This window comes from Leucopleurus acutus (genome assembly GCF_964270905.1).
Source record: "Leucopleurus acutus genome assembly, chromosome: 19".
Taxonomy (NCBI): domain Eukaryota; kingdom Metazoa; phylum Chordata; class Mammalia; order Artiodactyla; family Delphinidae; genus Leucopleurus; species Leucopleurus acutus.
Window position 1 is genome coordinate 22,923,210 of NC_139161.1, and position 69,068 is coordinate 22,992,277.

The 69,068-nt window shown below is 53.9% G+C and overlaps 5 protein-coding genes across 5 annotated transcripts; all 5 read right to left on the reverse strand.

The window, feature by feature from the left end:
- Positions 1-7,307: 7,307 nt before the first annotated feature.
- HOXB5 (homeobox B5) lies at positions 7,308-8,797 on the reverse strand (the record flags this gene model as incomplete). The annotated part of the gene is made up of 2 exons (XM_082860823.1): positions 7,308-7,555; positions 8,236-8,797. 2 exons carry the CDS (start codon positions 8,795-8,797, stop codon positions 7,308-7,310), a joined length of 810 nt encoding a protein of 269 aa, XP_082716949.1.
- A 2,677-nt stretch (positions 8,798-11,474) lies between these two features.
- Positions 11,475-13,335, reverse strand: HOXB6 (homeobox B6; the record flags this gene model as incomplete). The annotated part of the gene is made up of 2 exons (XM_082860901.1): positions 12,760-13,335; positions 11,475-11,734 (listed from the first exon to the last, which is right to left on the reverse strand). Exons 1-2 carry the CDS (start codon positions 13,172-13,174, stop codon positions 11,475-11,477), a joined length of 675 nt encoding a protein of 224 aa, XP_082717027.1. The 5' UTR covers positions 13,175-13,335.
- A 9,101-nt stretch (positions 13,336-22,436) lies between these two features.
- HOXB7 (homeobox B7) lies at positions 22,437-25,707 on the reverse strand. Its single transcript, XM_082861536.1, has 2 exons — positions 25,257-25,707; positions 22,437-23,132 (listed from the first exon to the last, which is right to left on the reverse strand). Exons 1-2 carry the CDS (start codon positions 25,654-25,656, stop codon positions 22,879-22,881), a joined length of 654 nt encoding a protein of 217 aa, XP_082717662.1. The 5' UTR covers positions 25,657-25,707; the 3' UTR covers positions 22,437-22,878.
- Positions 25,708-27,936: 2,229 nt separating this feature from the next.
- Positions 27,937-30,991, reverse strand: HOXB8 (homeobox B8; the record flags this gene model as incomplete). Its single annotated transcript, XM_082859851.1, has 3 exons — positions 30,935-30,991; positions 29,062-29,542; positions 27,937-28,244 (listed from the first exon to the last, which is right to left on the reverse strand). The coding sequence occupies exons 2-3, from the start codon at positions 29,483-29,485 to the stop codon at positions 27,937-27,939; spliced, it is 732 nt and encodes a 243-aa protein (XP_082715977.1). The 5' UTR covers positions 29,486-29,542; positions 30,935-30,991.
- Positions 30,992-37,765: 6,774 nt separating this feature from the next.
- On the reverse strand, positions 37,766-41,183 carry HOXB9 (homeobox B9; the record flags this gene model as incomplete). The annotated part of the gene is made up of 2 exons (XM_082859984.1): positions 37,766-38,001; positions 40,667-41,183. 2 exons carry the CDS (start codon positions 41,181-41,183, stop codon positions 37,766-37,768), a joined length of 753 nt encoding a protein of 250 aa, XP_082716110.1.
- Positions 41,184-69,068: the final 27,885 nt, after the last annotated feature.

The following is a 69,068-nucleotide window of genomic DNA, read 5'->3' on the forward strand; positions in this document are numbered from 1 at the left end:
ACTTTTGACCCTCCAACTTCGCGACCCCTCGGGCAATAACACTGGCCTCACGGCCCAGGGTCTCATTCTGCTGCGCCGGCTGCAGAAACCCAAACGCAAAACGTCTTCCCTGCTCTTCCTCCCCCGCCCCCACTAAGGGCCTTAGGCCTGGAGAAGAGGAGTCAGTCTTTCGATTGTTCAATAACTCCTCCTCGGGAAAAGATGCAGACTCCACTTCCGGCTTTTTGCACCACTTCCCGTATTTTCACCGTTCTCTCATGTTTAGATGCCTGGAAGAGCTTTTGACGACCCACCCCTCTCGATTCTTGTCCCCCAGAATGGGGCCGCAGTTGCCGTTGACAGGAGTGGGGACATATGGGAAGCCATAGAATGGGCTGAACTGGAGAAGGATGTTTCTGGGGTGAAAAGTGGAGAGAGCTTGGAGCAAGTGTTCCTTGGGAGAGGAGGGGGCCATAGGCCCCCAGAAGGCTGGAGACAGAGCTCAGCGTCCAGGCTTTGCGAGGCCCAGCGGGCCCGGGGCCACCTTGCGCGGCCGCTCGCTGGCGCCTTGGAGGCTCCAGCCTGGCTGTGAACTTGGTCTAAGGCGGACTCTACTGGCAGCTCGGGGACGTTACAGCCTCAGCCTCTGCCTCTCGGCCAGCGCAGCGGCCGCGCGGCGACCTGCGCTGTTTCGGTTTCCTTTGCTCCCAAATATCGCTTCCCAAGCCCCCACTTCTCATAGAGAAGGATTTTGTTCCTCCTTTCCTTGGGGCCCTTGGGGGTCGGAAAACAGAAAAGAGAGAGAGAGACACACAGAGAGAAAAAGAGACTGGAACAAGCAGAAGCTCCGATATACAGGGATTATGCTCCATCGTGTCTCCAAGCCCCAAAGAGGAGATGTTCCCACATGCAGGGACTTTCCCCCTTCCGCTCCCCTAAACGCTTCTTTTCAGGCTGAATCCCCTCCTCTCCACCTGGCCCTCCTGGGTCATCTCTTGGCTAGGCAAGCGGTGTTCGGGCCTGCGAAGTACCTTTCCTCTCTAGACACATTCGGCCCTACCCCACTGGGCTCCGAGGTCACGGATCGCCGCAGCCAAAGTCAGCCGCCGCGCTCAGAGGCTGCAGCGAGGCCGCAGCTATGGGGGCTCAGCCCGAATCCACTCGGAGAGAAAGACCAGAGCGTGGCTGTGCAGCGAGGGAGGAAAAGCTAGAAGATGCGAAGACGAGATTTAGGGAGAGAAAAGACAGGACAGAGGACGCCTAAATCATAGAGAAAGGAGAAAGAAGGGGGAGAAAAAGGGATTAAAAGTTATAAAGGTGCTGATATTCGGGGTCCGACAGGTCCAGAACTGCCCGAAGTCCAATCCTCTCCAGTCTCCTAAATCCCCCACTTCCTCTTGGAGCCCGAAATCTGGGTCTCAATCAATTCGCCAAAAGGAGGGGAAATCGGTCTAAACCTGTGGGCCTGCCCCCAGCCCGTCCGGGAGCGATGGAGGTGGCGGCGGTGCGGCCAGCGGCACGTAATGTATGCGGCAGCGGCTCGGAGCCCCAAGTAGGCTGGCGCTCCGGCCCTGTCTGCTGACCTCTGCGTGATCCCGGACTCTATGAATTATTGATGAGATATGAGCGTTGATTTCCCCTTTCAGGATGCAAACTCCATTATATTGTTAAAATGGCGATTTAATCGTTGAGAATAGCTTTTGGTGTGGGTTTTTTCCCCAAACTCATTTGCGCCTCCTTCCTTTTCATTTAACTCTCTTAATTAAATCCTTTAACAGATTTTAATCACTTTTTGGAGGGAGGGGTAGGAGGAAGGGGAAAGACATCACTACCATCACCAACAAACACTAAAAACAAGCCAGAAAACCACAAAAAGCTTCTACCTTGGGGAAGTTGAAAGGAAGGTGGGGAGGGGGTGTTAGCCCCTCTAGAAAGGTCGTGCTGGGAACAACCACCAGAGGATACATCCATCCGCGTGCTGGGGCAAACTAACTCTGACAAGGAAGTGTTGGGCCTGGGAGGTGTCTAATTCCACCCGGGAGGAGACTTGTGTGTGGAGTCTGACTGTGGAGAGTAAGTCAGGCTTACCCTTCTTGCTGAGAAGTCGAGGGACATGGAGCTTGGGGAAGACACGTGTTTCTTGAGGGGAGCGATTCTCCAATCTGAAACCCGGGGCACGGCTTACCGAGAAATGTCCATTCTCTTTAGGGCCCCCATTTCTCCCCTCCCCCACCCCAAGCAGCTCGGTTTCCAGGCGGTGTCTGGGTTAATTAATATGGATGTGTAACAGCGCTGCAGCAATCGATAAATCCCGCTGTGGGCAGATCCCAGCCTCGAAATCCGATTACTCTGAGAAACGCCAAAAAATGGAAACAGTGACCAGTGGGCTCTCCGCTAAAAGAGGGGAAAGGTTCTTGCTAAACCCCCTTCTCCTTGGTTGGCCGGGTTGGTCCCCAAGCTGGGAAACCCATGCAGGCAAGCGCCTTCTCTGCTCTGTCCCGAAAGGGACTGAGTCTGGGGGACTGTGCTGAACGGTTCACTTCTCCCTTGCTCTGAATCCTTGGCTTCCACCTCAGCATCCAAACCCCAAGGATAAAGGAACCAGCCCAAGAGAGGAGCTTCCACGTGGATCCTGCCCCCATACCCTGCCCCCCCAAACCCCAGAGAATACTTCTCACAGCCAGGGAAGAGTTAAGTGTCCCTGTTGCAGCTACCGAGAGGAAGCCGATGAAATATGGGCGCTTGGAACTCCAGGCCCGGCTGGCTTTCCTGTTTACATTTCTTTATACTTCCTCCTACCCCGAAGCCTCGGAGAAACAAAACAAAAAAACAAACCCCAAAAATAACCAAATAAAACAAAACAAAATTAAACTGTCCATTGAGTAGTGGTCAAGCTGGCCTCACAGGGAAAAGGGAAATGTAGCCTTACCCTCCCGCTGCTGACCTCCTCTGCCCTGCCCAGGTGGAGGGCGCCGATGGATGGGCATGAGGATTTGGCTAGTGGCTTCTGGCCTGCAGCTCAGAGAGTTGGGGCCTGGACCCAGCTGGGGAGGGGAATCAGATGGGAGAGGAGAGAGAGGAACAGCTTTCCCTGAGAATGTCTTGAGGAAGACTGGAGAGGAGGACACAGGTCTGGGGCAGAGAGAGTTCCTTTGCACCAGAAACCATTGGAAAACTCTCATCCTCTCCCCCAACAAGTCCTTGCTGGGGTTCAGGGGAGACAGTTGCCCAGAAAACCTGAAGTGGGGAAGAGGAAAGCCCAGCTAGGGTGGGGTCTTCTCCAGGCAGGATCTGCTCAGAGCCGGAGGAGACCCTTCAAGCATTCTGGCTGTTGCAGCAGAAGTGGGCACCCCCGCCAGAGCTGCTCTTCACCACTCCGGAAAATCTCTCTAGATACGCTCAGCAGATGTCCCTGGGCCGCTGGCCCCAGATATTCTATATCAGAGTTTGCAGGACTGATGTGGGAGGGGGCCAAAAAATCTTTAGTGGCAGTCCTGGTGGTCTGGGGTTTCTGAGAGAGGGTGGCTGGCGGCATCAGAGTGAGACCAGGGGCACAATAGGAGTGGGGTTTCCCAGGAGACCCCAGGTCAGATTCTGTGCCCACTGCACTCTTCCTTTGCATCTCATTCAACTCATTTGCCTTGTCCAGAGTGGAAGCCTGTGGAAGTTATGCCTCCAAAATTTATTGGTATTTTAAATGGTGCTCGACATCCTTTGGGAACTGACCAGAGTCTCCTTTCCATGGGATACAAATGCCCCATCGTTTCGGGGGAGATGTGTCTTCACAGTAAGGTGAGGACCCCAAGCCCTCTGTCCTCTTTGCACTCAAAGCCTGTGAAAGGTCTCCTGTAAATCAGGCCTGGGCAGGGAATGCAGAGCTCAGGGAATAGAGAGCAGCTGCAGGAGAGAGAGGAAATTAGGAGAGAGTGCAGATGTTCTTTAATGTGAAATGGGGAGAATCTTGTGACCCTCTCCTTGTCCCAAAGATCAGAAACCCCTTAAGATGCCACAGGACCAATTCCAGGGACAATGGGAACGGATGAGCTAAATCCAGAGAGGGTGGGCTGCCAAAAGCGGGAGTGACAGGGTGGTTGACCCCCCCATGGGTCTTAAAATTGGGAGGTCAGTTTGGTGAGGAAGAGACCTCCAGTTTTTAGAAGGAGGGTGACTTATCCTTAGAAAATAATGGGCCCCAGGGAGTCAAATAATAAAATCCTTCTGGTTTGTGGTGCCACAAAACAAAGGGGCCTCTAGGCTCTGGTAGGGAGAGAAGAAGGAGGAAGGAGAGGAGAGGAGAGGAAAAGAGCACCTTTCCAATTTTCTCTCCCAGCTCCTAAGTCCCTTTTTATTCTCCTGACAGTTGGGGCAAGTTTTATTTTTGGAGGGATTTCCAGGGATCTACTTAAACACCTACATCCTCCAGATAAAAAAAGAAGCTCTCCCCTCCCCCCCACTCCTGGCCAGGAATTTGAGGGAAATTCACCCTCTGCCTGCTCCCTGCTTGGACCTCAGGACCCTACATAGAGCCAAGCCAGAAGGTTGGCCTGGGACCAAAAGGCTGAAGTTGGGTGCAAAGGTGCCATGCTCCCATCCCTGATAGCCCTAATGAGACCATAGAGAACCAGGGGTACCCCCTTTCACGGGGTTCAAAGATCTAAAAGCCAGAGAGTGTCCCAGTGCAAGGCAGCCCACAGCAGCTGCGTTAGCCTTTCCCGGGACTTTTTCTCAGCTCAGATGTATGCAGATAAAAGTGCCCGGCGGCTCGCTCCCACACACCCCTGACAAATGAATGTCATAAAGTTCCTTTCCTGGGGTGGGGAGATGTCTGTCTGAAGATACCCAGTAGTGAAGTGGCCCCCACACACACATACGGGGCCCTCCCTTCAGCAGTAAACACCCCTCCTTCTTGCCCCCTAAATTTCCAAGGACACGGAAGGAACCCACGCAAGCTTTTTCCCCACAAAGACTCAGACACTCTGGCAAATAAAACCAGGCACCCCGGACTGCAAAGGCCTTATTGAACGGACCTGAGTGCCCCTCTTCAGACACCCAGCTGGTCAGAACTTGGTGCAAAATCAGGCTAAATTTCCCCCACTTATCATCCCACAGTCCTGCCGGAGGCAAGGTTTCCTTCCCCCAGTTCCAAGCCCCACAACTGCGAGGGGAAAAGCAAAAACTGGAAGCGACTTACTGTGGGAGAGCTGGGCCTGGGCTGCTGCCACACCACCGCCTTCTGGGCTGGGAGAGCGCTCACCTACCTCTGCCCCCTTCCCCACCACTGCGAGCAGTTAAAGTGTCACTTAACATTCTGGAGAATGTGAAATATACCGCGCGGTGTCAACTCCCCAAAACCATAAAACTAACTTTATGGACCTCACGTGACTTTCTCGAGCCAGTGAGGGGTATCTGTCTGACTTCTCCGCGATTTTTACGATCTAACTTCAAGATAAAACCCCTATCCATTTGACATCTAAATGTCATAGCGACTTTGGGGATAGTTTGCTATGGGCAAAGGGGGACAAAGTCAAGGGGGAAGGGGGAAGGAAGGCCCAGTAGAGCCACCAAGACCCTCAGCTGCCTCCTCACCAGCTCCCCTCCCCCCACAAGTCCTGTAAGAAGTTGGGCCAAGCTGGAAGGGATTGACCGGGTAAGTGTCCAGACTTGACTCTTGTGCTCAGGGTGGAGGCTGACTTGGATGGAGGAGGACTGGCCCCTGGCCCTGAGCCAGTCCAGTTGATGGGGAACCAAGGGTCTTCCAGGAGGGACCCCAGCTCCTAATCAAGAGGGCAGGTCAGTTGGGCCCCTGGAGAGAGGAAGCCCTTGATAAGTGTAGAGAAGATTGAGGGTGAGAGGAAACCTTTGAAATTGAGCTGATTTTTTTTTGTTTTTTTTGGCCTTAGTGGGTGGCAGAGCTGAATTGGGATTTGGACCAGGGGACCGTGGCACTGGGCAGGCCTGTTTCACCGCCAAAAGGCCAGGAGCCTCCTGCTCAGGATTTAGGCCCAGATTACTTTCCGCTAAGAGGTTTCCAGAGACTTTTTGGCCAGCTGGTGGAAGGCCAGGGTGGAGTCCAGCTCAGCAAAGGCTTGCTTTTCGCCCCAGCCTTGCCCCTTGCCCCTTGCCCCAGGCTCATGTGGGGTTCCTGGGTCTCTCAGTCCCCCAGGCATGAAAGCCTGTCCCCTGGCCCAAGTACTGCTGACCAAGCAGAGACATAGGTAGTTGAGAGGGCCTGCTGGTGAGCATCCTGCTTTCCCTTCCCTACACCCCAGATCTATCAAGAGTGGTCTAGGGTGTGCCCGGTGATGGGAGAGGCAGGCCCCAGAGAAAAGACAAGTGGAAGGGCAGTGGAGGAGGGGAAACATTTATTTGACTTCAAGGAAAGCTACAAACAAATACCAAAAGCGAATCACTGAGACAGGCCCGCCCCGCGAAGACAGATTTCACATGTAGCACAGCATCCACTCGCTCACTACAAATGGTCTTGGAGGTGAAATGGGTAGGGAGGAGAGGATAGGTCTGACCCAGACTATCCCCATATTTACAAGCTCTGGGCCCTCTATGCCAGACCCATGAATTCACAGAGAAATACACATGACATTTTACACTGAGGGTTATTTTTGTTTCCGGATGCTCCAGGACCAGGCCTTGTGGGGCCTACCCAGGCGGCAGGAACTTAAATCTCAGTATTTACCGGCCCTCTTCTCAACATCACCCGTTTGGTCCTCCCCGGCCCCCTCCCACCCCAGGACCAAGTCTTGGGAGACTTGGGCCTGGGAGTGGGGAGGGAGGAGGAAGAGGAAGGTGGAATGAGACACAGTCATGGACTCCGGTCTCCGAGGCCAGCTCAGCTGGGCCCGGCGCTGCGGCACTATCCGACCTCAACTGCTGCCCCTTTTAGAGAAGTTTCTAGCTGAAACTCAAAATACAGCGATCATCCTTTTATAAATAAGTTAGAAGAACACAGATGGGGAGGGGAAAGTTCACATTAAACATGCGAGTTTCTTTTTGTCCTGGGGGAAGGAATGCAACCACAGACACGAACGTTCAGAAACACTGGCGGATTTGGGGTGAGCAGAGGGGAGTAGGGAGCATGGTGGGAAAATAATAATTATCATTATTATTACAATAATAACAAGATTAACCAGTCCAAGAGAGAGGGAGCCACAGGAAGACTTAAGACCAAACGAAAAATCGTAGCACAAGGCCCGGGCGAGGCAGGCTCGTGGGAACCGGTCCCCAGCGGGCAGCGGCAGCGCGGGGAGGCTTGGAGGGGCCAGGGCTGGGAGCAGCACGGGCTCTTGGGCCGCCCGGGGCTCCTCCCGGCGGGCTCAGGGCTGGAAGGCGCTGCCGGCTGTAGCCAGGCTCATACTTTTCAGTTTGTTGTCTTTCTTCCACTTCATGCGCCGGTTCTGGAACCAGATCTTGATCTGGCGCTCGGACAGGCAGAGCGCGTGGGCGATCTCGATGCGCCGCCGCCGCGTCAGGTAGCGGTTGAAGTGGAACTCCTTCTCCAGCTCTAGGGTCTGGTAGCGGGTATAAGCGGTCCGGGCCCTTTTCCCGTCCGGCCCGGTCATATCTGGAGCAGACAGAGCAGCGAGGCAACGTTATTCCGGTTAAGGGAGGGGGCCCTGGGTGGGAGGGGGGCGTGGAGCAGGACCCAGGCGTCCCCGGCACCCAGCTCACCGCAGCTCCAATTCTCCCCACTCCAGATGCCCGCATCCGAGCTCGCTTTCTGCACCCCTTTCTCCTGCAGCCCCCACTTCTGCTGGCAGCGAGTGCGCCCGGCTTTGTCTCTTGCTCCCTCCCTGTGCCTCACCCTTCGCTGGGCTCAGGCGGTCGCTCACCCCGGGAGGGAGGAGAACGGTTGCACTTTTGCCCTGGAAGGCTCGTTTTACTGCTCGCCCCTCCTCTGCTAGAAACAGTCTCAAAATTTCGGGGGCAAAGCAGGACCCTTCCCCACGTTACAGAAACCTCATCCTTCATCCTAAAGCTAGTTCAAGCTGGGCAGATAAAACCTAAAGCGAATCTGGGAACAAATTATTAAAAACACTCCTCCCCAAACCCCCAGCTAAAGACCTTCTTTGGCTCTGTCCCCCCGAGCTGAGCTGTGAGGACCCTCTTAGAGACTTCTTCCCCTCTGGAGGAAAGAAATCTATATTTGAGGAAAAGCCAAGTTCTCCTCGCCGCCGCCCCCCCCCCCCAAACGCGGAGAAGGAAAGCCGAGAAGACAAAAAGGGGAGCGAGAGCGAGAATTACCATGGCTGATGTGAAGCTTCCTCATCCAGGGGAATATCTGCGGAGTCTGCCCCTCGGGCGCGGCTGTGGAGGTGGCCATGGGCTCTGGCTGCGCCCGAGCTAGGCTTGGGCTGCTTAGCTGGCTCGCCGCTTCCTCGGGCTCCGAGGACACGCTGGCCTCGTCTATTTCGGTGAAATTGGCGCTGGAGCTGGCCGGGGTCGCCTGGTCGGAGGGGGACGAAGCAGAGGGCTTGGCGCCGTGGCTGTCGCCGTTGGTGCAGGGCAGGGACTCGGGCGAGGACAGGGAACAGCTCGACGCCGCTTGCCTGAAGCGGGGCTCCTGGGAGGGCGCAGGGAAGGCGCGCGAGTTCTCGCCCACCGCCCCAAAGTGGCTGGAGGAGGCCGAGGAGCGGTTGACGCTGAGGTCCATCCCATTGTAATTGTAGCCGTAAGAGCCGGTGTGCATGGCAGCGGGATCCCTGTAAGAGCCGCTCAGAGAGCTGCCACTGCCATAATTTAGCAACTGATAGTCCGGGCCATTTGGATAACGCCCCGAGAAGGAGTTTACAAAGTACGAGCTCATTTGGGTGATTTTGGAGGGCTTGATTTGTGGATCGTGGTCGTTATAACCCTGTGCTTCACGATTTATGATGTATTAATGAATTATAGCGATGCACTGTACTTCGTTTTGCTATGTATGCGGCCAAATATGGGGGGGGTGGAAGGGGGATGGGGGGGCGTTAGGGAATCACGTGCTTTTGTTGACCAGTCGTAAATTCTCGCTGATGACCTCAAGAGGTAATTCATGCTCTATGGTTACAAATAATGACGATCCGAGAATCGTTAGGGCCGATTCAATGCGAGCCTCCGAGAGAGGGGGAAAAAGGAGAAGGGGGAGAAACAGGGAGAAGGTTGGCGGCGGCCTCTGAGCAGAGCGCGCCACCTCCCGGCGAACGGCGGGAGCGCGGGCCGCAGACAGCCATGGCGGCGACAGCTGCCTCCCTGCCGGCTCCGTGCAACCGCGGGGCTCGAAAGAAACCCGGCCTAGGCTCACCCACAGGGTTGAATCTTTTAGAGGAGAAACCCGGTCGAGCCTTTACCCACTTTCTCGGGAGTGGAGTTCGTCTGTCCATCGGTCCTTCTCCCTGTCGTTTTTATTATTATTATTATTATTATTATTATAACAACTCTGGATAAGATGACCCAAGATTGAGTTGCTCTTCCCTTACTCGGGCTTTGCAAGTCTCCGAGTTGGGGACGGAAATGGGGGAGAGGTTGGAAGATGTGTGTGAAAAACAATGATTGCAAAGGGTTTCCCCTGTGAGCTCAGCCTGGCCTGCTTCCTGACCGGGATGCAGTGGCCCGTCCACAGCATCCAAGCCGAGCCGGTGAGGCTAAGCTGAGGGTTCGAAGGAGAAGCCTTCGCTTCTCCTTGTTCCCTTAGAAGTTTGAAATCCTCTTTCTGACCTCTTTCTCATCCTTAGCCCAGGACGGAAGAAGGGCAGAGCAAGACAGAGACCCCAAAGGAAGAGGCCGGCTGGGGCTAAGTGGCCTAGTTGCGAGAAAAACGGTGGAGACGACCGCGTCGGGGCTGGGGTTTGGGTGTAAACATGGTCCTGAGAGTTTGGGACCAAGACAGAATCCTTTCGCCTTCTCACCAGATGCCCGCTACTGCCTTGGGATGCCCCACTTGAGATCCCTTGCTGGCGTCTGGGTAGTTTCAGAATTTGCCCAGCGGCCCACTCCTTCCCCGGAAAAGGGTTCCGAGGACCCGCGGCCCCTTGCTGAGCGCGCTGGGCGGCCAAAGACCGCCACAGCTGGGCCCCTTCTGCCAGGCGGCTATTTTCTTTAAAAATAAAAAAGGGAGAGAGAGGGAGGAGGAAGAAAGGAAAACAGTCTCCGCAGCTTGCCGCCTGGGTGAGGGTGAGGGTGAGGGTGAGGGTGGGGGTGGGGAGAGAATGGGTCGGTTTTTGTTGATGGGATGAGACCGAACTGCCCCATCACCTGGCCTCCTGCCCTCAGGTCTCCAAAGAGCAGGGGGAAAGTCTTGCCCTTCGCTCGGCGCCTGCCGGCGGCTTCATATTCCCCTACTTGTCGCTGAGCTACTACTTGAGGCAGGAAGGGGTGCCGGGAGTCTTCAGCTGAGGGCAAAGAGATAGATATCCGGTGGCCCCAATTTAGGCCAGGAGCCGAGGGCCAAGGCCGGCGGAGACCAGGCCATGTGGGCAGGCCAAAGACCACGGGCCTTGGTGATCCTGTGGACAGAACAGCGCTGCTGAGGCGCTGAGACCCGCCTGGCTCAGTCTCTGCAAGAGCTCCCGGCTGGAGGGCCTTGGTGGCGTCCCTCGTGCCACGGACAAACGAGGAAATGCTAGAGACTAAGAGGGAAACGGCCCTTCTCCGTCCCCCAATTCCGCACCAGGAGAGGCCGTTGTGAGCCTCAGCACCGGCGAGGTGAAGCGCTGGAGCTTGGGCCGAACCGCTGCAGCCTTTATCGCAACTGTAACTTCCGAGCCCTCTGGGGCCGACCAAGGCTCCTGCCTTTGCTGCGGAGTTTCCGGCACGGGGACGCGGGGGTGGCGGTGGGGGTAGGGGAGTGGCAGGGGAGGAGCAGAGGTGACCCAGCAGCGAGGTTTTACGTCTTTATTATTATTATTATCATTATTAATAATATTAATATTATTACCGAAGTATTTCACGTCCAGAGCTAAAACAAGACTACAAACACAACACATAGAAAATTAATAAAATAGAACTTTGTTTTCTTCTGAGGCTCCTCTTCTTACTTCTAGGTAGTATGTGCTCCTTCCAGTGGCTTTGGGGAGGGGCTGGGAGAGAGGTCTGGGGTCAGGGAGTCTTCGAGGCCCCCGCTGAGGGGACTGCGAATCTACCATTGAACCGTGCACGGGGGACATGGACGAAATGAGACGCGACACGGACAAGAGCGTTTTGCTCTGCTTCCAGGAAACATCAAGTGAGTCCGGTCCTCAGTTCTCACGGGGGAGCCTCTTTGGGCTGAGGAGGTTCCACGGGGATGGAGGAGGCGCTGGGGTGCTGGCTGGGCTCAGGCAGCGCGGCCTCCCAGCGCCCAGCGAGAGCTTTGCGGGCGGGGGCATCCAGGAGAGCAGTGGCCCCGCCTGTCGCGCGCTGGAGAGCAGGTCCCCAGGCTCCCCCGCCCGCAGAGCCTTCTCGGGGCTCTCCGATGCCCTCGGCTCCCCGAAGGCCTCTCCCTTCGCGTCCCCCGCCCCCTTCCAGCGCCTTCATTCGGCTGGTTTTTCTTCTTCCTCCTCGGCACTGAGCTGAGACGCGCTGAGCAGTTTGCTCTCCTTTTTCCACTTCATGCGCCGGTTCTGGAACCAGATCTTGATCTGCCTTTCCGTCAGGCACAGGGCGTGCGCTATCTCGATGCGCCGCCGCCGCGTCAGGTAGCGATTGTAGTGAAACTCCTTCTCCAGCTCCAGCGTCTGGTAGCGCGTGTAGGTCTGGCGGCCTCGCCGGCCACTGGGCCCAAAGGAGGAACCTGTTACGCAGAGAGGAGATGCTGAGGCCTGGGGTCACCAGGGCCAGAGCCCCCCTCCCCCACTCGACCCTCGAACGGGAACTCTAGCCTGTCCCGGGATGCCCTCCACTCTCCCTGTTTCCCTGCCCCCCTTCCTTCCTCACTCCTCCAGCGCCCCCTCCAGATTCCCTCCAGGTCTCCTAGGCTTATGCCTTCTGTCTAGATTCTTGGTGGGGGGATGGGAGGAGCAGTTTTAAATCCCACCTGAGCCTAGGGGGAGGGGCTGGGAAAGCACTGGCCAGGTATGTCTCTTCCTAGCCGCATCTTTTCTTTCCATCCATCTGGCTCCCCCACCATCCTGTGATAGATTCCGGCCCTTAATCCGTAATGACGTAGATCGATCCGTAGTTGGCATTAAGGGCTCCTCACTTTCGTGTCCCTTTAATGGACATCAATTTGGGACTTAAGGCCGACAAATAATCCAACCTGAGATCCCAGCGCCTGCTTCTCCTTCTGTTCCCCTCCGCCTGCTCCCTCTCTTTCTTCTCCTTATTCTCCCTCCCTCCTCTGACTACCACCCCTTTCCTGGTGCCTCATCTTTCCCCAGCCCCCGACCCCCAGGGAAAACCAGTCCGGGACAGACTCAACCCTCCCTCGCCAGCGTCACGCCGCCCCTCTTCCCATGACGCACTCCGTTTTTAATGAACAGTCTTGGGGTGGGGGGATCGGACCAGAGCTGGGGGCGACAGGGAGAGCCCAGCCAGTGACTGCGGCCCCTGCCCGCCTCCCTGACCCAGAATCCCGGCTGCGGCCTGGCGCTCCGGGAGAACACACTCATTCCCCCCGACACGGAGTGCATCTGGGACTTTGCAAACTTTGCAACTCCTGAGGGCGGGAGGGCAGCGCGGGAGACCGGTGCAGGCGCCCAATCTTCCCTAAGCTCCGACCCGAGCCGCTCTCTCTGGAGGAGAAGGGGGTGCTCTCTAGCTCTGGCTCCGGGAGGGGGGCCCGTGGGGGTCGCGGCGGCCGCAGCAAGTCTCACTCACTGTTGCATGAATTCATCCGCTGCATCCAGGGGTAGACTGGGGTGGAGCACTTCTGCTCCTCCGCCTCGCCGAACACGCTCTTGTCCTGCGCGCAGTCGGACTTCCGCGGCTCCGGGTGGAACGGGGGCGGCTCGTCGGCACCCGAAAGCGCGCAGGCCGACTCCTTCTCGCGGTAGAAGGCCGGCGCCGGCCCGTAGTCGCAGGGCGCCGCCCGGCCGTAGCCGCTGCCGGCCGGCGGGTAATAGGAGGAAGCTGCAAAGCCCTTGTCCTGGCCGGGCCCGGGCCCGTAGGGCGTGGGGTAGTGCCTCAGCGGGTCCGCATAGCCCGATGAGTAGAGCGGGAGCTGGCCCAGGAAGGACTCCTGCCCGCTGGCCAGAGTGACGGGGAAGGTGGAGTTCACGAAATAGGAACTCATTGGGAGGGGAGGCGCGCGCGGCCGCTGCTGCTCCGCCGGGTTTATGATTTGTTGTGTTTTATAGTCCGAGCGCCGCGCCTATTAGTAGTATATCTGAGATTGGGTTTTAGCTGAGGGGGGATGGCGAGGTGCCAGTGAGGGCCAGAAGGAAATACAACCATCTGATCCAACACTGACCAATGGCAGAGGCAGGAATTGTCAAATAGCACCCAGGAGGAGCGCAGCCCGCGCTAGGGACCCGCGTACAAACCTATCAACCTTTTTTTTCCCCCCTCCTTCTTCTCCTTCTGCTTTCTCTCTCTCTCTCCCCAACAGCACAACCCGTCCTGTTCCACCTACGTAGGGTCTGCGAAAGAGGCGTCTGTGCCTTTGAGGGAGGAGGGAGCACTTGGATTGATACCACCCCATCCCCCAGTGATCAAATAAATATATCCCTCCCCTCCCCACGCAGAAGAGGAAAAAGTTAATTGTGTTTTCAGAGAAGTTAACCCCTGCTTTGCTTGGGGTTAGGCAAGGCAGGGGTTATTCCCTCCAGGGAAGGTGGGTAAATGTCTCTGAATCTTGAATCTCAATCTCCTTAGAAGAGAGCTAAAGGAGGAGGCTGTTTTCTCGGGGTTTGTACTGGTAGAAGGGGAGAAGAGTTCTCCACTGATCAGCATTGTTTTCAGAAAGCGAGAAGCAAAGAAGAAACCCTCTCTTCCCAGGTTTTGAAAAACGTTTTTCCTGTTTCTCAGCTCTACTCCATCTCCTCCAAGCCTGGGTTTGTTATTCCTGCTTCTCTGCAACTCTTATGGTCTGAGAGACAGGCCAGAGCCTGCTGCCCAGAGGACCCAGAAGGCTGGGAAATGGGAGCAGGGTCTGAGGCTAAGCTTCTCCCTCTGGTTGTGCAGCTAGGCTAGGAGCTTCTGGGAAGGCTACCGCTGCCGCTGCCCAAGACATCTTGCCTGGTTCTAGTATGTACTGCTTGCTCTTGGCACAGGAAGGGGCACGGGGAAGAGGGGGATAGGGAGAGGAAGGGTGAAAGGCATCCTCCAACCTAGGTTGTCTGATCCCTATCCTGCCTGCAACCCTCCCTCCACCCCACCTCCTACCCCAAAAGAATAGAATATACTGGGCTATATATACTGAGCTATAGAATATAGAATATTAGAATATAGAATTAGAATATACTGGGCTATAGATTCTTAGGAATCAAAGGTGTTTCAGTAAGTCTGGGTTCAGGGAAGAAATTGTTCCCTCCTCCAGGTCTGGGTCCTCAAACCCTCCTGATATTGGAGACAATCAGAGACCACTGGGAAGAGAGGAGCCCTTTCTCCTTTTCCAGGTCTCTCCAGAAGCTGGCAGTTTTCTTTAAAATTAATTCTTTCTCAAGACTTGGTTTTTGTTTAGTTTTATAAGGAGAGAGGGGGATTGGGTCCTCCTGGGGTTGCAGCAGGCAGCTTACAACTATCATTCCGTATCCCCTCTCCAGATGCTCACTACCCTTCTGTTTGTCTCTCAGCATCTCTACAATCCCTACCACGTCTCATGTCTGTATCACCCGCTTGCTACCTACAAGCTTTGGTGTGAGAGAGTGTGTACATCTCTGACTCTCTCTCTCTCTCTCTCTCATCTAAGGAAAATGAGCATTGGAGGCAGGCTGGAAGACTCAGCCATGGTGTATTTTCAACATTCTAATGTGCACGTGGAGGCTAGGCATAAAGGGTGACAACCTTTGGACCTGGGGCCAGGAATGGGCCAGGGTGGGAGACACAACCCGATGATGAAGGGGCCGGGCTGACCCTTCTCTGACTTGTGCTTTGGACTCTTTTTTATGGGACAGTTCTGCCCACTGAAGATGGCACAAGGCATTAGGAAAAGAGGTAGAGGGCTGAAGTTGGTGACCAAGGGTGGGAACTGGGTTGCTTGCAAAGTGGCCTCTAAGGCTCCCTGAACTCAGGACAACTTCTGGGCTGCAACTTCACGGCTAAGTGGCTATTCCCAGTTGTCCCATCCACCACTTCCTAGCCCAACTCTTTGGGGGGTTTTGTCAAGATTTAAGAAAATAAACTCAAGCCTCCTAATGATGGAGAGTCATAAGTGCTCTAATCCAGCTGTGGTCAGGCCCACTCCTGGAGAGGAATGGGGAGCATTTGGGCTGGAGGAGCAAGGTGGGGGGAGTGCCTTGTGTAACTCCCTCCTCCTTGCTACTGAGGCGGGGCCTTTGGCCTCAGCCCTCTGTGCCTCCTCTCTGGCCACAATGTCCTCATACTAGGACTGGATGGTGTGGGCTTTTCCATGAAGCCTGGATAACATAAGATTTGGTGAGGGAGGAAGTCTTCCCCTGTGATAGAAACACAAGCATAATCGCCTTATCCTTAGAGTCACAGCCCCAAATTAACCTCACCTCTGCAGGTTGCCTGTCGTGAGATGGAGCCGCAAAGGCAGAGCCTGGGCGCCTGGAGTCCGGCATGAAAGGAAATAGCGCCTCATCGCTCTTATCTAAGCCCAGAGGTATTTATGAGCGTTTATTCGTCTGATCCGTTTGTTTGGGAGAAAGAGCAGGCAGGCAGGGCTGGGCCAGAGGCCGCCTGGCTTCTGGAGCCAGATCTCTATGAATCTGTCTGTGGTTCCGTCCACTGCCGTCTGTCTGTCTCCAAGGGGGAATATGTAAATACACAGTGGGCACAGCCATCGGCAGGTCTGGGGTGTCTCCCCCTGCTCAACGAGAAAGTGTGTGTATGGAGAGGCGGATATAAACGTGTACTAAGTCTTGAGTACACAGCAGAAGGGCTGCATAGAAATCCCACAGGCAGGATGTATAATTGTAATTTTCTGAGCTCTGACCCTGTGGTCCTGTGGACGTACACACATTCCAGCTCCCAGGGAAAAGTCTAAGTTGTGTTCAGCTCTCCTGCACCGGTAATCTCAGGGAGGATATTTGCCAGTAGGTGTGTGGAGGGGAGGGGATTGAGACATTGTCCAGGCCTCCCACTTCCTCTCAGCTGCAAAGCTCCCCCCACCCCCAGCTCTTAGGACGGTGGGCACCTTCCCCCACCCCACTCCCAACTGTGATTGGGGTGGGGTGAATTCAAACATCTCAACCCAGTTCTTCCCCTAGACTCTGTGATTCTCTGGTTTTGGGGAACACAAATGTTCCCAGAGGGAGCACTGTGGCCTCTCCCACTCTTCGAGAGTTGTTCAGAGAGAACATTGCCTTAAAATTGGCCAGTCCAAAGCACAGTACAAAGACATTTCCATTATGCAAATGAACGGCATCTTCTCTGATGGAGGGGGGAGCAGTGGCAGCTCAGCTCCCTCTCCCCAGGTCCTTGGGCACCCTAAGAGCCCTTCAGGGTTTCAATCCTCTATACCAGCCGCCTTACCCTCCCCATCTGTCCTTCGGATTGTCCACAAGAAAAAATCCTCCGAGGGGCCCAAGACCTTCGGAGAGCGCTCCCTCGGGGCCTCCAGCACTGGGCCGGGCCTTCTAGCCGCCAGAAAGTCACTCTCTGTTGAAGAGCTGAAAGGGCTGCTCCTGCGGCCCAGACTCGAGAGGCGCCGAAGACTCCGGGCCGCAGCCCCCGCGTTTGCCCCCAGTACCGCTGGGCCCCTCGACCTCGGCAGCTCCGGGCCAGACCCTAGTAACCCCTCGGCCTGCCTGGCACCGCAAGCAATTTCCTGGAGCCCCCGCCCAGGAACTGGGGCCACAGCACCTTGAAAGGAGCGGCCAGAGCTTCCTCCTGCGGCTTGAAAGCCCGAGCTAATCAGTAACCCGTGAAACAGGGGCCAATATTCAAACTCGGCGGCAGCGGCGCGTACCCCCGCCCTCGCCACCCGCTTCTGGGAAAGCAGTCGGCTCAAGTGGGTATGAGGGGTCCGGCAGGAACGGAAATTACAAGGGTTAGGGTTCCTTACTGATTGATCCCCACTCCCACTCCCCGTTTTTTCCCAAAGCATATTTGTGTCGATTTCGCTTGAAATGATCGGGAATAGGGAAGGGGACGCACACTCACTTGCAAGACACCAACAGTTTCCAGAAAACTCGGCTCAATTCCTTCACCACAGACTCAAATGGCCAAGAAACTGGCAAGACCCACCACCCAACCCGGAGAAAACAGACTCGGTTTGTCTTTTGACAACCGAGTGGAACTGCCCGGGCCAGCGCCTCCCCTGCGGGACCCCTCCCTTAGCCGAAAAGAAAACCAAATAAACCTTGAACAGCCTTGGCCTCGGATCTCCCTAGCGGCCCTGGTGATCCCCTCTTGAGCTTGGAGGGGGATAGCGGGGAGAGGGCTCTCGACTCTGATCCCCCAGTCCTTTGATTCAGGGCCCCTGCCCGCGGGCGGGATGAAGTATTAGTCCTTTTTAAATATGCCCTAGAAAAAGCCGCTTCCCTCAGCCAGCCGCCAGGTTTGGAGCTGGGATGAGGCTGACAAGGGGGAGGGGACGCTTGTTCTCCAATTCACAAGCGGGCAGGCGGGAACCGAGATCCAGCGGAAAGTATCAATCTGGGCCGACGTTCCCAGAAGCCCGCCGAACCAGAGTGGCGGGGGCTCCAGTCCTCGGGCACGGTTCAGGCAGTGTCGCGGGGCATTCGGCGCCGAAGCCGCATGTCTCCAAACGGACGGTAGATGGCAGCAAACCGCATAATTTGGGTCAGAGTAAACTGTCTGAGGGATGATTTATACCCCGCCAAGACTACAGGAGAAAAAGACCTTTAGTCTGGGTGGGTTTGGGGAATTTTTCCTTTGAGAATAGGCTCTTAGTGCCGTGGGTGCTGGCCGAGAACTTCTCTCGCTACGCAGCCGAGGAGTCCCTTCAGGCACCCATGCCGGGCCTGCTTCGAGGGCATCTACCTGTGCCTCCAGGGGCCCCCCTCCAGCGCCACAAGTGGCTGCTTCTCTCTTCTCAGCTCAGGATTGAGAGGGTCAATATCCCCCTACACACACCCAGACCCCCAAATCCCTGGGCAACCAGAGGCCCGAGGCTGAATGCTCTGCATCTGCTCTTTAAAAAGAGGAAAGCAATCACCTATTCCTGCAAACCAAACTAAATCACAGTCTCTCCTGCCCTCCGCGCCCTAAGTCCCTTATCTGTCGTCTGGCAGCTTCCCCAGAAGCCCTCTCTATTTTTAAGTCCTCACCCAGCGACTTGTGCCTTTTTCAACCCCACCAGCTACTTTAGGAATCTCGGCCTCCCGCCCTACGTTTCTTCTCCCCCCTACCCCCGCCCCCGGAGGTCTGGCTGGGGAATGAAATCAGGCGCCGGAGGGACAGGATTAGCTGTCTGAGCTCAGTGCCAGGCAGCTTTCTGGTCCGGACACCATCAGGTCCCCTAATGGGATTTTCTTTTAATTTTATTCTTCTCTTTTTTTGTTTTTCTCTTTTGTTTACATGCCTAAAACAACCTGTTAAACAGCTTCTTCACAATCACCACATTTGGATCTAAGAAAGTTTGAAATGTTTCCACATCACGACACACACGGCAATTTTCTCCTCCACCGAAATCCATACCAATAAAACACAAGTAATAGAACCGATATTGCACAGAAATCAACACGCTGTAACCTACCGCGTTAAAAACCACAAAATTGTCTCCCTGCAGAGCGAGGCTCCCTCCTGCGGGAGTGGCGAACGACCTGGGCATTTTCAGGCATGCTTCCTGGGAGGTCTCCCTCGATTTGGGTACCTCCACCCACAGCCCTTTAATTTCAGAAATATCTCCGAAGGGAGATAATGAGTATTTCTCTGTGAATTGTTCTCTCTGTGTCTCTCTAGACGCCTCCTCGCCCTCACTGGCCTCTGCGGAGATTCCAGGCCCTCCAGAGACCAGGACGTCCCTCAGCGCCACCGCCCCTTGTGCCAGTGCTGCCGGGAAACCACCGATACCCGATACCCGCACCGGGCAAGAGAACTGCGCGGGGGCAATTGGGGGAGGCCGGAACAAGGGAAGGATGGTGGAGGGGGAGGGGGCGCAAACCCACAGAGGCCGTCGCAACCGGCTTCTGCCGGCGTCCCGAAGCCCAGACATCCCCATCCTCTCTTTTGCAGCCCCCTCGCTTAAACCTCTCCTCCCAGCTTAAAAAGGCGACTTAGAGCTCGCCTCCATGGCCCCTTTCTGTTCCTCCTCCCGTCTCCCTGCCCTGCTCCCCCTCCAGGGAGCATCCACCCCTCTCTCGGCCACCGAATGTCCTGAGAAGCTTCTCCCTGCAGCGCCCAGAGGTGGGGTTCAACCCCGTCTTGGCCGGGGGGAAGAGAGAGACAAACCCAAGCCCCCACCCCCTGTAAAAATCGATGCAAAAGAATAAGAAGAAATTGTAGAATTTCTCTTACCTTTGCAGACCTTGGGATTTCTTTCCTCCGATTGAAGGGGGTGGAGAGAAAGGAAAGAAAAAAAAAAAGAGAGAGGGAGAGAGAGCGTTCGGTTTCTTCTTCATCTTCCAGATAATATTGTCCCAACCTGAGAGCCGTTGCTTCCCCTTCTCTGACTTGGGAAGAGAGGGTGTTCGCTTTTCTGATATTTGCATAGAAAATGGAGTAAGTTCTGGCTTTGAAAAATGGTATCAGGCTGCAGTCCTGGGCAGATTGTCCATTTACCCTCCATGATGACTAAAATCCCAGATCAACAAGCAAATTAACTTAGAAATTAAAATTATTTTTGGTTTTCTCTTTTGTGTAATTACCACCCCTCCTTCCCCCCACCCTCTCTCTCTCTCTCTCTCTCTCTCTCTTCTTTCCTCTCCCCCTTGCTTTTCGTCTCTCTCTTTTGCTTTATCGAGCTGATACTGAAGTATAAAAATATCAAGAGGCTGGAGCCCTGAAGGACGACAGTGCTCCGACCTAGGTGTGGTGTCCAAAAGAATGCTGCATTATAACCACCAGGGAAATGATAAAAAGTTCATGTTCACGATCGCCCGGCCACATGACCGGCGCTGGCCAATCGCTGGATTCAACCACTCATAAACTTCTATCACAAAGTTGTAAATTTTCATAAAACAACAAGGAATTTATTGCATTTCTTCATGGCTGCTCCACCAGCAACGCTTTTCTCAGTCGCCATCTTCTTTTCTTCTCCCTCTCGATTTTTGGGGAAACCCCAATCTGAGAAAGGGTGCAATTTGGGGTGTGGGGAATCAGGCGGAGGAGGCACAAGCGTCCAGCTGGGAGGGGGGTTCTTTTTGGAAGCTCCCTATTCTCACAGGAGTTCTGTCCCCTCTTCTAGTAAAAATTCACCCCAAAACCTCCACACAGGGACCATTCTAAGGCAATCTGGGGGTGAGTTAGGAGCAGCAGCTAGTGTCCAGAGTTGCCACTTGCATCAGGGCAAAATGAAAGCTTCAGTGCCCCCTTTCCCACCTCTGAATGCCCCCCTCACTCCCAGCACTATAGATGGCGGGAACCCCACCTGTGAAGCTTGTAGCACTGCCGGTGTGGGGCCCTAGATCTCCTAGGGCCTACTTTTTGCCCCAAAGAGGCTAATGGGGGCCAAGGCAGACACTCTAGCCACTGGATGCTTGCCTCTGCATCCCAGAAATTGGAGGAGGGTAAAGCCGGACCCTTGACTCTCCCACCCAAATGCCCACACGCCCAGGTTCCCAGGGACAACTCCCTGTGCTCTGCAGGGGGCAGGGGGGTCTGCGGTCATTAATGAGGGAACTGAAGGTTTAGGAGCCTTTTACTTACAAATTCAGATTAAACAGATTTTCCTAAAACACGCTTCCTTCCAACTCTCTTCCCCTTCTCTGTTCCGATGCCCGATCTTTAAATTTAAATAATTCAGGGTTTATAATCGAATAGATACTAAAAATCAACTCCGCAGGTCTAGCTACGTAGGCACCGTCCTCTGGGTATTTATCCCTCAATCAAGGGGGTGTTTTGGAGACAAACAACAACCCAGATTCACCCCAGGTTTCCCAGGTCCCTTGAAATATGCCCGAATTTTGAATTGAGCTACCAGCGCCCAAATGCAGGAAAGGAAATAACCTCCCCCCCACACAAACGTTTTTCTTTTTTCTCTTTCTCTGCACTCCGGAGAAGATTCCAGGTTGCCGGCAGCGCGGACAGTGGGCAGAAAGGCTCAGAGGCAGCCCGCGGAAGGCGGGCGGCCGGGCTCAGAGCAGCAGGGATGCGGCCACAGCAGCCGGGTAGTTCGCACCGCTCAGCTTCTCGCTATCGGCGCTCATTTTCTTCCCCCAATTTCAAGTTTTACTTGGGTCGCTGGGTCAATTTAGAATAAGAGAAATTAAAATAAATGAAAGTAAAATAAATTTCAATAAAATAACCGAATAGCTCTTGCGGAAAATGTTTGCCGACCGAGCGGAAAGCCAGGAGCATCTTGACGTTGGAGGCCTGATTGGGCGGCCGGGAGGTTTTTGCTCGCCGGTCTGGCCTCTGCCCAACGCCGCCCGCCCGCCGGCGCGAGAAGGGGGAGTGGATTTGGGTGGTCACCTTCCCTTTCCTTCCGCTCCTTCTTCGCTTGAGGCCTAGCACTTCAGATTTCAGCTCTATATTTGTGCCTCGGCGGCGCCAAGCCACAGCCTGGTGTGAAGGCCTGAATGAGGAAGAGTTTGTGGAACTGTGGGGGTTTTTGTTTTGTTTTGTGAATGTGTGCGACTGGGCATGTGGACTCAAGGACGTGTTTACTTGGGGGCAAATGTGAATCTGTGTGTTTTATGAGCCGATGTGTGAGTGTGCCCTGGTATGTATAAATATGTCTGTGAGTACGAACGTGGGTTTACTTGTGTGAGTGAATGTGAATACTACGTGTTCTGGGCAGGGTGTGGGATGTGTGAATGCCTGTCTGTTTATTTGTGAACATATGAATATGGACGTTTGTGACTGTGTGTGACCATGTATATATTTATTTATGTGCAGCGTCAGCCTGTAAATAGGTGTGGTTGGGTGCATCTGCGTGTCCATATGTGTAAAAAAATGTAAAGGGAATGTGTGTGTGTGGTATCCGAGGTTCACTAGTTGGCAGCCCCCAGAGCAAGGGGCACAAGAAAAGAGAGGAGGCCCCAGCACAGAAAGAAATGGGCCAGCAGCGGAAGTTGGAGCAAAGGGGCGCTGGGATGCATGACTATCCCTCACCCCCTCCCAGCCTTAGGGAGACACAGAAAATAGGGGATCTGTTTATTTTTAATTGCTTTTATTTCTCCATCCTTCAGATACACGTAGAATGCAAAGAGGATCACAGGGGCTGGTGGGAGCAAGGAGCAGCGGGCAGGCCAGGTGCACAGAGGGGACACTTGAGCTAGTTGGTGGGTCCTTAGGGCTCCCTAAGGCCCCTTCAGTGCCGCTACTGGGAAGGGGGTTGCTCAGGAAGCTGGGGAACCACACATGTTATTCCAGACCCACAGACCACACAGACAGCGTCAAAGATGGGGCTTACAAAACAGCAAGATTTTACCAAAGACCTTAACAATTAGCAACATAGAAAAGGGGAGGCAAATTCCAGAAAGCTACAGAACAGGTAGATGATGTCCTTCCCATACTGTACAAAACAAACCTGATGGACTTTCCTATAGGTAGTATTTTTTTTCCAGTGTTAAGAAACCAAAATTTCACCTTCTCTCCTTAAAAAAAATTAACTGCTTTCCATTTAAATAGTTTTTTTTTTTTCCTCCCTATTTGACTTGAGTTTCCTGGTTCAGTTCCCAGAGCTGGGTTTCTCTCTCTCTCTTTCCCTTTTTCGTCTCTCTTCCTCTGCCCTTTCTCTGTCCCTCACTCTTCCTCGTCCTCCTCCGCCTCGGCCTTGTCCTGCCTGGTGGCCCCGGGGCCCGCTGTCTTGTTCTCTTTTTTCCACTTCATGCGGCGGTTCTGGAACCAGATCTTGATCTGTCTTTCGGTGAGGCAGAGCGCGTGCGCGATCTCGATGCGCCGCCGCCGCGTCAGGTAGCGATTGTAGTGAAACTCCTTCTCCAGCTCCAGGGTCTGATAGCGGGTATAGGTCTGGCGACCTCGCTTGCGGTCGGTCCCTGCGCAGGTTATTTGCAGGAGAAAAATCAGTGAGTGAGGAACGAGCCATGAGAGTGCTCCCCTCCCTCTTGGACCCTGTATGCGGTTTGGCATCGGTGGTTGGAAGAGCTTCTTTCCCATTACATCAAATTGTCACTATCCGTACCCCAGCCTATGCCTGCCATCTCTCCTCAACGTGCAGACCTTTCTACAGGCCTCCCAAGGCAAACACTCCCATCTTCCACCCAGGAAGTCTCCTAGCCTAGGGCTTCTGAACACAAGGTCTAACCTGCTGGCTCTTGAAGGCCCTGTGCCTAAAGGGGTGTGTATGTGGGATGAAAGGCAGTTAATCCTCCGGGACCAGGAACCCCAAGTCTCCCCTTTTGCATGCTGAGTCTGATGGTCTTTGGGGGTACAGGACAACATAAACCATGCAAGTGACCCTGGAGTGGGACTCTAGGCCTGGCCTGAGGGCTTTTCCCAAAAAGAAAAGGAGACAAAGAGCCTCACAGGTCCAATCTCCCCCCTCCCCCAGCCTGTTGTGGAATGAGGAGGAGGTGAGAATTTGCAGACTTCCTTGGAGCGTGGAGTCAGTTGGAGAGCAACTGCCTTCTGATGACTATTTTCCAGTGAGTGGCTGAGGTTCAGACAGGGCCAGGCTGTCCTGCCTGCCCACCTGCCCAGACAACCCAGCCCTCCAAAGCAATCTTTGGGCCTCCAGGAAGGCACAGAGGGAGAGGAGAGACAGCAGCCTGGGTTGGGGTAGAACATTCAGTATCTGGCTGGTGGGGGCTGAAGGGCAGGGAAGAGCTTCCCAGGTTAGGCCCCAAACCCTGAGGAGGCTTGGGGGAGGTGTTGGTGCCAGCCCTCCTAGGAAGGAGACAGTGGGAGGAGGGGCTAGGGGCCCTAATTTCAAGTCAGATAAAAGCCAAGCTGAAATGTTTATGAGCAGAAAAATTGGGGCTTTAATAAATCAGCTGGAAAGCCAGTTGAATTATGAAGCAGGTAATGGGGACCGTGACCACGAATACTGAAAGTGTAAGAGCTGGGCTCTCCTGGCCCTCAACCCTGGCCGGATTGGGAGCTTCCGACCACAAGTCTTGGATCTTCTGGACCTTGAGATTGGCCTCTGAGTCCAGGACAACATTATGAAGGTTGTCTGGGACAGGCTTGTCAGGAGACCCCACGGAGCCCCTGGTCTCTTGGGGTTCCTGCAGCAGCTTCCTCGGTGGCCTGCACTCTTTCTTGATTTGGCTTTTTGGAGTCCTAGTGTCTCCCCCAAGAGGACATCCACCCTTCTGGAACGACACTTGCAAACTAGTTGGCCAGTTCTCCAGGGGTGCTAGGAAGGGCACCTGAGGAAGCCAGCTGTACTCCCCTGAGGCCTCTGCTCCTTTCTCTAGTTTCTCTAGTTCTCCTGCCTCCCGCTTCCCAAGTTTACTGGGGGTCAGGAGCCTGCTCTCTCTTGGCCTCAGCCCCCCTCTCTCCACCTGCCTCTCTGGCTCTGTGTCCCTGGCTGAATCCTCATCACCTCTCACACCCCCTCCTCCCACCAGGCCTCTAGAGCCCACCTCTAATTGTCCAGAAGGGAATAATGGGGGAGCGGGGTTGGCTGGGAAGAAAGAGGGAGGGGAGAACTGCTCAGCGCTGCAGCCCCCTCCCCTAGACCTTATCCAAGCTGGGGCTGGGGGACACACCCAGAGTTGAGATCCCCGGCTGGGGAAGGGAGAAGGGAGGGGGGAGATCCTAATGGCTATTCTCTGCAAACCCCAGTCTTCCTCCGCAAGACAAACGGCCTCCTCTCCAGCCCGTGCCGGCGCGGCTGATAAATATTTAAAGCTAAAAGGCCGGGAGGAAGGGTGGGGGTGGGTGGGCTGGGGGCTCAGAGCGCCGCGGCGTCGGCGGAGAGGGATCCGCTAGGGAAGCAGCGAGCGAGCCTGAGAGCACCAAGCAAAAACGGGAATGGGGGCGGCGCGCCGGGTCGCGGCTCGGGGTGGGGGGCCGCGTCCCCAGGGCCGACCTCCTACCAGGAGCACTCTGGACAAGGAGAGGGGCACTTGGCCGGGAAGGGGGCGCCTTCCGGGGAATGTGCCCGGGCCACTGCGGCTCGGGACCGCTCGGGACTGCTCGGTGCGCGGCGTTACCTGAGCTTCGCATCCAAGGGTAGATCCGGAAGTTACTCTCGGCCGCCAAGTCCGAGTCCCTCTGCTCCTTGGCGCCCGCCGCCTTGGCAGAGTCGCCGGGACACACCCCGGAGAGGTTCTGCTCAAAGGGTGCGCAGTGCATGTTGAAGGAACTCGGCTCGAGCCCGTAGCCGGCCGCGTAGACGCCGGCTGCACTCTGGCCCGCCATGCCCCCCCCGCCGGGGTACAAGCCCTGCATCGAGGCGGCGAAGGAAGCGCCCGAACCCGCTCCATAGCCCGGGCGCTGGGGGTTGGAAGCAAACGCACAAGAAGTTTGTTCGGGGAAGGCTCCGGTAGCGAAAACCGAACTTGCGGCTGGATATTTAGAAAATAAAGCATTCGCATAATACAATGAACTCATAATTTGGCCGGATGATTTGTAGTCAGGGACGTTTTAGTGTCGGTTTTACGAGATTCCTTGATATATTACAGAATTAGAGTCCAGATTTACACCAAAAAGGACCCCCTTTTTCCTCTCTGGACCACGTGACCCCGCCCACGTGACGTCCCCTCTGCCAATAGCCGGGCAGCCTCCCCACGGCTCCCGGTAATGTGGAAAAAATTGTGTGGCGTTGGATTTATAAAATATGATCAATAATGAATGAGAAAACCAGGCCCTGTGGATTAGGGCTGGGGGCTCAAGGGCCGCTGTCGACCCCCGTGGGCTGGAGGAAGCTTGCAGGCGAGATTTGGAGAAGAAGGGATTGAGTGGAAGGGAAAATAAATAACCTCCGAGAGCGATCCTTGTTGTCACCCCCTCCTCCCCAGCCCGTTACCCAGCCAGAAACAAACGCAGGGATTGCATACAACCGGGTGAGTGGGTGGGTGGGGGCAGGCCAGGTCTTTATTAATCCGGACCGCTTCAGCCTGGCTGGGCCTTTGGGGGAACTTAGTCCGGAATTGGTCCGTTTCTCCCGAGGTGAGGAGCGAGGTGAGCCTGGCCTCAAGGCTCGCTCTCTCTCTCTCTCTCTCTCTGCCCCAGACGGGCAGGGACGGAGTGAGGTTTCCTGGGTGCTCCCAGAGGCGCGGAATCCAGCCCACGGGCGTTGGATGCTGCGGTTTCTGGTGGCTAAAATATAAAAAAAAAGGTTTGAAAATTAAAAAAGGAAGGGGGTGGGGGGGTGGGAAGAGAAAGGAAGGGAGGAGGGTGGCCTGGTATGCTGCTCTCCTGGTTCCCGGAGGCGGATGCCTTAGTCGAGCGTGGCTGCTGGAGAAGCAGAGGGAGCGAAGGAAGGAAGGCGGCGAGCCACCACCTCGGAGCTGGGCGAAGGTGGCCAAGTCCCAGAAAGGGAGAGGCAGGGAAGAGCATCTCCCTTCTCCTGCTCCCCCCCCACCCCACGAGAGTACGAAAAAAAATATTATTTTTTTTTATTTTTCAGCTTGTTCATCAGCTCCGCACTCCACCTCTACCCCCGCACACACACACACACAGGAGAGGGCACACAAAAACAAAGGGGGAGGTTGGGGGGATAAAGCCACCAGCCCAGGCGCATCTCTCCAGCATGGCCTGGGCGCGGGGGTCTCCGGGGCCGGCAGCCTCGGAACGCGAAGGGAGGGGGAGGGGGTTTCTCTCGGCTCCCCTCCCTCGTTCGTCTCTCCTCCAATCACGCGCAGCCGCCTCCCTCATCCCCTGCGCCCCTGGGCCAAGGGACTCGCACCACCTGCCTCCAGCCCCCGCCCCCTCCGCTGCAAGGCCAGGCGGACGCAGGAGCCCGGTGACTGGCTCCCCCCCTCCGCAGCTCTGCAAGGCGCCGGGAGCAAATGAGGAGCGCGGGCCGGGCAAGTCTCAGGTTCTCGCTTGTAAACTTTATTGTAACTCTTCCGCCCTTTTCAGGCGCAGACAACAGAACAAAGTATAGAGGAACAACAAAATATATAATTAGCCCTCCCGCCCCCCAATAAAGCAATTCACGGATACAGGATACATTCTCTTCACAGTAAACCTAAGAACACTTTAAACAATTGCCCACAGCGCGCATGCTAACTAAAGTAACCTCTTTTGAAAAACACTTAAGACGAAATTGTCAAACCAAAGCGGGGGGCGGGGGGGGAGGAAAAGAGAGAAGCCAGAGAGAAAGCCAGCGAGCTAGAGAGGGCAGCGGGGAGGGGGGTGGGAGGGGAAATGAGTACGAGGCGAGAGAGAGAGAGAGAGAGAGAGAGAGAGAGAGAGAGAGAGAGAGGGAGGGAGAAAGAATTACGGCGTGAATAGGCAGTTTCATGTTGTTGGGAGAACTTAGCAGAAATCGGTACCTCGGTCATTACAAAGAAGCACGTTCAAAGGAAAAAAGACCATTGCACAAGGAGGCTTTTTACACGGGGCAGGGGCGTGGGGGTGGGGCTCAGCCAGGCCGCACCGCTCACCCTAGCAGGGAGAGGGAGTCCTTGCTTAAAATCCTTTTCTTTCCCACCCCTCCGGCCCCCAAGAGATGGGAAGGAGATCCACGGTAGCTCACACACAGAAGCTATTACGAGAAACTACCACTAGCGGGGACTGGCGCGGCGGGGAAGCTGCGGTGGGAGGCCAGGCTCCGGGCCCCGCTCACGGGGCTAGAGCTGTCTCGGGCGGGGGCGGGCGACGGCAGCGCGGTCGGGTGACCCGCGGAGGCAGGGCGGCCGCGGCCCTGGCAGTCCCAGCTGGAGCCTACTTCTTGTCGCCCTTCTGCGCGTCGCCCTCGTCCGCCGCCTCCGGGGCCCGCTCCAGCTTCTGTTTCTCCAGCTCCTCCTGCTCGCATTTGCTGCTAGGGAACTTGTCTTTGTTGTTCTCTTTTTTCCACTTCATCCTCCGGTTCTGGAACCAGATTTTGACCTGTCTCTCTGTCAGTCCCAGCGCATGCGATACCTCGATCCTCCGCTTGCGAGTCAGATAGGGATTAAATAGGAACTCCTTCTCCAGCTCCAGGGTCTGGTAGCGGCTGTAGGTCTGTCGGCCTCGCCTGCGTCCGGCGGCTGCTGGGAATGGGGGAAAGGGCGAGACAGAGGGGAGGGGAGGGTGGGGGAGGGGGCAGAGACAGAGAAGGTTGGAAGATTCGTGAACCAGCCTAGGAGACCAGTATAATAAGGGCAGGGGACCTTCTACCCCGTGCAGGGGCGGGAGCGCTGGGAGGCCGCGGTCAGCCGAGGGGGGGCGGGTGAGGGGGATCAGACACCACTGAATCTAAGGGAGCCAGAAAGGGGAGCCCCCTCCCCTGGTAACCAGCACCAGAGAGTTGGGCGGGGGTGGTTGAATCTATTAAAAGTGCCATAAACTTTAGAAGGAAGGATGTGAAGGAGGGGGAAAGTAAGAATAAAAAAGCCAGGATGGGGACGAATGGACCCACCTTGAAAAGCCCCCAGAGCCTCTGCCCCAGAAGAAAAGTTTCTTCAGGGTAATTAAACTATAAAGCAATTGAGAAGTGCAAAAGTTGAGCGCCCCATTCCCACCACCCTTTCTCCACTACCCCCCATAAAACAGTAAAAGGGGAAAAAAGGAGGGGAAGAAGAAAAAAAGTCAGGCAGGGTGAGGGGTTTATGGATTCAGGAAATGTAGCTTAGCGACCTCCTTCAAGGGAAGCAAAAAAAGAAAGGGAAGGAAGGAAGGAAGGAAGGAAGGGAGGGAGGGAGGGAGGGAGGGAGGGAGGAAGGAAGGAAGGAAAGAAGGGGGAGGCTATCTGAACAGAACAAGCAAGTCTTCCAGGGGCTGGCGGAACCGCGCCTGGCCTGCCCGGCCCCCCGTGCCGGCCTGGGCCCCGGGTCTCCCTTCCCCCCGCCGGCCCCGACGCGAGCTCACCTTGCGGGCGCATCCAGGGGAAGAGCTGTGTGGGCGACGGGCTCTGCTCGGACCCCTCGGCCTCCTCCCCCAGGCCGCTGGCGGCGGCGAGCTTGCAGTCTGCGTACTGCACCAGGTCTGGATCCTGCGCACCGAACAGGCTCTGCCGCTGCAGCGGGTCGTAGCCGTAGAAGTTGCCCGGGTCCCCGTGGCACGCCACGGCGCACGGGTTCTGCTGATAGGGAGCCGTGGACAGCGACGACGGCCCGTGGTAGAACTCCTGGATTTGCGACGGGTGCTGGAAGCTGCCGCCGCTGCTGGGACCGTACACCACGGTGGGTCGGCCGCCCAGGTCCTGGGCGAAGCCGCAGTCATAATAATTGGGGCGCAGGGACTCCCCGGTTTTGTATTTGGAGAACAGTGAGTTGACGAAATAAGAGCTCATTTTATTGAATTTTGAGGCGGCGGCGGCGGCGGCGGCGGCGGCGGCTGTAGTTGGGGGCTGTTGGGGAGGGGGTGGGGAGGGGGAAAGGGAGGGAGAGAGAGAGAAAAAAACGCGGATTCGCCGGCTCCTAGTCAACCTCGCCAGGAAAGGAGAGGAAAAGGAGGAGGGGGGAAAAAGAAAAGAAAGAAAAGGCGAAGAATATCTCGAAGCCACCACACTTTTTGTGATTTCCAGGAATAGAAAAGGACAGCGAAGCCTCCAAAAGTCTAAGCTTGCATGGCAGCCGCGGCTCGCTCGCCCTCCCCCACCCCCCACCCCCCCAAAAAATATACCGCCACTTAAAGAGGTCCTCGCTTTACATTTCGAAGAAGGGATGCCAGTTCATAAACAGTTTTCGGTGATTTACTTCCCTGCAAATGAGTTGTTTCATATTTTGCACTGTCTTTTCATGATCATTTGCATCCATTAGAGACCCCGCATCCTATTGGCTTCTCCGTACTCCTCCCGGACAGAACGCAGAGCTAGGGTGAGAGCGAGAGAGAGCGAGCAAGAGAGAGAGCTAGAGCGAGAGAGCGCCAGGGAGTGAGGAGAGAGCGGAAAAAAAAAAAAAAGGAGGGGAAGAAAAAAAAAAACAGGGAGAGAGAGGGGGAGAGGGGGAGAGAGCGGGGAGGAGAGGGGGGAGAGAGCATGAATACGGATTAAATCTGTTTAACTACCTACATTAATGAGATATCTCTCGTCTCGCAACAAATCAAATACCCTCGCAGACCACCCCCAAAGACTGATGTGGGGCGCACGGAAAAAACCACGCACACACATACACAACGCGCCAGGCGTAGGCACGCTGTTAATTTCGCGATTTTAACGAGGCAGTTGGAGTCTTTTTAAATGTCAGGGTCGCTTCGGAAAAATGTAAAAGAACACGGTTTAATTGCACCGAGTTTTAAAAGGTCCTATAAATGTAATTGGTATTTTAATACAAGTTATCAAATCATACAGCTTCCTCTCCTAAACATATTTTCAAACAAACGAGGTAGTCATATTTAAAGCTTTAATGATCAATTTCCTTATTATTGATAAAGGTTTAACTATCGTGTGGAGGGAATTGGCTGGGTAACCGGCCCCCAAAAACGGCTGTAAACTCTTTAACAAACTATAAAACGCAATAAAGCCGAGTCTGTTGTTGTTTATGCCGCAGCGCATAAAAGCTGTTAGCATTTTACGAGTTCTTTCCTCTACAGCTATAAAACTGCAGCTTCGATCGCCCCCGCCGCCCGACTGCAGCATGGTGGGGGTGACAAAGCCGAAATGAGAATGATTATGAGGTTTTTTTCGGCGCAAACGGTGACTTTTCAGAGATTTTCTGCCTCCTTCAGCTTTGAAGCACCTGCCCCCACTCCCTCTCCGGAGCCCCCAAACCACACTCTCTGCCCCACCCAGGCCACTCACCAACTTTCCAACAAACAAACAAGGCTTTTCTTTGGAGAAGGGATCCAGGAGAGCTTGAGGAGGCACCAGGAGGAAGAGCCGAAACTTTCTGGTTAATGGGCAGTGGTGAAGTCCTGACCAAAGCTCACCCTGTGACTGCGATTCTGCAGTTTTACACAACCTCGGGTGGCCTGGGAGGGGGTTGCTGGAATGGGGAGGGGGTCTCTAGAAGGTCCTGGAGCCCAGTCAGCAAGCCTTTGGCAGACCAAGTCTGTGTGATGGGAGAGGGGCCTGATGCCACCAGCAGGATAACATTCAGTTGGGCTGCCCCAGTCCTGCATCCAGGCCTCGGGACCCAGTAACCAAGCCCAACTGCTCCCAACCTTCCCAGGCCAGTCCTCCACACCTTCCGCATCACCCTGGGTTGAGAGGGCAGTTCCAGGCTCATCAGCACATCAGAGGGAGGGGAGAGCAATGGAGGCTGCTGCCCTGGTGCCTGGCCTTGGTGCCCACAGTCCTGTGCCCTCCTCTGCCCTGGACAGTGACTGCAGAGTGTATGAATGGGAGGGGCACCATTTAGCCTTCACCGTCCTTTGAGCCACTGTCACTACCTAGACTGACTTTGGGGTAGAAGGGATTTGGAGGCAGCAAGGTCACTGAGTCCCCCATTTTCTCTCCTCTCCCCTTGGGAGCCTCTGGTTAAACCCTGCTCTCCCTCCAGACCTGAGGACCTAGGTCCTGAAACAGACTGCTGGACCCAGCTGACTGAATGCCACGCTCTCTGGCCAGTTGCCTTTCCCAGCCTACTGGGCCTAGTGACAATGGTGGCCAGGCTTTAGAAGGCCCCCATCTGAGGGTCCAACCAATGGCTTCCTGAAGTGGCTCACTCAGCGAGGAAAGAAGAGGAAAGGAGAGGAAAAGAAAGGAGAGGAAAGGAGAGGAAAGAAGGAAGGAAGGGAGAGAGAGAGAAAGAAATCTAGTAACAAAGGTGGAGCCTTTACAAATACATTCGATCCACTGTTGATCCATTGTTTATTCACGAGAGAGTGGCTTCCTTTTGGAGGGGTGCTTTTTGGGGATCCCACTCACCCCAACCTTTGTAAAAATGAAACTATCACCTTTTCCAAAGGGAAGGTACCAGTGGGGCCACTTGGTCCTTCAAAAGTGAATCTGGAGAATGGGAGAGGGGCTGAAAGGGAGAGAGAGAAAGGAGAAAAGGAGGGGAGAGGACCAGGGTCTTGAATTTTCAGCGCCAGGCTGAGGGGGCGGTGAGGCAGCGGAAGGCAGAGTTAAGTTGTTGCCAAAGCGAACATTTTAATCAAGTGCCGGGGATTTTATGGTCATGATTTGAGGACTCACCGGTGAGGTAGAAATTCAATGGTTTGTTCTAAATCATCCCTACACCGTGCCAGAAATTCCTGATGGAAGGAAAATGTTTCTATTATAAGAAAAAACAAGGAAGAGCGAGGAGGTAATTTATAAACACCCAACGGAGCGCAGATTTATTAGAGAAACTCAAGTTGAGAAACTCCGCTAGCCTCCCGGTCCTGGGGGAGGAGAGAAGAGGCTGCAGCGGGGCTAATCTTAAGAGGGGGGCATCTATTTCTCGCACGCGTTTGTCTGGATGGAGGGCAAGGATCGGCCGGGCCGGGTCGAAATGGGAGATGTGGAATCTAAGGGGCTATGGGCAGGCTGACAGCGCTCAGGTCTCAGAGGGAGAAATGCCTGAAGTCCAGGCCTCCAGCTGCTAAGCTGAGAAGGGACCGGTGTTCCCTAGGTCTGTCTGGGGCCGGGGCCGCGGGGCACGGAGCCCGAGCTCTCACCTGGAAGCCACGGGACGTGGGGAGAACCAAGCCCCTACTTCCTGCACTGCGCCTGTTCCCACGTCCATCCGGAAAACGCACTCTTTTTTGGCGGCCCAAATTGGAGCGCCCAGATCAACCGAGGAAATATCCGAGCCTTTCGCACCTCGCCGTTCTGGGAGCCCCTGCCCCGAGCCTGGGTCGCCCGGCGCCGCCCTGCCCAGCCCTGGCCACATACAAAGGCTCTAGAGCCTCGGTCCGTGCGGAGCCGCCCCGCCGGCTCTGGGCACCTCCGAATCCCGGCCAAAGCCACGGATCCGTTTTCCCCAAAGTGCTCCCACCCCTACCTCGGGCTGGCTCACCCGGTTCCCTCTCCCGCCGATTCCGCAGCAGGTTGGGGCGGCTTCCTCTATATCCGACCTTCTGCCGGCTCGCCCTTCTCACCTGACCTGCTCACCCGTATCCGCAGACATTCCTCTCGCACCCTTCCCCGGATAATCTCATTTTCCCGAACCAATCCTCCTCTTTTATTTGGATCCACTAGTCCTATTATTACTAGTATTCCCCGTTTTCATGCATTTGTTGTCCCACCGAACGTAGAAACTGGGTGAGAAGCCCTGAGCCCTGCTCCTGGGGGAAATTCAGAAAATTGACCATTTGAGGAGAGGGGGTCAACACCACTATATCTGAAATCTACAAAATGGGGGAAATAGCCACAATGAACCCAATATTTTTATTCTGGGCAAATTATTCATGACTTTTGATAGCGCTCAATTCGTAGATTCAGGGCCGAGCGAAGTGCGAGGTGCAGCCGCGGGCGCCGGCAGCCGCAGCACGGGGAATTTTCACGTGGAGCAAGGGTGCCATCTAGCGGCCACGCTGAGAAAAGGCGCCGCCGCCACCAGCTTCTCCTCCAGCTTCTCAGAGAGCCAGCCAGTGCGGCGACAATGCGGAGAAACTTTCAGTATTAGCAGAAAAGGGCGAGGGAAACGAGAGCGGACGAGAGAAAAGGCGTCGGAAATCAGGCAGTGGTTCATAAAATTGTGCAGATAAGCTAAAAAAATTTTTTTAAACAAAACAAACAAACAAAAACAAACAAACACGGAGAGGGGATAAGGAACGAAAAAGAAACCAGAATCTTTTCTCTCTCGCCCCACCCCCCACCTCAAGCCCCTAATTTCGGGCAGAGACCGCCGAGCAGTGCGTCGTTCATGGCCCGTAAAAGGGCGAGCCGGGCACATTTCAAACCCAACACGATTGTTTCAAATTCTGAGGGGAAACAATTGGGCTTTTTGTGGGGGGAGAGGAGGCCTGAGAGAGTGGGACGAGACTGTAAAAGGATCAAGAGGCTGCCAGCGCCCAGACGTCTGGCCCCGCCGGACCTGCGTGTGTGTGTGTGTGTGTGTGTGTGTGTGTGTGTGCGCGCGCGCGTGCAGGGATCTTCTCTTTATGACACCCGATTCTGGAAGGGGGTGCGTTTGCGAAGAACAAAGACGAGTCCCAGTTGCGTTCTGTGAAGCATTTGTGACAACAGAAGTGTTCTTCCCTCCCCCTCCCTCCTCGCCCCTCTTTTCCCCCTGGGGCCCCCGGAAACCCCGCGCCCTGCATTTCAGGAGGGTGAGGGTGGGGGCGGCCCAGTCAGGCCCACCCATTCGCCCGCCAGACCCGGAGCCCAGGCCCAGCTGTGGCTCTCTCAGCTCCGGAAAGTTTCCCCTCTCTGTTTGCTTTGCTGCTGTTTAGTTTCTTAACCTTCAGAAATTTATACGCTATAAACTTTTATAGCGGTCATATTCTTTTATTGCTGCGCGCACGGCATTGAATTCCTCTCCCGGCTTCCCTCTGTCTCGCACTCTCCCGGTCCCCCTCTCTGAATCTCTTTCTTTTATGACAGCAGATTTCCCCATCTCCGGCTTCCGAGCCTCCGCATCTTCGCCTTTGTTTGTTTTTAAAGAAGCCACCCCGGGCTGGGGATCCAGACGCCGTCGGAGGCTTCCCGGGGCGCCCTCGCCCCCTACCCCGCAGCACTCCGTTCAGCTCCTGCCTCACTTTCTTGCGTTTCCTCTGGGAGGAATCCGGCCTCTTCGGCTCACTCTCTGCACGGGCTGGCTCCTGGGAGCCCAGGATGGGAGGGAGCCCATTCTACACAAGCTCTAAAGGCAGATTCACTTTATATAACGACTGGAACCCTCCTCGGAGGATGCGGGTTGGGGCCCAGCTGTATCAGGAGCTTCGCGTTCTCCTGCCTCCTGCTGTCTCTCCGATTAGCTCATCCTTCCGTTCGCCGGAGAGGGGTAGGCAGGGCCTTTTCGCTTCCAGACTGCTTTCTCGAGGGCCAGGCTTTGTCCCTACCTCTACCCCAACCTCAGGGTCTCCGCGGACTGCAGCGCTGCTGGGTGGGCCCGGTGGGAGGCTCTGGCAGGAGGCCGGCTCCCAAGCGCCAGCCCGGCAGAAGCAGAATCCCAGCGGCTGGATGGGAACGGCCGGGCTGCCGAGAACAGCGCTCCCCATTTGAGGCTTTGGTGGGACGCCACAGTCTGAGGGGGACAGAAGGGTGCCTTGAAACCGAATTTAACTCTGGGGTCCGACTGGGAAGGGTTTTTTGTTGTTGTTTTTTTCCCCTCCCGAACCAGTTCTGTTTCACACTCAACCATCTCTTGCAGCCTGTGGGAGCTGCCTCCACCCCTACCAAACTCCACCCGCCTTACACCAAGGCTGCTACCCTGTGGCTCAAACTGGAGCCTCAAACTCCAGGTGGGGATTGAAAACCCAAAGGGGCTTACTCTTTTTGAGTGGAAGAAAGGACAGCCTGGCCTTCCGGAGGCCTCTATCTGCATCCCATCCCTCCGCTGCAGGGAATAGCAGAACGGAGTTACTGCCTTCTTCACTTGCATGATACTTTAAAGTGGCCAAAGCAAGGTGGCTTTCTCAGCCAGCTGAGAGAGGACCTGCTTCCAGGGATGGCAGGGCAGGCCTCGCCATCCTCTGGCTCTGGAGGTGGTGGGGAAGTCTCTAGTGCAACTTAAGAGAAAGATTCCCATTGCTCCCTGCAGACCCAGACCCCCCTCCAAACCACTAATCTTTCCTTTTCTCCCCCTCCAGTCTCCCAGCTCTCCTGTTGGAAGGCTCTTGCTCAGCTTAAGCAGTGGTCTTGGGAACCTTGGTCTGGACCAGCTCTCAGCTCCACTAGGAAGCCCACCCTGCAACCTCGTGGGCACAGGACTCTCTCTTTATTCCAAGCCGCCCTCTTGGAACTAGCATCTCTACCTCTGGTCAGGTGAGGCGAGCCAACACAGAATGACACACAGGAGAGATTTGTTTTCTAGAGTGATATATATTTTTTGTTCCTTTTCTGTGTTTTTCTCCTTCCAAAACAAACAATCAGCTCTAAGCCCCTCGCCCTCCCCACTCCCACCCACAACCCTCCCATATAAGCAACAACTGAAAACAGGTGAGACAACCACCCCCAAAGAAATCACAAAACACAGCACAATTTCACGACTGCCACCGACAGAGCAAAAGAAGTTCTACTGGAATGTCCCCTTGCAGGGTCGGGAGAAGCAGGAGAGAGAGTCCATGAATTGAAGGGGATTGGAGAGGTGGGGTAGCAGGGGGAGGAAAGGAAGCCGGAGAGTAAGCTCCGGCCTAATGCTTAGGTGCGATTTCGCCTCTTTCCTTAGCAAGCGGGACTGCTCCCCAGAAGCGTGCGCGCGCAGATCGCCATCCAGGCCCGAGTCTCGGGAGGCAAAGCCAGGCACTGGGGCTGGTCTCTGCGCTTCTGCGCTGGGGCAGCAGCTGACAAGCCCGGGGCTCCTCCGCAGGGCTCAGACCGGGCAGGACAGGAGGAAGAAGTCGAGCTCCGCGCGCCTGGGGAGGCTTCGCTCCCCCCTTTCCTCCACAGCTTCCTCTGGAGAGGAGCCCGGGAATCGATTCACAATAAATTCTCCATCGGGTTCTCCTGACTTGGCTTTTCCGCCTATGCAGGGGTAGAGCTAGCAGAGGATGGAGGGTGGAGGGGGGTTTCTGCAGGGGCGACTTGGCTCGCTGGTGCAAGGTGGATTGGCCGAACGGAGTTGATTTCAGAGCTGGGGAAGATGCGAATTCAGGGCCGGTGTTGAGAAAGAGAAGCTACAGTCTCTGTCAAGCGGGGCACAAATGAACGTGAGGACGACACTGCCAAGGCTTACGACCCACGATCTGACCTCCTTTTGTTGGAAGGAGAGGAAAACATGCAGAATTAAACATTTCCTGCAGCACAATGTGTGTATGTGGACGACCTTCATAAAACCTAAGAGACTCTCCTAAGACCACCGCTGCCTTTCCTTGTCCTTTCTAACCCACTAGCTTGGGAGCGGAATTTACCCCACTTGCCCTGGAGTCCATGCCCGGGTATAGTTAAGGATTCCGTGGGGATGGTGTTGTGATGCTGGGCCCTTTGAGCTGCAGCGCCTCATTCAGGAGTGTGTCTCTAGACTTCTTCTTGGTGTGTAATTGCATCAGGGGCAGACCCTGGACTTGCCTGATGGTCTGTGGGCTATCCCGCCAGATTTGGGGTGTGATGGTCTGCATTTAGGGTGTCACTTCATTTGAGTGCTGACTGTGAGCGCTTCCCATTGTTACTGTGGGCTCCAGGCTTTATGCAGGTGGGCGTCTGTTGGGCTGTGTGCAGTTGGAGTGTCCCTGGGTGACTTTGGGATAGGTGCAGGGGGGAAACAAGCAGGCTGGAAGTGAGGGGCTGGGGCTTCCCAGGAAAATTAAGAGGGTTGCTAGGGGCTCTACTAGGGGCACTCTTTCCTTGGGGCCCATCACCTTCTTAGGAACCAACTATATCTACCTTCTAAATCAATAAAACTCCCTCCTGAGGCCCAGGGAGAAGAGAAGGACAGGTGAGGGCAAAGGAAAGGAGAGAGGCTCTAGATGCAGAAAAGGACTTTGAAGAAAAAGACCCCCTTCCCCATTCACTTGAATACATCCCAGACAGCACAGGCTCCACAGCCATCCCTTATAAATAAGCATGAGATGGGGAAGGGGTGGGGAGGGCTGGGGGGAATCTTTACTCTTTGCCCTGTTCCTTATTCATTTTCTTCATTTTCATCCGCCGGTTCTGAAACCAGATTTTGACTTGTCTCTCACTCAGATTGAGGAGTCTGGCCACTTCGTGCCTACGGTCTCTGGTGAGGTACATATTGAACAGAAACTCCTTCTCTAGCTCCAGCGTCTGGTATTTGGTGTAGGGACAGCGCTTCTTCCGGGAAGAGCGAGCGTGCAGCCAGTTGGCGGAGAGGTTGGCTGAAAGAGAAGCAGCGATAGAATCAAAGAAAGGAAAGGGGGTGAAGGGCCCCCGTGTTCTCCTTCCAAGAGGGTGCACCCCTGGTCCCCACTCCCCATCTTACATTGGAGAAAGGGGCAATCTGGGCCTTCAGGTTCCCAGAAAGGCTTCCAGAGATGGGCCAAGAGTGGCTATAGGCACCTCCAGGTGAGTTATTTGGTCAGGATAGAGCCAAACGTGTGCCAGGCTTCTCACCACTTCCAAAGCTTTCCCTGCTCCAGGTCCTCACTCAGTCTCTTTCTCCACTTGGGTCGGAACTGGTTAGGACTCAGGTCAGAGCCCAGCCTGGCTAAAGCCCTCTCCCCCGCCAGCTCTACCAGACTAACTAGTGGTGGCTGACTGAAGGGTCCTGGCTCTAGGTCTGAGAGGTGAGAGAAGGATTGGGCTGGGGGAGAGGAGAGTGGCTTCTGCACAGCCACAGTCAAGAGACCTCCCGGCCCTCCGGTCCAGTCTGAGTGCCCCTCCTGCCTTGATCACAAGCTTGCCTCTCTTGGCCACATGGCAGCAGCCATGTGTGTCTGTGCAGATATCTCACTGCCCCCCACACACACACCACAAATAGGGATTCACATTTAGAGACGCTGCAAACATCCAGCACACTCCAATTCACACGCAACCCAATTGCAACCATTTATCAACTCCAGCCTGTGGACAAGGGAGTGCTGGGGGCTCACAGGTAACTTATGGTTGCAATAGTCTCCTTTTCCACTCCTGCTCAGCTCGCAGTTTGGTTAAAGTAAGTTCAGGGAAATTGGGATGCAAGATTGGTCCAGTCCTAAGGGGGGGGGGAGCCATGGATCATGTGGGGGTAACAGAAGTCCTTCAGAGCATAGCTAGCTCCAACTGGCTGCATGTGGTGAGAGGGAACAGAGAAAGGGAAGGGGTGACTGAGTAGAAGTGGGGGAAAACAGAGGAAACATATATACAGGCTTCTCTTCTCCTTACCCCTGAACTCAGAAAAGTTGCCGAATAAAGGAGAGCCAATTAAAAATAACATCCACCCTCTACTAGATTCCTTCACCCCAAATGAAAAGCACTGAATATTAAAAAAAAAAAAAAACCTGGTTCATCCTACACTAAGTGCCGCGTCTTACCAATTTGCAGCTACTTCCTTAATGTGAGTGCCCGGGATGGGACCCACAGCCACATTAAATAGGAAAGAGGAAAATAACTGTTAATTATTGATTCTAGGCAAACTGCTGCCCTGCAGTAATGGACTTTCCAAGTAGGGTTTGTGGGCTTGGGGTCGGGGGGGGGGGTCTGTTTGGATGTGAGCAGGGAGGGTTTGGGAAGAGCCAGTGTGTTACCCAAATGCCAACTCTTGTGATTCAGCCTGGCAGGTTGGAGGTGATGGGAGCTCACAGAGACCTCAGGGAAGTTGGGCAGTTCTCTTCCCTCCAGCAGGCAAGGGCAACCCCAAAGGGCCTCTGGGCCGCTCTGCTGATGGGAAATCCGGCAGCGCAAAAGCAAAGACTAAAATATCTGACCCTCACTCTCCAAAAAGAGTAAGGGGTGAGGACTTGTGCCCACCATCCTGCAGGTTATTGTTTGGGGGCTAAGAGCCCCGACCAATTTGCCCTTCTCAACCTTAAAAGACCAAAAATCCGCGACTCCCCCCCTGCCGCCCTTAGCGAGCGGCACATCCTGGAAATTAGTCAGACTTCGGTTCCTGGCGGCGGTGCTTTTGGAGGGGTGGGAGATGGTGAGAAACTACCTTCCGAGGATGAAGTTAGCCTCTCCGCAAGCCTCTCTCCCCCCCCACCCTTCTACTCCCCAGGGTCCTTTCGGGGTATCTCTCCTTCTCCACGCAGCCAGTCGGCCGCGAAGTTCGGAAGCGATTCCCCAACTCCCTGCGAGGCGGACAGCTCTGGCTGGGGCTAGGGAGCCCCGCGGAGAGCAGCCGGAGCCGCAGAAAAGGAAGCTGCAACCCGGGCGAGGATGCCACGGAGGGGAGGAGGCGACCGGAGGGAAGGCCCCCGGGGAGGGGCCGGCGCATCCGGGGAGGGGGCTCAGTCTCCGTGTCCCGGGCTTCCAGCGCCCCTCCCGGCGCCGGCTGCGGACCCTGAGCGGCTACTGAGCGAGATCTGCTAAAAACAATCCTCCGTCAAGCTGTCGCATCGCAAATAAAATCCTAATGAGCCCCCTCCCACTACCCCTTGGCCGGCTTCTACGGTGTGCGCGTGGCGCGGGGAGCTCTGCCAGCCGTGCGGTGCCCGGGAGCCCGGTGCGCTCCCGCCCTGGCCCGCGCGAGCTCTCGGCCTCGCTGGCTGCCTCCCCGGCCCCGCCAGCTCCTCTCCCAGCCGGCGGTGGTCGGCTTCTTCCCGGGCTTTCAGCCCAAGCCTCGGGGGCGTGGGGGAAGGGAGGCCGAGAGTGCGGCGAGCTGGTCCCTGCGCCTCGGGTCCCCCGTGGACTTGGAGGAGTGGGGGCGGCGCTCCTCCAGCGACCTCAGTCTCCCTTTCTGGGGCACTAATCTGCCTCCCTCCATCTTCCCTCCGCCCCCGCTCGCTCTCCGGCCGTCGCCGCGGTTTCCCTTCACATTGTCCGCAGTTTATTGCTTCTCCCCTCCCCTCCCCTCCCCCTCGCCTGGCCTTCGGCCTGGGTATTTCCTCACTTTTTATAACTTACTTTGATCCGGCCTCTCTTTGTCCTCGCTTCCTTCGCAAATTTTATTGTCCCCGTAGCCGGGTCTTTGATTAGACAGGACGGCCTCCCTGCCCGCCGAAGTTTCCAAACTGTACTCGGGCGTGCCCTGCTTGAGCAGCTCCCCAGGCGCGCCCAGCAGCGGCTCCGCCTTCACCGCCGCCTGGCCCTGCACAGGAGCAGCTTCGCCGCGCGGCGCCGGCTCCAGCCAGGTGCGGAGGTACCTGCTCTCGGCCGGCGGGACGCCCTGGGGCTGGATGTAGGGGTGGTAGACGGACGGCAGGCTTCCGGACGCGTGCGGGCTCAGCGGCGCCCAGGAGGCGCCGAACACCGGCGCTTTGGGCTGGAAGCTGCACGAGGGGAACTCCAGGTGCTCCGCGTGGCCTGGCTGCCGGGGGCTCGCGTACTGGCCAGAAGGAAACTTGGCTGGAGGCGCGTCCTCACTCTCGTGACTTATGATCGAGTCGACATAATAGCTGCTAAGCGTCCCAGAAATGGACATTCTCAGACATTATCCGGGCGCTCGCAGGGGGAAGGGAAGCGCTCACGCGCAGCGCCCAAGCAGGGAGAGGTGGCACCCGGACCGGTGTGAGGGCTTTCGGACGCGACCCCCCCAGCCCCCCACCCTCCCACCCCCACCCCTGCTCAACTTCTCAGCCAACAAAGTACAGTGGAGCAGCCTGGCTCAGCGCTCCTTGCAAAATGATTGGTCAAAGTTTTTCCGACTGCCTGATAAAGCGTCAGCTCCGACATAAATCAATCCGGCGAGGGGGCTGCGCTCTCGCTGTCATCCGTCCGCACCGCATTCCATATCGAGGATGGATTGTTTTATGCTGATGCAATGTGCTATCACGTCAGGGCTCCGGCGGCCACGTAACCCTCAGCCCGAGCTGCCGGCCGCCCCCCCCTTTTGCAGGAAGGGGGGCCGTTCTCGCCATGGGGCGGCGGGGGCGGAGGAGAGGCGGAGGGAAAGCAGCGGGCTGCCTCGGGAGGGACGCTGGTGTGGAGCCCTCTCCCCAGACGGGTCCCGGAGGGCGAGGGGGAGCGCAGCACAGAGGGAGGGAGCGAGCCCCAGCCTGGGGCGCAGCCGGAGAGGCCCAGGGCGTAATTAAAGCAAGAGGAGGTGGTACCGTCCCCCCACAAACACACCTCCACTCCACCCCGCCGGCTCTCCTTTTCTCTTCTCTGTCCCCTGACACCAGATATTTATTAAACAACAGCGCAGCAGCAAGCCACTGGAGATGAAGTAAAAGAGATGGGGGAGAAGTTGGGATTTTATAGGACGTTGTCTGCTTTGGAGGGGACTCTGTAACTAGTTTGGGAGGTTTGTAGGCCTGGGAGTTTCTCCTGACCCTTCAGTGGCTGAGGGAGGAGAGAAGGGAATAAAAGGGCCTGCGTGTCCAAAGATCCTGTCCTAAAATTTAGCTGTCCTGAAATTAGAACCCGCATGAGGTTAAAGGGATACAACAGCCCCTGGAAAGTTGAGCCTCTGAACGAGTTTAATACAGATAGTCAAAGCTCCTTTAAATTTCTTGGGCCTCTCTCTGGCCCTGGTCAGAGGAAAGGGGGGTGCATAGCCATTTCTCCTTTCCTCCACTGAATAACAGACCTTTAAAATTGCCCAGATGGGGGAGCCGAACAGGAGAAAGGGTTAAGGGAACTTCCCTAAGGTGTCAGCAGAGCAGAGGTGTGGGAAGGGGTCCAGAGTTATCTCCCCTTCCACCCAGTGGGGAAGGAGGTGAGTCGGGAGTTTTTGCCTCTCCTGCTCGGAAGGATTTCCAAACATGCTGTATTGGACACCAGCATAGACAGGGAGCCTGCAGGGTCAGTCTCCTGCCACTTTCCCTCCTGCAGACACTCTCGCAGGAGTTTCCAAATAGCCCGCTTTATTGATATCTCCTCTGCGGCCCTGCGCTGGGGCTCCCTCGGGGCCACCGGCTGGCTTCCTGGCCCATCTCCAGCAGTCTTTCCTCCGGCTTCTGCCCTGGGTGCCGTGGCTTCTTGTGGTGTGGGCTCTCAGGGAGATGCTGCCCCTGGACAGACCCAATCCTCTCCGGTCGGGTTTGGGGCAGGCTGGGGCCGATTTTCTCAGCATTCTCCGACCCTGGGCCCTTATAAGATTGGCTGTCCCAGTCCTGTCGTTTTAACAAAAGCGGGACCATTCTAATTTGAGGTTTTATCTTTTTGGCCACGTACCCCTCTGCCGTGCAGAAAGCTGTGGATCACCTCCACACACGCACACACTCCCGCCCGCTTTTCTTTCCAAATGAAGCCATCTCGTGTCATTACGCGTGAAATACGAGGGCAAAGCGCCATATTTCTTCACATTATGGCGATTTCAAAATGATTTTTTAAAGATCAATGCCGGCGCCCAGCCGGCCCCCTCCTTTTCCACTCCAGCTCTCCGAGGGCAACAGCCCAGCAGATCCGGAACCAAACAGCGTGAAGATCTGCTTTTTCCATAGGACCCAAGTGGGAAATCCTATGCAAATTCTTCTAAGTAGCGGTTGGACGCTTGGGAAAGTCGAGGGAGCTCCCCGGACTCGCCAGCGGAAAAAGCTGGGCGCCTAGTGAATGCATCACAGTTAAGGCAAAGCACCTGTTCTCGATTTGCCGGACCTATGGGGTCTGCTGTTGGCTTTACCTGTAATAAATATATTCTTCTTCAGAAAAAAAAAAACCTCCTCTCCTGCTGTAAATAATGGTGTTATGAAGCATGGTGGGCTTGAGTATATGACTTTCTGTAGTATATAAATTAGGGCCCAAAAGGACATGTGGGCTGCGGGCAGAGATTTTTTTTAATTTATGGCAAAGTCACAGCACTGGGCTGTTCTTAAGACCCAGGCTGTGCAGACGCTGGGCTCTGGCCACAGCCCTTCTGGTTCCCACTCTGGCCCTGGCTTTGCCGCTGTCTCTCTTTGCAACAGGAGAGAAGTTGAGGAGCCACTTAGTTTAGGGAAGAAGTTAGAGGAAGGAGAACATCCAGGCTCATGACTTGTGCTCTGCAAGGGTGGAGTGTCCCAGCAGACAGGGTTCAGCTTTGTGGGTTGCTGGTTGTCTGGTGAGCTGTCCCTAACCCCTGGTGGCTCCTGGGTGCACTGGGTAAGGAGGGGACCCAGGCCTCTCTTCTGAGACCAGAACTTAGTCTTTGCTCACAAACGAGCTGGAGGGTGGAAATAATTCCAAAGTGACAGGTTTTGGAGGTCTCATGTCTTCTCAGGAGAGGTGGCTCTGGAGGGAAGAGAATGAAATAGCACCCAAGCCCTGGAGTCTGTGCCCCAGCTCTCATCTCCTCCAGGTGGGGATCCAGATACAGCAAGCAAGGAGTCCCACTTCAGCCAGGCTTTCTAGAAAGCACTGCTGCCTCAAATCGAAGCTCAATTCCAGCTCAGGCAAATGACTAAAGGGTCAGCTGAGAGGAAGCCCCTTGTTTGGGTGCTCTGAGGACCACCCCCCAAAACATACTTTTCTCTCCCAGACAATGGTACCCCACCATGACAGAGAGAAGCAAACAGAGAGAAGCGGCCCCTGGAGCCCAGCTTCTAGAGCTGCTTAATAGAGGGGTTGCTTGAGTGGGGGTCACTTTGCCCTGAGAGACCAAACCGCTCCCCACCTCCCCCCAGTCCTAAAGAGAAAGAAGGAAAACCCTCTCGAAGGCTTTTGCCATTCCCTGCACCAGCGCTGCGCCTGAACACAGCTGGGGCCAGTAGCTGATAGTTCCAGGAAGGGCAGGCAGGGAAAAGCTACAGCTCCTGGCCACAGTAGGGCCCAGAGGCCAAGAACCAAGGAGGAGGCTGAGATGGGGGAAGCAGAGGCCAGCCCTGGCCAGGACCAGCCGGTGAGTGTCTGTGGTTTAAGGTCTGCTTTTGGAAGGGCCCTTCACTATAAGAAGAGAGAGAAAATCTCAACAGAGGGAAGGAAATAAAAGCAAGGAGAAAAAAGAAAAACAATAAGTGGAGAAGGGGGAACGTTTTTTAATCGATAAGCTAAGCTGAAATTTATGCATGCGTACTTGAATAGATGTGTGTTTCCTGTACCTGTATCTCAAATCAATATTTCTTTATGGGGAACCCAGTGTGCACATGTGCTGTGCTCTATGTTGTGTATAGCATATGTAATAAATAAATCTGCCCAACTATAATACTAAATGTGCTTGGGCATTTGTATATAAGATCTAATGGTGCATACGTGATGCGTGTATAACCCCTCTGAATGATACGGGTTTACAATTCTGCTCATATAAGATCTATGACCCAGAAGCCTGTGCGTACATTTTTATAACCATCACACACTTAAAGAAAGGGCGGAAAAACTTGAGTATTTGCGGACTTGAATTGTGGCTATAAAACACCAGCTGATTCAGAAGCTTCACTTGAAAATTGGCCTGTTGACTTGATATTCAAGGAAAATATATACCGTATCCGCAAACACATGTGACTTAAATCTGGATTCTTTTACAACTTCCTTCTAAAATATTTCTCTGGAAGGTGAAAGAAATTCCTGGCCCAGGGCAGGTCATGAAATTTTGTGACTTTTTTGTCTGACCACGAAATCCTTTACTGTGTCTCTTACCCGAAACCGCAGGGACAGAGTACATCGTGTGATGCTTATTTCATGGTAGCAATGGACACGGGGATGAAGGCGCCGTTACTTGGGCACAAGCGTGTCCCACACAAGTGTGAAGCTGACCAGTGGACAGAAATGAGTTGAATGTGAAAGCTCCCAGGAAACCGTGGAGGTCATACAAAAGCACTGCTGTGTACAACGAAATTAGAGAAATCCCCACGTCTATGTCCCCAAGCACCTGGAGTTATTTCTTCTGACCCAGGATCAGAGTCCAGACCCACTGTGGGAAAGAAAGAGGTGTGGGGACACTTGCTCCAGTGGGGAAGAAATCAAGGCCCCCAGAACCTTCACCCATTACACACAACAGACTCCAAAAGGGATCACATCGAATCTGCACACGTGGGTTCAATCCTTAGTGCTTCCACACACTCCAAGTGGGGATTTTAACTGTAAAGTAACGAAATCTTCTCCCAAACCTCCCTCCCAGGATGTCAGAGGTGAAAGGAAGGACGGAGAGTTCAGCGGCCCAAGCAGATCTCGGGAATCTTCTTACCAACTATCAGCCACCGGGAATATGGAATGTTGGGGGGGGGGGAGTGGCTGACTCTTTGGGAGGGGGCATCCAGGAGGCCAAACGGGGTGGGCGGCAGGCAGGGCGGAAAGGAGCTGAGCAGGTAGAAGGTTATTACGGAATTGCTTCCATAAAACCTGAGGCTGTTGTAAAACTCTGCTTTCCAAAGACTTTATTTCCTCCTTTCTCTCTAACATCTCCCTTTTTTCTTTTTACAGCACTATTCCTGGGAGGGGGTGGCAAAGGGACGCCAGTGATGGAAGACAGTCAGGCTCTGAGTGGCCGGGCAGCTTTGCGAGAGGCCAGAGGAGCAGGATGGCAGGCAGCAGGACACGCCAGACCATCTTCACCCAGATCAGAGGATGAGAAAATGTCAAGGGACAGCATTGTTGGCCTTCGCTCACCAGGACAGTGGGTTGAGGGCTGCATTTCCTCCCAGGCTGAGGGTGGGTCTCCCAAGGGCCTCGTCCACCCTAGCAGGGTCCACTTATTCAGAGACACCCTTCGCCCTCCAAGTCAGCCCAGAGCCAGAGCCCCATCCGGTCGAGCCTCTTCCCCGGGCCCCTTTCCGCCTTTCCTCTGCCTCAAGCAGGGGAAAAAGTTTGGGAACAAAAGTTAGCTTATGCTTTGGACTGTACCCCTCCTTCTGCCAGCAATTCTAGTTACTCCTTTCCTGGGCAGAGAGCTAGCAGCCTGGAGAGGGCTGGGGTCACAGAGGGTATCACAGCTTTGCCCCGTCCCACCTGCCCCTTCTCTATCTCCTGCCACTCCATCAGCCTGGGCTGAACTGTCCAACAGTCTGGGGTCCCCACTAGCCTGCAAGACGGGCCCCTCTGGGTGTCGGAGGTGGCCCTCCAGACGTGCGTATACCCATAGCCCAGCCCAAGGGTCTACAGCGGAGGCTTAGCCACTCAGTGGGGAAGGGGCCAGCTGAGGGATGGGAAAAGGGAGGACTTTTCTGGACCCACCTCTGTCCCACTAGGGGGCCCTAGAAAGGACCCTGGGGGCCTGTAGGCTGAGACTGCAAGGGATTCTGATGTTTCCCTGTCAGAATGGGACAGACTGAGCCCTCTTCAAAGACCTGAAGCTTCCTGTTGAGGTGGAGCCCTGTCTACCCCGCAAAAAGTTACAAAGACCTCAAGGACCCCCTGTGTCTCTATTGAAATCAAGCATTTGCCAAGCTGGGGAGACTTTCTTTGGAAAGTCTGGATGTACACAGGAGCCCAAGCCGGAAGCTTGAAGCCCCAACTCAGATCCTTCTGACTCTGTAGAATAGCTCAGAAATGTGCCTTTGGAGAGTGCAATGCTCCCCATTCCCCCTTTCCCTCCCAACACACATGTAAACAAATACAGAAGTGGAAGACGCCCTAGAACATCCCAGATCTCTTCTCCAGGGAACATTCTTGCTGCTCCTGGGTTAGGGACATCAAACCTCTTCACCATGTTGCAAGGGTGATACAGTAGTCCTGACTCTGCTTCCCCACCCACCCACCCACCCCCACTCCTCCAACTAAGCGAGGAGCAGTAACTGCCATGAGTCGGGTGGTTTAATGTCGTTGTGTTCAGAAATCCAGGCCCGACAGCATGAAACTACCTAATTCACTCAGCAGTTCCAGTTCACGCTCTGGGTCAAGGGCTCACTGGGGGCAGGCTCCTGCCGCCATTTTTGTGGGCCCAAAGGGGTGGCCAGCTAACTCCATTTTCCTCCACCTCTTCCCAAACAGAACACAGTTGCTAGTAAACAACATGTCCAAAGAACTGGAGGCAGGACTCCAGGCAAAAACATGCTGGAGCTGGTCCTGGCAGCTCAGATTCCAGGAACTTTCGCTCTCTCCCAGGAGCCCCGGTCAGAGGGGACCCTAGGCCCAGCCTCAGGCCTGGGCAGAGCCCTGGGGATATACCTGCTTGGTCACTGCCTCTCAGCCTCTGTCTCTGCAGCTGAAGGTCTCCACAGCCAAAATGATTTCTCTCTCAACTTCAAACTGTTATCAAGGTATGTCTACGGTCACCATCTGGCTACTGCCTCTATTCCAGAGTCACCCAGGGTAGCTCTGAGAGGCCAAATCTTCAAGCCCTACATCAGACCCCAACTTGGAACCAGGGATAGACAAGAGAGTGGAGAAAAACTGACAGTCGGAGAGGTAGCCCAAAAGCAGAGCGGGAGAAAGTATCAGGAACACTAGGGAGCAAACAGAAACCCAGGACTGGAAGGGAAACCGGGTTGACCTGAGCAGTCGCCAGGAAGTCACCCTAGCCCGGCTCCACAGAGGCTGAGCTGTCCCAGGTAAGACGGTCTACTCTGAATTCACAGATGAAACCGGGAAATTTGCTCCTTCCTTCCGGACCTTCGGCCTGGACCCTTCGCTCCCCGCCCCCCACCGATGTCCCCTATTGCCACCTACGCCCCTCCAGACCCCGCACCCTCACAGGTGCCCCGGCGAACACTCCGCACCCGGCGGCGGCCGCGCGGGCCGAGCGGCGGACTTACCTGGGCAGCGGCGGCGGCGCTGGGCGGGAGCGACCGTCGGAAGGGGCTGGAGGCGTGGAGTGAGCGGTCCCATCCCGCCCGGCCCGGCTCCCTCTCGGCCTCGCCCCGGAGGCAAGGGTCCCAGCGGCCACGTGTCCGACGGGGAAGTCCGAGGGAGCGCAGGAGTCTGCGGGGCCGCCCTCTCCCCCTCCCGGGTATAAATCTTGGGGACAGGAAATACAATAAAACTTCACCGTGTTGATGAACTTCAAACGGTTTACATCCCCTCCTGTCCTGAAAAGAAAGACGGCCGGGGGGCGGGTTAAAGGAAGGGGAAACCAGTTTACGAGCCGTGGAAGCCCCGCTCGGCCCCCTTCTTTCGCCGGACGGACCGTGTCCGCGTGGAGAGAAGCGGCCTGGCCTCGGACTTGGCCCGCGGTCCCCGCCGCCCGGTCGGCCTGCTCGGCGCTCACGAGGGCTGGAGGCCACCGCCCGCACCGAAAACGCACCGAGCCCGCGCACGTCCTCGGCTCGGCTCTCCGCTCTTGTCGAGGCAGAGCTAGGCGCCCCGGTCCTTGCTTGCTAAAGCTCGGGCCCTGCCAGCCACGCCCTGACCTCCGTTCTTTGCATCTTTCCGCCGAAAGCGGGTTTTTTTCTTTTTTCGTCTCTAGCCACCAGATCTTTGCCCTGCCCCGCCCCATTTATTGCCAGGTACTTGCTAGAAGGGAGGAGAGGGGAGTCCGAAGGTCTGAGGGGGCTGAGCCGGGCAAGGGTGCCCGGAGGAGAAACGGAGGGGCCGGTCTTCGCCGAAGTGGAAGTGACGGCCAGGGCCTAGTAGTGTCCAAGCTGCCCTCTCCCGAGCTCTGCCACCGTCTGCTCTCCCCTCCGGCTCCTTAAAAACCTCAAAATCAAACAAAAATGACCGCTACCCGGACCTGCACGAATCCTCTCCATAGTTCTTTTCTGCTCTGAGCCGTTCATTTTTTACAAAACTTTGTGGAATCTGCATTTGGAATCACAATTCGACCACGTGAACCAAAACTAAGAAAAATCCCTTTTCGCCTTGGGCTCCAGATAACTGGGAGTAAAGCTGTGGATTTCTTGCTCACTTTCTCTGCTGGAGGGGCCTGGTTAGGTGCGCTTCGGGGTGGGAGAGCAAAGGAATTCCACCATGCCTCCCAGTTCGTCACAAAACAACCAAGGATTCGGGTCTAAGAGGCTCAGGCAAGTCTTGGGTACAGGACTGAGGCCTAGCTGCAGACCCAGGTGGGAATTTGGTGCACTGACCCTCACCTTCCTCACACAGACACACAGGTGTGGCCCTGCGTGACCAGCCAAGTCCACCACCTCCCCCTCCAAGAAAAGGCCCTAAAGCACTACTGGGAATTTTTACAAAATGGATAAAAAGTGGAATGGACCGGGAAAATACTAGGCTGTGGTTTACAGGTCCCACATTTTCTGAAAGGTTAACTATGCTTCGGGCAGTCCCACTCTGCCTCAGCTGGCAAGGGGTGGGCGATGCCCTCTGGCTCCTTCCCTTCACCAAGAAGGAGGAATCGAGGAGCTCATTAACAGCCGGAAGACAGGAAGGGGCTTGTTGCCATCCCAACATTCATATTCCAGGATATGCATGGGGACGGCCCTCCAGCTCCCCTCCTCACTATATGCCCCTGTTCCCTTATTTCACCCTTCATCTTGCTCTATATATTTTTAACTAAAGAGTCACTCCTTTCATCAGAGAGGATTTGCCTCTGGGAGTTGTTAGTGACAGGAGGAGGGCAGACCCGAGGGGCTGCAGTTTCCATACCATTCAAGAGTGTTATTACCCACCCCTGCCCTCCTAGGTTGGGGGAGGGGCAGACACAGGTCAGTGTGCTGGCTCCCTGCCCATTGCTGACCTGGGTCTCTGTGGAATCCGAAAAAAAGGAAGAGACCACAGCCTTAGAATGACACACCTGAGCACACACACATTTCACACACTTTTCAGGAGTTTTGTGGCTTCCCCTTACCCCATCCTGAGAACCCAGGCCATGGATTCCAGTTTAACAAATAAAATTCTCTGCACGGGGCCTCCAGCACCCGAACCATGGGTGCCGGGCAGACTTTGCATCCTAGGTCACCTGGCCCCACAGTCAGCTTTCAAATGCTCAGCACAGACACCCACCAACAGGGGCGCTGACGCCAACAAGCACACTCCTGAATGTCACTCATACACGAGTTAATGGTCACTTAGTGCGTAAAGGCCATTTAGGCAATGTTTCTTTTCACCCTCAAAAGTTTTCCGAATACTTTTCCAAAAGCACGTCCATTTCCAAATTATTCTGAAAATTGAAAATGTAGATGACCAAGCTGTTAGATTTAGGGGCAACTGTTCCCTACTCCCTTCCCTCCTTGAAGATAAAGCAGAGTTCTAGCACAATTGGAGGAGGCCGGACAATTTGGATGGTGAGAGGAGGCAGTGCAGACACAGATGCACCACACGGGATCCTCAAAGAAACCAAAACTGAGACACCCTCCCGTTTAGTGAGAGTCACAAGAATAAATATTTCTGGGCCTTCCAGGTCAGCGTCCCTTCCTAGGGTTCATTAAAGGCGGGGAGTATCTCAGACAAGTCAAAGGTGCCAGAAGCCGTGTTCCTGAAACCCGAGCTGGAATTTTTCCCCCCCAGTTTCTGGCCGTGGCTGCGAAAGCAGCTGTGGTCGCTGGCGGATGAGGCTGGGGCAGCTGCCGACCTCTAGGCGGCGCCCTGGCGTTGAGTTCGCGCTGAAGAAGATCCTCCTCCCGCAGCTCTGTGTCCAGCGCCGGGTTGAAGGGGCTGGCTCCTGCAGGCGCACTGGGCTTGGCCTGGAGCTGGCCGCCCGCGCGTCGCCTTTGGCGCCCTCTGCCAAGCAAGAGAGACACGATTAAACGAGTGAGGGCTGGGAAAGGAATCCACAGCTAATCATGGCTCCATGAGCTCCCCACCCCCTACCCCATCCCCGACTCTAGGGAGCCTTCCACAGCCCAAATCGCCTTTGATCTCTCCAGAAGCCAGCTCAGGGGCAGCACCAGGATCTTTAACCCCCTCCCATAACATGCAAAAGAAGTCACTGAGAGGCTTCCCTGGTGGCGCAGTGGTTGAGAATCTGCCTGCCAACGCAGGGGACACGGGTTCGAGCCCTGGTCTGGGAAGATCCCACATGCCGCGGAGCAACTAGGCCCGTGAGCCACAACTACTGAGCCTGCGCTCTAGAGCCCGCGAGCCACAACTACTGAGCCTGCGCGTCTGGAGCTTGTGCTCCGCAACAAGAGAGGCCGCGACAGTGAGACGCCCGTGCACCGCAATGAAGAGTGGCCCCTGCTCGCCACAACTAGAGAAAGCCCATGCACAGAAACGAAGACCCAACACAGCCAAAAATAAATAAATAAAATTAAATTAAGAAAAAAAACAACGAAGTCACTGAGGCCCGAAGAAATTAAGTGGTTAGCCCAAGATCAGAGCAGTTATTAAAAGTGGTGAAGCAGGGCTGGAGGACGTGTCCTCTACTCCGAATGGAATGTTCTTATTCCAAATTCTGACAACCCCAGCAAAAACTGTCTTTCTTGTAAGCAAAATTCATTTCCAGAACGACAGCCTTTGGAGGTTGTCTATGGTGGAAGTTTGGTATTTTCTGGATTTAAGACTTGGGGGGGGCACATAATGGAATTGGAGCCAGCTATAGGAGAGGCTGGCCAAGGTCGGGAGCCAAGACAGGTCCGGCCCGTTCCCTTCCAGGACTGGCCGGCTCAAGGTGCTTATAACCTCCCTAGCTGTGTGCGATCACGGGCAAGTGCTTTAGTCCTTCAAAGGCCCGGATGAAAAGGACCTACTGGACGGACGGGGACATTGTAAGGTTTGAATCCTTTGTAAAAGAGACCCCATGGCTAAGAGAAGATGCCTGATATACGACTGTCCCATAAACCCCAAAGAAAGGGGCCTTAGGGCAGGCTGTTGGGTCACTCTCCTTGGCTTGAATGGGGCCAGTCAAGTAATTGGGTGGGGTAAGGGAAAAGAAGCCTTGCTCAGGACCCAGTCCCTCTGAGTCTGAGCTCAGAGACATCCAGGACCTGAGGAGAGGTTGGGAGAAACTGGGGTCGCTCTTCCCCTGCCCCCAAGGCAGAGACAGCATTTTATACTGCAGAGCCCTCTAAGAGAAGTTTGTCCAAAGTTATTCTTAGGACAGGGGTCCCGGAGAATCCTCTGCAGGAAAGGAAGGGAAGAAGAGAGGCGAGGGGGCCACTGGGGCCGTGGCAGCAAAGGGCACGTGCCTACCATGGGGCTACCATGGACGCAGCGCCTGCCCAGGTCTGGGCCCCGGGAGACGCTCCTCTCCCAGCCAGGCAGGGGCTTTCGCCAACGCCTAAATACCAAGCGCACATCTGGAGCAGCTGCGCCCTACCCGGCCTCGGGCACATTATTCCGCTCCAAACTCTATTTTCATTCCCAGGGCTGAGTCATAAAAGACTCCGGAGGCAGGATAAAGTTGTGTCTGTGTGTGTCAGCATTCCTGTGTGTGTGAGTCTGTGCGTGTCGGGGGGCGTCTGTGCATCTCACTGTGATTTGCCCAATAATTCGCAAAAGTTAGGGGGGGGAAATGGAGCAACATCAGGCGAATTCAGCTGCGAACATACTGTCGGCCTCATCATCAGCCCATTTCAAGGGGAAGCATTTGGGCCTCGGAATTAGCCCGTTAATTGCAGCATTTCTCTGTTCATTTTAGGGCAGGAGGAACTGCGTTCTCTTAAAATATTCCATATTTCAAAAACTTCTAAGATCTTCTCGTTATCAATTTTCCTTATTTCCAGCCTCATTATGCCACTTGAGCATTCAGGTCTGCCAGTATCACATCGACATTATTTTACACACACACACACACACACACACACACACACACACACACACACACGCACGCAGGCTTTATGCCTGGAAAAGTAACTCAGTTTCTGCATCAGCAGAATCTGGATGTCTTAACTCTTAGTGTGTTGTAAGGATTAATTAACATACAACGTACCTAGGGCTTAGCACAATGACTGATGAACAGGGAGTAAAAAGTAACTATTAATAACAAGGAGAAAGAGGAGAAAGAGGTGGAGGAGGGAGGCAAGGGGAGGGAGGAGGAAGCCTGCTTTGTTCTCAGAGAATCAGTCTATGTTGGAGGGTGTGTGTCTCAGCCTGTATATGTATAATATATTCTTTTGACTTAGAGCCATGTCCATAAAAGTGAGGCCCCTTGAACCTCTTGGCCTGTAACTACCTCTTCAATAAGGAACAGAGAATTGGGGCAATTATCTGGCTCATTTTAGGTTCAAACTCCCTTTAGCCTGAAGTATCTAGATCTGGTTGGGGGAAAGGTCTGGGGAGTGGTGGTATGTTCTTATCCAGCTTCTCAGTGAGCCTTTTCCCTTTGCCACGTGAGCAAGAGCCTGCCTTTGAGAATGGGTAGAAAAGAAATAGGCACCCCAGAAAGCTGGAATTAAAACAGAACATCTGAGAAATGCCTGAGAAAAACCAGGTCTTTGCTCATTTCCTGGGCAGCCAGGAGGCCTTGGAGCTCTCCAAGCACCAGCTTCAGAGGGTCCCCAGACAAGTCACAGACCTTTGTCTGGTGGGAACTTTCATTCCACATTCAACAAACATTTCCTGAGTGCCTACTGTGTGCCCAGCACTGGGCTGAGCTCCGGGGCTCCAGCAGGAGCTGCACCCCACCCGTTAGCCTTGCTGACTTGCAGCCAGGGAGAAGTCTCTGCTCCCAGAAACTAGTCCAGAGGCCCGGGAAGGGGGACAACCCTGCTGGGCAAGAACTTCTGGCCAATGGCAGCATCGCCTTTTCAGGGCCAAAGTCCCAGTGCAGGGGAGGGGCAAGATGGTCAGAGGGCAGCCCCCTCCCATCCTCTGTCAGAAGGAGGCCAACTCCACGGTGGGGATAATCTTGTGGGAGGGGAGGGGGGGGCAGAGGGGCGTGAGGAAGGGAGGAGAGATGACTACAGGCCCCTGACCCTCGTCGGAAATTCCTATGAACACCAACTAGCTTTTTAAATTAGTAAAGTAGGGAACAAATGGGCATATATTTCTTCTGCTCTGATTAAAAGCATTTAGGTCACGTGTTCACAGCCAGAATTATTCAGTTTAAGTTGTCCCAAGCAGCAAATAGTTTCTTTTTTCTTTTTATTTTCAGGGAGGGGTCTGAATACTACTAGCCAACCATTGGCTTCTTGTTACGGCCCAGAACTGCTGGCACTGGTAGGTGTAGGTTGTGCCAGGCTCAGAGAGGGGCAACCAGGAATGGGTTGGGGTCTTTCCTGCCCCCAGTCACATTTGCTTGAAATGTGTAGGCAATTAAGGGGGTTTGGAGTGTGTGTGTAGGGGGAAGGTGCAATAAAGCCAGACAAGTTCCAGTTGCCCTAATTTGTCTGAACATAGTCCAAGAAGAAGAAAGTTTCTTCACTTCTCAGACCCCAAAGAAACCTGACTTTTCTTCTGGGAGGTCTAACTTGGTCAACTTAAAGGAGTGGAGAGAAGGCCAGGAGGCTTTTACCAGGCTGTGGAGAAAGAATGAAGTCTAAACAAGCCACAGCATTGAGTCTGGGTGAAACTAGGAGGTCCCCCAGGCATGTCAGGGGCCACCTGCTGCTTGGCTCCTACTAACAAGATTACAGAAATGTGTGGGAGCAAACATCTTCCCCTTTTAGCCCAGAGTTCAGTATCCCCCCAGCTTCTAACCTTGGCTAAGTCTCCAGCCCCACAAAGAGTTGGGGTATCTGAGGAAACCGAACAGGTAGATCAATAAGGGACACAAAAGAACATTCTGTTGCTTGATGCCCATTGGCTTGGCTCACAGACAGCATTATCTAGGGGGTTGTTGCCAAATAACCTTCCCTTCCCAGGAGTTCCGGTATGTTGTTTATTCCCTGGGAGGCTGCCCAAGCCCGATTTCCCTCTAGCAGTTGGTGCCACTCTTGGCTGGTCCAAGATCAGCCCCCCCCCACAAAGCTCTTCCCATTTTCTCAAGCCTCCTGGTCCTGGGGAGGGAGGAAAGACCCACTCTCACTGGGAACCCAGACCCCACCAGTAGTGGTGGGGAGAGGAACACTGCTGCATGGGCATTCGTAAAGGTGAAAGTTGGCCTGGCAAACACCAAGATACCAGCCACAGGGGAAAAAGTGAAGACCTAAGTTAACTGACCATATTGGTCTCAGCATTTTCCAGACACCAACTTCTTTAATTGATCCAAATACGAGTTCATAACCTGGGGTCCAAAGGGTCTGAAACCCTCTGAAATTATGGGATTTGGTGAGTACTACATAAGTGCATTTTTCCCCATGGGGAGGAGGAATTCAATAGCTTTCATCAGATTTTAAAGTATGAGTCAGTGATCCCCAAAATGCTAAGAACTTTTTATTCACTGTTCACATACAGACACCACAAATGTGATGCTGAGGGAGGCAGTGAAACAGACTTGGGCACCTGACAAGATAAATTAAAGGAGCCGGCCAACAATTGTGTGTATCACAAGGTCGCATGGATACTGTCACCTAGTCTTCCCCGGAACAAGAGGCACCTGCTCACAGGTTTTGAGGACCCCAGGACTGAGACAAGCAGCCCACAACGCCCCATCCCCACCTCAGGCACCCTTGCCCACGTGGAGGGATGTGCAAGGTCTCTGTGTCTCTAATGAAAATGAAATGCAGCTTTTCTCCACTGGGGCCTGGGTCTTCAGCCATTTGCTGCCTTGTCCTGAGTTGGTCCGAGCGGAAAGTTTCAGGATCTGTTTTCCCTTCACGAATGCCCTGCTCTTGGGGGGATGGGGTGGGGGGAGGACCTGTTTTCCCCGGATCTCCTGCTCTCTCAGCTCCAGCCAGGCCTACAGTGCAGTGTCTGAAACCCGGGAGCCGAGACCGCCAGCCGGGGCCACTCGCCATGACCTTAAAGTTCTCTTGGCCCAGGTTGGGCGCGGAAAAGGGCGCGAGGAACAGCTGGACAGGTAGACAGAAGCAAACACAAAGAAAGGGGCCCTCGAAGGCGGCCAGAGAGAAGATGGAGAATCACAAAGATCGAAGTGAAACAGCTGGACAGGAAGGCGGGAGCTGGAGTGGGGCGGGCAGGTGGAGCGGCCGAAACCCGCGTGCTGAGAAGGACCCAGAGGGGCCGCGGAGGCGGCCAGGCGCGCCTCCCTCCCATCTTTACCGGGAGGTTCCTGCCCCAGTCAGCGGCCCCTCTTCCAAACTGCCTTTTACAACTCCTAGGTCTCCTTAAGGCTCTGATTAATTAATTAGCCGGTTCGGGAAGAGAGAAGTGCCCCTCCGCCGGGAACTGGCGGGTTTCTCCAGTTGGTTAATTGTGGGGAGGAAGGGCGCGGGGAGAAAAAATCCAGGGAGGGGGAAATGGGGGCAAGTGGCGTGGGCGGCCTGGAGGGAGCAAATGGACTGTTCCTGAGGGGCTGCCGAGCGCCCACGCCCCCTCGGAGCAGGAGAGCAAGAAAACTCTCCCTCGGAAAGGGCGCCCCGCCCTGGCCTCCGGTGGTCCCCGCTCACCGCCATACCGCTTGGGGCGGGATGCTCCCTGCGCTGGAGGCTGGACAGAGCCCCCATCCCACCCCATCTCCTCCCCTTAGACCGCAGAGGTTGTGAGTCTACAGGCCTTTGGCGTTGCGGCGTCCGGGGGGAGGGGGGTCACCTTGTAATTGCGACCTCCCTTCGCTCCGTAAATGCCGCTTCCCGACACCTCGGCCGGGTTTGAAAGCATCATTTCTAATCCCTCAGCCGGGCTCCAGCCTCCGGAGGGCCGGGGCTCGGTGCTAGACCCTCCCAGGCTTCCAGATCCCACCCCTGCGGCGCCAACCTTCAGCTGGAGGCGCTCGGAGTCCTGAGGTGCCCCTGAGCCTCCTCCGGACGCCGACTCTGCGGCTCCAGCGCGGCCGCCTCCCTGCCTGGCGACCTTCCTGTCCTCCTGCCCACGGCCAGGCCAGCGCCCTGCACCGAGATCTTCACTCCACGCCCAGCCCGGAGGCGAAGGTGCTGACCTCGGCTGAGCAGCGCGGAGTGCGCGCCGTCGGTGGCTGCCGCGCTGGCCCAGCGCCAGAGAGCCCTAGGCAGGACCTGCGGTGTTCCGCGCAGTCCCAAGCACGTCCGGAGTCGGGGACCGAGGAGCGTAACGGCTCCAAATTCCTCTCCAAGACTTCTCCAACCATCCCAATCCCCAGGAGTCCTGGTCCCACTGCAGTGCGCAAGGCAGGCAGGGACATCTCAGCATCCGGAGGAGCCTTGTTCCCTCCGGTTCACATCAGAGCCCAGGATCCCGGCTCACCGGGGGCAAGGAGCTAACGGACTGAGGAAGAGGTAAGAGGTTTAACGAGTAGAAATTTGGACCCTCTCCCTTTTTTATTGTTTTAAAGGACAAGATCTCTGAATATTGACTCCTCTCTCCGTAAGAGTTTTGGGTATCCTGACCAGTCCTTTCTAGTCCGACTGGGGTGGGGGCTTCGACCATAGTTTAAGGAGGAACTTTTCTGGATGGTGGAGGTTCAGGAGGTCATGGTTATGTTTCTCATTATTGTTACTTAATATCCAGTTAATTTCGGACTAAGCCCTCACCTCCACTCCAGCTGAGATTCACCCTTGAACAGTAGCCCGAGTACTTCAATAGCGGAGCGATGAGAAAGAGGAGACTCAGAGCCGCCCCAAAATGGGATGGGCTGGGGGTGCTCTGGCCTTAATTACCCCCGCAAGGTAAAGGCTGTTATTCCTATAACTGGAGCTGAGGAAGGGACAGAAGAAGGTAGGGGAAGGATGGGAAGTGGGCTGAGGACAGCCACTCGGCATCTTCCTAAGGAGGCATCAGGATTTGTCCCAGATTTCAGGCCCCACTGGCTTTTGCCCCTCTCTTTACAGACAGTGGTGAGAGAGGAACACAGCCGCCTGGTGCTTTCACGGGAGGTGGACCTGGTAAGCACCTAGGTATCAGCTGAGTGGGAAAAAGTGAAGACCTATGTTAACAGACCATATTTGGTCTCAGCATTTTCCATACGCAAGCTCCTCTGATCAATCCAAATAGGAGTTCTTAACCCAACATTCAAGGACTCTGAAATCCTCTGAAATTGTGGGATTTCATGGCTCTACAAGAAAGCCCTAGTCACCTTCTGAGAAGCTCTGGGAGGAGAAGGAAGCAAGGCAGGTATGAGGAAAGGAGGTGAGAGGCCCCAACCCACAGTCTAGCTCCCTAGACAGTGAGCTCTGGACCCCAAGATCTGAAACCTCAAGCTGACCCACCCACATGGAGTGAGCAGAGTTGAAAGTCAGCCAAGGAGGCAGGTTTCTCCACTGTTTTCTGCATGGGTCTGGTGCGTAAGTAGATTACAAATCTGGATGTTTTCAGGGAGGTTTTCCTTTCAGTTAATCCTGATTTGGGGACTCTGGAGCCCATAGGGCAGCCAGGCAGGAGAGGAACCTGGACCCTCAGCCCCCTCATCTCACTTCCACCTGGTGAACAGGCCAGGGTCCCTTGCCGGCTGGGTCGGGGCCAAGCCTGCCCTCGCCAAGTCTCCATCGTGGCAGGCTTGGCCCTGCAACCCTGTCAGCTCTGAGGACTCATTTCTCTGTGAGCCCAGGCCTGCTTCCTCCACATCTGGCCACACAAATATAACTACATCATTTTTTTCTTCTTCCTATTTTTTGAAAACTGCACAAGGCCCAAATCCTTAGCTCCTCTTACAGAGAATGGTGCCATTGGATGTTGGGTGAGGGGGGATTGTGGAATCAAATAACCTCTAAGCACTGGAGGGCAGGGTCTCCTATGATGGCTTGGTGCTCCGGATCACAGCTCTGGGAGCTGCCTGGATGGGTCAAACAGTCCCTCCTTTCTCTTTGTCCCTTCCCTCCAAATCCAGAAGAGCCATGGATTTTCTTTCTATGTTTGGGGAGAAAGAGAAGACAAAACCCAAGAGTAAAGAGTGATGAGAGAGGAGAAAGCCAGGGAGAGGATTCCAATAGATTAACACAATCACACTCTAACCCAACAGCATTTGAAGCCTGACGCCTGTTTTAATCAGGCCAGGAAGAGAAGCTGGGGGCAGGGTGGGCGAGAGACTAAGTTCTCAGCCGCCTGAGTCATGGGGTCAGTGCTTCTGAGGCAGTGAGAAGGCAGAACTGCCATCCATACTCTGGGGGTGAGGGTGGGGGTCTGGGTCTCCCAAATTGCAGTGTGGAAGAGTGAGGGGCTCTTCTTAAGGGCCTCTGGGGTCTCCCACAGTGCCTAACCTGGGACTAGTAAAGCCTTTCCTTGCATTTCCTCTGGGGCAGAGTGCATGTGTGTGGTGTCTGTGTGTGGGGGGTGGCGGTTCTAAACCCTGGCAGATGGCTGCGGGCGACTGCCTCCTGGGGAGCCCAGGGCGATGTGATTGGGCGTAGAAGGAAGCTTCATCCTTCCTGGGCTGGGGGAGTGAGGAGGCCTCTCTGGACTTGGAGCCAAGTGCTCCATCCAGAATCTAGAGAAAGGGAGGAGCTGCAGCTCCAAAGGGGGAGTTAGAGGGAAGATTATATCAGGAAAAGCCCCCAGCTGTCCGTCTTCCACCAAACTCTCTTCCTCCAAGGATCAGGACTTTCTCAGAGGGAACACCTCCTCCCCATTATGGGTCTTTGTGCTTCTACTGATACTGGAAAGTACAATTCTGTGCTGTATGCTTCCACATTTACCATACATGGAATAAGTGAAATGTACTGTGTACTGCTGTTCTACTTTGGAAGGGGAGAGTAATAGGTGAAAATATTAATTTCCTGTTTGCTACATTTATTACTGAGCACAATTGGGAGAACATAATTTCCGTCTCTTTTGCATGTTTTCACGAATTCTTAATCCTCAACCTTTACACGATTGCTTAATACTCCGAGAGGCACAGCTGCCCTGATACAGGATTGGTCTCTGACTCCTGAGAATTACTAATTCCTAGGAGACCACCATGCAGTCCCTTTATGCCTGCTTCTCTCTACATGCCTTTTCAAAGGCGAGTAATTTTGTATTGGCCCAGTCCATACAGACCGAGATCCTTTCCCGACCTTCTGCCCCCTCCCATAAACAACAAGCCCCTCTACAAAACTGCACACGCATCATTTTGTGAGTATGAGTTTCAAGTAAGATGGCGGCGCCTGGCATCCCTTCGTACTCAGATACAGGCTCTCCCAGGCAGAAGGCCACGCAAGCCTCAGCGCAGTCCGGAGGGCAATGAAATCTAGGTTCCCTTTACTGCGTGGAAAGGCCGTCCGAGGCAAGAGACTCTCCCCAAACATTCTCCCTCCATTCCTTCCAGGAGGCCGCTAGAGAGAGAGCTGATTCTGCACCTTGGGGGCCTGGGGGTTCCCGTCTGTATGCAGAGTTCCAGGCCAATTTCTAATTTCTGTGGAGAAAGAATAACCACTGTCCCTTTCCAAGCGACGCCCACCCACAAGGCCCCTCAGGGCCGCCGGCCCCTGACTCTCTGGCTATAACGGCTTGGAATCCCGGGCTGTGAGCAGGGAGACCCGGCGGAGAGGACCCAAGGCTGCCCTCAGCACCCAGCTCCCGGAAGCCAGAGTTGCGCGGGAAGGATGGGAGGCGACCCTCTGCCCCTTTATACACACCTTCGCTTGGAGAGCAGGAGTCCGGTGGGAGCTGGCGGGGGTTGGGGGGCAGGCGTTGCGGGTACGCCCCAAGCCCCACCCAGGAGGCTGGATCGGCCAGGAGCTCAAGGTTAGCTGGTGGACCCGGGTGGCCCACGCCCGCCGTGGCCGCTCGGCGCTCAAAGTGCGGCTGTGGGAGTGCCCAGCTCCAGAGGGGTCTTCCGCGCCGCCGCTCTGAGCTGCATGGTCGCTGCCCCCGGGGGCTGGTGGGAGGCAGGGAGCGTCTACCTACCTCTCCGGACAGTGCCTTCCTCCGCTCGTCTTCCGAGGCTGCAGGAACCCGGGGCTTTGGGCGCGACAGAGCCTAGGGACGGAGGTGACGGCGCTGGGGCCAGGGGTTAGGCTGCTGCCGGTCGCCGCCCCCAACCCCGCCCTGGGAGGCCTGGGCAAGGCGTCTAGGTCTGGGGCAGCGGCGCCGACGGCGCGGGGGCGTGAAGGGACTCGGGCGTCCTCGTCCCCCTGGCGCCAGCGAGCTGGGGAGCGAGGACAGGGCCCGGGCGGCGGATCGGCGCGGACGCCACCTTCCTTCGCGTCCGCCCGGGCGGAGATTCCGCCAGTCTTACCTGCCCCTCCCTGGGGCGCTGTCGGATCGCCGCGCGGCGGTTCCCAGAGTGGGCCTTCCGCGCTTCTTGAAGGCCAGGGCCGCGGAGGAAAGGCGCCGAGATGGCCGGCAGAGAAAAGAGAGGGTGTGTGTGTGTGTGTGTGTGTGTGTGTGTGTGTGTGTGTGTGTGAGAGAGAGAGAGAGAGAGAGAGAGAGAGAGAGAGAGAGAGAGAGAGAGAGAGAGAGAGAGAAAGAGAGAGCGGGGGAGGGGGGGAGGCAAAGGCAAAGACGCGGGGTTGGAGGGGGGCGGTTAACAGACAAGAGGGAAGAGGATCCGAGGAACGCTTCCCAGAGAAGCCGTCAAATGGAGAAATAGACAAAAGAAGTGGGAGAAAGCAGAGTCTGGGGGACAGAAAGAAGCCCCGGGCTTCTGAAGAGAGCGACAAGTTGTCTTTGGGAGTTGGGAATGTGAGAGAGAAGGGCGAGGTCTGAGGAGTCTGAGAAGAGGAGGGGGCGCCCTGACTCTGGCCTGGAGGCCACAGATCTAGGCAGAGGACTTCTCCTCCGACCCCTCACCCCCACCCAGTCCCTTGCCAGGTTGCAGCCCTTCTCCCGCTGGATGCAGCACCCGGGGGCGACCTCCCGCGCACCCCTCCTGCAGCTCGGCCTGCCTGGGGCTCGGGCCGCCCCGGGGGTTCGGCACCAGGCTGAGAGCTGCACTTCTACCTGCCACCTTTCTTCTATTCCCTGGGCCGCAAATGGGATCTTCCCCCATTGAATGAACAGGACAGGTGAGGCCCGAGGGAACGACCTTGGCCAAGGTCAAAGGAAGAGCCTGGAAGTTTCACTTTCCATCCCAGCCCTTCGGGCTTCTTTGTGTTTTGTTCCTTCAGGTTACTAGAGGACCATCCTGAAACCACAGGCTCTTCTCGTTATTTTTCTCTCAGACCCAAATAGAGGTTTCAGCTTAACCTGTTATCAGTGAAACCGCCCAGTCTGAGTTCCAGCCTTCCTGACTCCCAGCTGGCTGGTCCCCAGGAACTGCCAGGCTTGCCTGGCCTCATACTGGAAGCCTTCCTCCACAGCCAGAATGGGGTTGGGGACCCAGTCATAATCCAGCCTCTTCCTGAAAATGGATGGGGAGGGGGGAGGCATGTGAGGTGTGTCTCAGATCTGAGTTCTAGGCCTGGCTCTGCCACTAACTTCAGCCCTCCCCACCCACCCACCCCTGGACTCAGTTTGTTTCCCCTGTAAAATGGGGGAGCAGGCAGGATGATTTACGTTTTGCCTCTGCATCCTCCACTGGTTCGCAGGTTCTGGTGCGCTTACACTGCTGAGAGAAAAAGGCATCCAAATGGTGATTTTATTCTATAGCCACTTAAATATGAATGTAGAAATATGAATATAGAAATATGACAAAATTTCAATTTGCTCCCATGAAGGAGTCTATTTTTCTACATTTTTTATTTTTTTATTATTTTTTAAAAATTATTTACTTTATGGCTGCATTGGGTCCCCGTTTCCGCGCGAGGGCCCTCTCCAGTTGCGGCAAGCGGGGGGGCCACTCTTCATCGCGGTGCGCGGGCCTCTCACTATCCCGGCTCCAGACGCACAGGCTCAGTAGTCGTGGCTCACAGGCCCAGCCGCTCCGCGGCATGTGGGATCCTCCCAGACCAGGGTTCGAACCCATGTCCCCTGCACTGGCAGGCAGACCCTCAACCACTGCGCCACCAGGGAAGCCCTACATTTTTTATTGATAATGCAGCAAAGGGTGCCAGTGTTAAGTGTGTGTCTCCATGTATTTTTGCATATGTACATGTGTACCTAAATCAAGATATTTCCAGCCTTCCCTTATAACCTTCTAGTCAATAGCCCCCAGAAGTAACCATAATTCTGTCTTCTGTCACCATAGATAAGTTTGCCTGTCCTTGAACTTCATATATATGAAGTCATGATATGTATTCTTTTGTGTTTGGCTTCATTTGCTCAATATTATGTGTGTGGGACTTATCCGTGTTGCTGTGTGTTATAGTAGTTCATTCTTTTTTATTGCCTTATTCCATTTAATGTCATATTCCATTGGTTGAATATATACCAATATATTTATCCATTCTTCTCTTGGTGGACATTTGGGTTGTTTCCAGTATTATAAAAAAAAACCTGCTGTGAACATTGGTGCCCATGTTTTTTGATGGACACCTGCACTTAGAGACTCAGGAGTAGAAATGCTGAGTCATAGGTTAGGGGTATGTTTATCTCTGCTAGATACTGACACTTTTCCAAAGTGGTCGACCAGTTTACACTCCCACCAGGAATGTATGAGAGATCCAGTTGCTCCATATCCCTTCCAATTCCTGGCATTATCTCTCTTGTTCATTTGAGTTATTCGGGTGGGTTTATAATGATGTTGCAATGTGTCTATGTGTGTGCATGCATTTTAAAAAGTAGTAAGAACAAATAACAAAAAAATTATAACATAAAATTTATAACACAAAATATACACTGGTCAACAGCTCCCCCTTCCCCCCCCCTCCACCATCCTACTTTCTTTTTTTTTTGAGTTTAACTACTTTAAATATCTCATGTACATGGACTCATACAGTATTTGTCTTTTTGTGACTGCCTTATTTTACTTAGCATAATATCCTCAAGGTTCATCGTGTTGCAGCATGTGACAGGATGTCCCTATTTTTTTAAGTTGAATAATATCCCATTGTATGTATATACCACCTTTTCTTTATTCACTCATCTGTTGATGGACATTTGGGTTTCTTTCACCTCTTGACTCTTGTGATTAATGCTGCAATGAAAATGGGTGTGCAAACATCTCTTTAAAATCCTGCTTTTCAATTCTTTTGTGTACATACCCAGAAATGGGATTGCTGGATAGTTCTATTTTTAATTTTTTGAGGAACCTCTATACTGTTTTCCATAGTGGCTGCACCATTTTACATTCCCACCAACGGTGCATGGGATTTTAATTTTTCCGCATCCTTACCAACACTTGTCATTTCCTAGTTTGCTTTGTTTTGTTTTAAATAGCTTTCATCCTGATGGGTAAGAGGTGATATTTCATTGTGATTTTAATGTGCATATCTTTGAAGATTAGTGAGGTTGAGCACTTTTTCATACGTTTATTGGCAGTTTGGATATCCTCCTCTGTGAGTCTTTTTCATTAAAGAATTCATTCCGAAATCATTAACTGCTAAGCATTGGGAGGGATAGTGGTGACTAAGACTTAGGCAGGTCCTGCGGTCAGAGAGCACACATTCTAGAGGGGAAGACAGAGAGGAGGCCAGAAGCCATCTTGCAAATTGTCAGGAAACAGGCCCAGGGACCCTGCAGAGGCCCCTGACCTGAGTGGGGGGCAGGAGAGGGGAGTCTTCTGTTCATTTAAAATATATTTACTCTTAGATACACACTACTAAATAAAAAATAGATAAACAACAAGGGCCTACTGCATAGCACATGGAACTATATTAAATATCTTGTAATAACCTATAATGGAAAAGAATCTGGAAAAGAATGAATTGAATCACTTTGCTGTATACCTGAAACTGACACAACATTGTAAATCAACTATACTTCAATTAAAAAATACATATATATATTTACTCTTCAACACAATTTTATGACCCAAGCATTGTGCCTTTTTTTTTTTTTTTTTTTTTTTTTTGGCGGTACGCGGGCCTCTCACTGTTGTGGCCTCTCCCGTTGTGGAGCACAGGCTCTGGACGCGCAGGCTCAGCGGCCATGGCTCACGGGTCCAGCCGCTCTGCGGCATGTGGAATCTTCTCGGACCGGGGCACGAACCCGTGTCCCCTGCATCGGCAGGTGGACTCTCAACTACTGCACCACCAGGGAAACCCGCATTGTGCCTTTTTTAAGTTTGTGTGTTTTAAATATCCATCACTTTTTCCCCAAAATTATATAAATTTGGGGATTTATAATAATACAAATTATTGTGTTTTTCCATACCTTTCTCTCTTGCTTTTACAAACATAAACACACAATACACACAGAATTTTTCTTTTTTTGCTTATTTGTCTCTTTTTAATGAGATAGAAATATATATATATATGCACATAACTTTACAGCCAGCTTGCTTTTAGGAGCTGGTCAAAGGGTATGGGTATTTCAATAGCTGTTACCAGACAACCTTCTTTAAAAGCTACAATAACTCTCATTTCCACCAATAGTGTTTTTATCCTTTATCGTATGTGCCAATGTGATAGAGAAAAGTTATCCCTTTTTATTTCATTTGCCTTAACTGGATATTGGAGAGGCTGTCCATCTTTTCTTATATCTATTGACGATTTAGATGTGCTCTTTGAATATTGTCTTTCTGAAAACTTTCCCCCTTTTTGTACTATTTTAGAAATTTACAAAATATCCTGTGTGTTATAGTTACTAACCTTTTGTCAGTCATCTGCATTGCAAATACTTCCCCAACTTATTTTCAATTTTGTCTATGGTATGTTTTCCATGTGTTTTAAAAATAAGATCAAAGATGCTTATCTTTTTAAAATAGAAATTGGGGTGTCTGGCTTTAGTTAGAAAGTTCTCCACACTCCACGAAGTGTTCATATAGACACCTGTATTAGTTTTCTATTGCTACCATACAAAACTATCACAAAGTTGTCATCTTATAATTTGTAGGTCAGAAGTCCTACACACAGGTTTCACTGGGCTGAAAGCAAGGCATTGTGAGGGCTGCATTCCTTTCTGGAGGCTCTAGGGGAGAATCTGTTTCCTTGCTCATTTGAGTTGTTAGCAGAATTTACTTTTTGCACTGCAGGACCCTATTTCCTTGCTGGCTCTCAACAGAGGGTTGTTCCCAGCTTCTAGAGGTCACCCACATTCCTTGCCTCTCTCCTTTCTCTATCTCCAAAGCCATCAGTGGCCTGTCAAGTCCTTCTAATGTTCAAATTTCTTTTCCTTCTTCTCTGGTTTGTTTCTCTGATTCAGCCAGGAAAGATTCTTCAGTTTTAAAGATCTGTGATTGGATTGGTCCTCCCTGGATAATACAGGATAATCTCCCCATCTCGAGGTCCTTAATATATCTATGAAGTCCTTTTGCCGTGTGAGATAACATATTTACAGGTTCCAGGAATTAGGGTGTGGACATCTTTGTGTTCGGGGTGGGGGGGGTGTCACTATTCTTTCTACCACAACACCTAAATGTTATTTTTCTTTATTTTTTTAAATATACCTGAGATTTGGGACTTCCCTGGTGGTCCAGTGGTTAAGACTCTGTGCTCTCAATGCAGGGGGCCCGGGTTTGATCCTTGGTCAGGGAACTAGATCCCACATGCCACAACTAAAGATCCCACATGCCGCAACTAAAGATCCCACATGCAGCAACAAAGATCCCACATGCCTCAGCTAAGACCTGGCACAGCCAAATAAATATTTTAAAAATATATATATATATACCTGAGATTTATTTGTATATATGGTGTGAGAGTACAAGTTTGTTAACAGGTTTGTTGATCATCTTTTCATATGATTATTGGCTGTTCTGTAAATTGCCTATTTCAAACCTAAGCTCATTTTAAGCATTGGTCTTTTCATTGTCACTTAGAGAGAGCTCTTAGTTTTGGGTAAATATTAACCTTCAACCTTTTATCTGTCAACCATGATGACAATGGCCTTTTGGGTTTTTTTTTAACATTTTGTTTATTTATTTATTTATTTATTTATTTTTGGCTTCATTGGGTCTTGGTTGCTGCGTGCGGGCTTTATCTAGTTGCAGCGAGCGGGGCCTCCTCTTTGTTGCAGTGCGCAGGCTTCTCATTGCAGAGGCTTCTCTTGTTGCAGAGCGTGGGCTCTAGGCGTGCGGGCTTCAGTAGTTGTGGCACGCTGGCTCAGTAGCTGTGGCTCGCAGGCTCTAGAGCCCAGGCTCGGCAGCCGTGGCGCACAGGCTTAGTTGCTCCGTGGCATGTGGGATCTCCCGGACCAGAGCTCGAACCCATGTCCCCTGCGTTCGCAGGCAGATCCTTAAACCACTGCACCACCAGGGAAGCCCTGGCCTTTTGTTTCGTTGAACAAAAATAGACACAGTTCCTAACCTCATGAAACTTACATTCTGGGGGACCATAGATGTTAAATAAATTTATTAACACAGAAGCCAACATTTAATTACAGAGTCACATAAAGTGCTTGAAGAAAGAAGGAACCAGGTGCTATGATAGAGAATAATGGTGGAACATAATTTGGAAGGGTGGTTCAGGGAAGTTGTCTATAAGGACATGATATTGAAACTAAGACCTGAAGGACAGGTGAAGAGTTATTTAGGAGAACCATGGAAGGCAAGAGTGTTCCTGGCAGAGGACAGCTAGTGCAAAGATCCTGAGGTAGTGTATTGGGCTAATTAAAGACTAATTTTGTATAATTTTGAAACTATTTTTATAACAAGTCATTTAGTCTGGATATAGGAGACTCAGATTCACAGAATGTGGTTTTTCTGCCCTTCAGTATTTTTTTGGTCAGCTTTATGGAAGTATAATTTATATGTAATAAAACTCTCCGTTTTAAAGTGTATAGGGACTTCCCTGGTGGCGCAGTGGTTAAGAATCCGCCTGCAAGCAGTCGCATAGCACAGGGAGATCAGCTCCTTGCTTTGAGACCACCTAGAGGGGTGGGGTAGTGAGGGTGGGAGGGAGATGCAAGAAGCAGGAGATATGGGGATATATGTATATGTATAGCTGATTCACTTTGTTATAAAGCAGAAACTAACACATCATTGTAAAGCAATTATACTCCAATAAAGTTGTTAAAAAAAATAACCACACACACACAAAAAAAGAATCCGCCTGCCAATGCAGGGGACACGGGTTCTAGCCCTGCTTGGGGAAGATCCCACATGCTGCGGAGCAACTAAGCCCGTGTACCACAACTACTGAGCCTGTGTTCTAGAGCCCAGGAGCCACAACTACTGAACCCTCGTGCCACAACTACTGAAGCCTGCAAGCCTAGAGCCTATGCTCCGCAACAAGAGAAGCCAATGCAATGAGAAGCCCGCGCACGCAACGAAGAGTAGCCCCTGCTCACTGCAACTGGAGGAAGCCCATGCGCAGCAATGAAGACCCAACACAGCCAAAAATAAATATATAAAATAAGTAAAATTTATTTAAAAAATAAAGTGTATAATCCAATGATTTTTAACAAATGTGTATAGCCACATAACTACTATCCCTAATCATGATACAGAACGTTTCTGTCACCACAGAAAGTTTCCTGGTGTCCTTTTGCAGTCAATCTGCTCCTCACTCATCCCCAATCAATCATTGATCTGTGATCTTGTTGTCACTATTAACTTGATTTTTCTAGAATTTCATGGAAATGTAATTATTCAGAATGTAGTATTTTTGTCTGGCTTCTCTCATTTAGCATGCTAATTTTGAGATTTATTCCTATTGTATGTTTCAGTAATTGGTTTCCTTTTGTCACTGAGTGTATTTATTCCTTTTTATGTATATACCACAATTTATCTATCAATTTACTAAATGTTAGACATTGGGGTTGTTTCCAGTTTGGGGCTATTATGAATAAAGTTGCCATAAACATTAACTCA

Excerpts from the sequence above, each read along its gene's own strand:
- HOXB7 (XM_082861536.1), bottom strand. The coding sequence starts at position 25,656 with ATGAGTTCATTGTATTATGCGAATGCTTTATTTTCTAAATATCCAGCC. Across the intron at positions 23,133-25,256 it reads CCCTTGGATGCGAAGCTCAG|GGACCGACCGCAAGCGAGGT; the intron begins GTAACGCCGCGC and ends TAACCTGCGCAG.